The 72,089-nt window shown below is 45.2% G+C and overlaps 2 protein-coding genes across 14 annotated transcripts; one reads left to right on the top strand and one right to left on the bottom strand.

The window, feature by feature from the left end:
• The first annotated feature begins 8,001 nt into the window (after window positions 1-8,001).
• LOC142587264 (uncharacterized) lies at window positions 8,002-24,780 on the top strand. The gene is made up of 4 exons (XM_075698141.1): window positions 8,002-8,328; window positions 12,981-13,187; window positions 21,376-21,664; window positions 24,383-24,780. Exons 2-4 carry the CDS (start codon window positions 13,002-13,004, stop codon window positions 24,547-24,549), a joined length of 642 nt encoding a protein of 213 aa, XP_075554256.1. The 5' UTR covers window positions 8,002-8,328; window positions 12,981-13,001; the 3' UTR covers window positions 24,550-24,780.
• Window positions 24,781-36,133: 11,353 nt separating this feature from the next.
• LOC142587262 (uncharacterized) lies at window positions 36,134-65,453 on the bottom strand. Of its 13 annotated transcripts, XM_075698127.1 has the most exons (11): window positions 65,263-65,453; window positions 61,885-61,947; window positions 55,164-55,226; window positions 49,320-49,382; window positions 49,174-49,200; window positions 49,006-49,068; window positions 48,860-48,886; window positions 48,688-48,750; window positions 48,227-48,253; window positions 48,057-48,119; window positions 36,134-36,397 (listed from the first exon to the last, which is right to left on the bottom strand). In XM_075698127.1, exons 1-11 carry the CDS (start codon window positions 65,417-65,419, stop codon window positions 36,198-36,200), a joined length of 816 nt encoding a protein of 271 aa, XP_075554242.1. In that variant the 5' UTR covers window positions 65,420-65,453; the 3' UTR covers window positions 36,134-36,197. The 13 variants fall into 13 exon arrangements, with proteins under 13 accessions (XP_075554242.1, XP_075554244.1, XP_075554245.1 ...); XM_075698129.1 differs by lacking the exon at window positions 48,227-48,253; XM_075698130.1 differs by lacking the exon at window positions 48,860-48,886.
• Window positions 65,454-72,089: the final 6,636 nt, after the last annotated feature.

Below are 72,089 nucleotides of genomic sequence, written 5' to 3'. Positions count from 1 at the left end.
CTACTTCCCGAAAAAAAAATTTAACTTCCAATAAATTGTTACTGAAAGAAAAAAAAACTTTGTTGCGGCACACTAAATGATGTACACTAATATGGAATTGCCATCTTTAATATTTTTTTTAACTTGCTAAAGATGCATTTCTTAAACATTTCAGTGCCTTCGACTGACCTAGCAGCAATTTCCTCTCAACTCGAATACAGCAAACTATAAAAAATGTAACTGTGTTCTTGTGTGGTTAACGATGTGTAGAAATACATAGATGACGTTGTGCGTTTAAAAAATATTGATCTATAATGCTATACAGCCCACCCATCTCGTGCTCTTGCTGCTATATTGCGCAAACTTGTTTCACCTAAAAGATATTAATCCAGAAATTAGTAAATTGCGTTCCTGCACGAATAATAATGTACAGTAATAAATAGTTGGCTGTGGTTCAACAAGAAATGTGAACTGCAGACAACACTTCAAGGATACTTTTAAACAGGAGAGGAATTGCTTTCTTTAGCAGCGTGTCTGTCACGTTGTTCGTGCTCGCAACACTCACTACGTGTGGACAAGAATAAGCTGGTGGGGTGGTGGGGCTTCATACTCTGCGCTAACCCTGGCATCATACAAGATGTGGACGGGCTCGGCAAGGTGCGCTGCAGTGACCATAGAATGGTAAGAACTTGAATTAGCCTAGACTTGAGGAGGCAACGGAAGAAACTGTTACACAAGAAGCCAATCAATGAGTTAGCGGTAAGAGAGAAACTAGAGGAATTCCTGTTCAAGCTACAGAGCAGGTATTCGACTTTAACTCAGGAAGAGGACCTTAGCGTTGAAGCAATGAACGACAATCTTGTGAGCATCATTAAGTAGTGTGCAATAGAAGTCGGTGGTAACTTCGTTAGACAGGATACCAGTAATCTATCGCAGGACACGAAAGATCTGATCAAGAAACGCCAATGTATGAAAGCCTCTAACCCTACAGCTAGAATATAACTGGCAGAACTTTCGAAGTTAATCAACAAGCGTAAGACAGCTGACAAAAGGAACTATAATATGGATAGAATTGAACAGGCTCTCAGGAACGGAGGAAGCCTAAAAGCAGTGAAGAAGAAACAAGGAATAGGCAAGAATCAGATCTATGCGTTAAGAGACAAAGCCGGCAATATCGTTACTAATATGGATGAGATAGTTCAAGTGGCTGAGGAGTTCTATAGAGATTTATACAGTACCAGTGGCACCCACGACGATAGTGGAAGAGAGAATAGCCTAGAGGAATTCGAAATCCCACAGGTAACGCCAGAAGAAGTAAAGAAAGCCTTAGGAGCTATGCAAAGGGGGAAGGCAGCTGGGGAGGATCAGGTAACAGCAGATTTGTTGAAGGATGGTGGTCAGATTGTTCTAGAGAAACTGGCCACCCTGTATACGCAATGCCTCATAACCTCGAGCGTACCGGAATCTTGGAAGAACGCTAACATAATCCTAATCCATAAGAAAGGGGACGCCAAAGACTTGAAAAATTATAGACCGATCAGCTTACTGTCCGTTGCCTACAAAGTATTTACTAAGGTAATCGCAAATAGAATCAGGAACACCTTAGACTTCTCTCAACCAAAGGACCAGGCAGGATTCCGTAAAGGCTACTCAACAATAGACCATATTCACACTATCAATCAAGTGATAGAGAAATGTGCAGAATATAACCAACCCTTATATATAGCTTTCATTGATTACGAGAAAGCATTTGATTCTGTCGAAATCCCAGGAGTCATGGAGGCATTACGGAATCAGGGTGTAGACGAGCCGTATATAAAAATACTGAAAGATATTTATAGTGACTCCACAGCCACCGTAGTCATCCATAAAGAAAGCAACAGAATTCCAATAAAGAAAGGCATCAGGCAGGGAGATACGATCTCTCCAATGCTATTGACAGCGCGTTTACATGAGGTATTCAGAGGCCTGGATTGGGAAGAATTGGGGATAAAAGTTAATGGAGAATACCTTAGTAACTTGCGATTCGCTGATGATATTGCCTTGCTTAGTAACTCAGGGGACCAATTGCAATGCATGCTCACTGACCTGGAGAGGCAAAGCAGAAGAGTGGGTCTAAAAATTAATCTGCAGAAAACTAAAGTAATGTTTAACAGCCTCGGAAGGGAACAGCAATTTACAATAGGTAGCGAGGCACTGGAAGTGGTAAGGGAATACATCTACTTAGGGCAGGTAGTGACCGCGGATCCGGATTATGAGAGTGAAATAATCAGAAGAATAAGAATGGGCTGTGGTGCATTTGGCAGACATTCTCAGATCATGAACAGCAGGATGCCATTATCCCTCAAGAGAAAGGTGTATAACAGCTGTGTCTTACCAGTACTCACGTACGTCGCAGAAACCTGGAGGCTTACGAAAAGGGTTCTACTTAAATTGAGGCCGACGCAACGGGCTATGGAAAGAAGAATGATGGGTGTAACGTTAAGGGATAAGAAAAGAGCAGATTGGGTGAGGGAACAAACGCGAGTAAATGACATCATAGTTGAAATCAAGAAAAAGAAATGGGCATGGGCAGGACATTTAATGAGGAGGGCAGATAACCGATGGTCATTAAGGGTGACGGGCTGGATTCCAAGGGAAGGGAATCGTAACAGGGGGCGGCAGAAAGTTAGGTGGGCGGATGAGATTTAGAAGTTTCCAGGGACAACATGGCCACAATTAGTACATGACAGGGGTTGTTGGACAAGTATGGGAGAGGCCTTTGCCCTGCAGTGGGCGTAACCAGGCTGATGATGATGATGAATATCACTTTTGCGTATTCGTTTTTACCTAGGACAATAACTGAATGGAACCAAGTTACTAATAAAGCCGTTTCAGAACCAACCATAAACGTTTTTGCTGCACACCTCCAGCAGTGATTTGCCTCGCATGTCGTGGTAAGCTAATTATATGCTCTTGCGCTTGGTTCCAGTGAAGCATTGTGTTGCGTTGCCAAAATATGTGCTTCCTTCCCTGTATTTCATTTACTGTTACAATTGTTTGCCAATATGCAAAAGCAAACAAATGTAACTACACTCTGTTAAAACGCCAAGTCGGTATTGCAGTATCAACAAACAAACAAACAAACAAACAAACAAACAAACAAACAAACAAACAAACAAGCAAGCAAGCAAGGAAACAAACAAACAAATAAGTAAGCAAACAAACAAACAAATAAATAAATAAAACGTCAGAAACCACAATAAGTATTTACGCAGCCTTATAGCGTGATTTCAGACACAGAACCTCCGGATGCTCTAATCATGCCGGGACTTTTGACTGCTGCAGCATTTTGGATCACCTATGCAATTATCGGTCAACCTCTGCCCATGAGCAATCAATTTCGGGACTAGCAAGAACAGCAAGCGCGGCTTCCCAGCTGAACCAAACCTGCAATGAAATCGAATGCGTTGATCATTTCCGATAACGTGCGGTTGGTCTGCAAGCCAGAGGAAAGCATATTGGTATATGCTGCTCAATTATTAAGTATTCCTCCCCATTCTGAGAATAGATTCTCTCCTTCGGAGCCTCCGAATTTGGGTTCAGCCACAGGAACGTGTAATTGGTCAATTTCCGAGTATCGGCAAAAGACACGCAAAGCACAATGTTTTTTAGCCGAAATAATCATAGGTTCCTTCTAAAATTTATCGATAGTATTCAGAATCACTTGGCCTTCGCATTTGACGTACTTCCTGAACCTTACGTGTTTTTGAATAATAACCGTCCTTTTGATAAATAATTTCTTTATTATTATTTCCATATTTCACTTGTCTTTTATGTTGTTATCAACCCCCCACTCCGCCCTTTTGTTTTTTTAACGCTAGCCTTCTGACACTCCCCATAGTGGGTGTGAGCCATATACTTAACGGCTAAGAACGACATCGCGAGGCTGAGGGTGCCTGTGACCACCCGCGCACACTCCGGGGTCGAGGCCTGTTGTGGCCGTTTCCCGGAGTCCCACGACAGACGCGGCGAGAGGTCATGGCTGAGCGCGACCGCGAGGAGCAGCAAGCCGAGCCCGATACAGACGACGAGTGGGTGCTGTTACGGAACCATGGCGACGGGGTGGGCGAGGTGCTGCCAGGAGAACAACACGAAGGAAAGACAACCGAAGAACAAAGTGCGAGTCACGAGGTCGACCTTCAGGCAGCAACTGACGCACGCACGAACGCCCAGTTGACCGAGGCGGGCCAGGACTGTAGCAAGTGTTGTGGGCAGAAGCGGTGCTGTTTGGAGTACGTGCCGGAAACCGAAGGCCCCCTCAACAAGAACGACCTGTGCTCTGTCCTTTGCTACTGGGTGAGCCGCAAACACGCTGCTTCGTGGTTATAGCAGAGTGACCTCCAAGTTTAGAACGTTGCGCTAGCCCCTCTGCAGAACTAAAACGTTTATCTCTTGCTTCCTTTCCTGTGGTGACAAACCAAGTAACCATTATATGCCAGATTAGCTGAATGAATTTGCGACTAATCCTAGCGAAATTTCCGATAGAAAACTAATAACACAACTAATAGCCTGTTAGCCTGATAACTTCTCGTAGGTAGAACCAGGAGTCCATTTGTCTGTTGGTGCCCAATAGCCTCAGTCCAGTAAAAACGTTGCGATATTTAGTTGGACACGTTGGCCCTTATTATGGCCCGTTTATCAAGATTGGTACCAGTTTGCCTCAATAGGTCCGCAATATGTTTGACGCTAAGTTTGTGAAACTTATAGGCAAACACACATTGGCAATCCACTTCAATTATTCATATATCCTTTCACTACGTGCAACCATGAAACCGCATCAAAACCAATTGGCACTTGGCTTCGATTCCAATACGAACTCAACCACAATATGTACATGACCTTACTCTGCCACTTATTCAAAAATCTTTATCAGCTGTAACAGCCCTCATTGACGATGCGCCTAATATATCTTTCTGTTAGCCTATCAGCAAAGGCCATCACAGTGTATAAGCAATAATATAACTTACATATATATTAATGCGCGCCCAGTGCAAATTTCTATTGAATTGACAGCGAACTAATAAAGAATTGCATTAGAATACAATAAACTCCTATCTGATTAATAAATATATTTTAAAGAAATACAAAAGTTCATTCGAGCAATACAATGCGTACTCAAGGTATCGTTACGGAACTGGCTGTGATGTTATTCTAAAAAGATATGGGATCACATGGAAGTCAAGACTTTATTTAGTCAACGACGGTTTAACAAACAGAGCGTCAGCAAGGAACGAACGTTCGCAAGAGAAATTGCCTTTATGAGGTCAAGAGTGCGAAGGCGAATCAGCTTGCGGAGCTGAGTTGATAAAAATGAGCTAAACTTCTCCGCAGTTTTGGTGCCGCAGGAAGTTTCGAAAATATTGCACTTTCTGAGTCTCGAAACCGCATAGAGAGTGATAGAGTGAGCTACAGGGGGCGTCATAATTCGAGACTACGAAATAATTACGACCACGCGAGATTCATTAACACGCCCCCAAATCTAGGTACACGGGTGTTTTTACATTCCGACCACATTGGAATGGGGCCACATTGGCTAGGAATCGAACCCTGGACCTCGTTCTCAGCAACAGAGTCATAGTCCTTGATCCACGACAGCGGGTGAATTACAAGAATACTGCTACGAGTATGTACGCGACGTAACACTGACGTTATCACATCTGCTATTTAACTGAAAAGGAATGAAAAGTTATGCTTTCATCTTTTTTTGTGTGCTACCTTGGCTTATTTCGCTGGCGAATGCAGATAGAAAGAAAAGCAAAAAATAAAAGTCACTCTGGGGTTTTACGTGCTTAAACCACAATCTATGATTTTGAGCCACGCCGTATTGGGGGACTGGGGAATAATTTTGACCACCTGGGGTTCTTCAGCGTGCATCCAATACAGTACGCGACTGTTTTTGGTTTACCGTCCCCGTGGGAGTGCAGGAACCACGGCCAGGATTGAAACCGCAAGTCGAACTCAGCAGCACCGAGATGTAAAGTTTCGAAGAGTTCCAATACCTGTAGGGTTTTCTTTTGTGAATATTTAGCGTTATTTTAAGCGGATGCCAAACATAATTATGCACCTAGCTAAGAAACTAAGCAAAGGATGAAAACAAGGACAAAAGAACCACTGGACAAGAGCTTGTTCAGTCGGTTCTCTTTATTTTTCTTTTAATTTCATGCGCAGTGTTCTAGATACCAACTTGTTCGAATTCGCTCAACAGTCTGTTTCACTAATAAACGTGAAGTTAACTTTGGTTGACAGGTTACACTTTCAAAACTTCAAATGAGGCTGTCGTTCATGAAGTGAAGCTCCGCTAAGGCCACAAATGACTCAAACGAAAGACAAGTCGCCGTGCCTTCTTGAAATCTTAGTGATGTCTACTCATTGCTTTTGAATTTAATTTCATTTCTAGTTTGCATTGCAAAGATCCTACAGCGGAATACAAAAGAACTTTTTGGAAGCGTAGGTAGTAGTGTGTCAAATAGGAAATTGCAATTAAGAAGAAAGTAAGTAACAGGGGATACAATGACAACAAGGACACACACATAAGAACCGACGTCGCACAACAACATACTCTGTGGAATGACAAGTAGAACAGCCAGATGCCAGCTGCAAAAGAGATCAGTGTGCTAATAGGCAGAAATTTTACTGACAACATGCAGTAAATTTATTCTGCTAGAAGTAAGTTGACGTACTGTTTCGTTAAACAATTTAGCTTCTCTAATAGAGGGCTAGAGTGATTCAAAATCTGGCTCCCCCCCTCCCCCCGTTGTTTCTTAACTATCCCTCCCCCTACACATTAGGAACAGGAAGAAATGTAAAGCAGTCGTTTGCACTGCTTCCAGTGCTACGTGAAGAATAAGGAATTATGTTTGCTGGACAAAAATGTTTAAATATGACGATTCTAGTAGTTAAATTCGCGCTTTTAGATAATGCATCAGACACAAGATCGTATTTGTATGTTTTAATGAAGCACTAGCGCGATCGCGTTCCTATGTGCTTTAAACAAATGCCCGAGTAGGACTCGCTGTGGGTCTAGCTGGGACGTGGGTCTTCACCTTGGTGGAACACGAAGCGCAAAGGGTAGCCAACCGTCGCCCGTGTTTTCGTCTAGTGGTATATTTCATCTTGTTTCATTCAATTTTTACCGCAGCAAAAACGAATGCTTACCCGTAACGCAAAATAAAAACAAACGAATAAAAGAAAGTGAAAAAAAAGAAGAGTGCACTGTGTTTTACACTAATCAACGACTTCATCTCGCTACTTTTGCTGCAAAATACCGAAAAAAAAGAAAGCTTACTCTTGACTTGCAACGCTAACGAGGAAAGATTTTCTTCAAACGAAGATTCGAATGAATATTCTATTAGTGTAGGCTAACATCTATAGTCAAGTGTTCGACGAAAATTCGTCTGGCGAGGAAACAATTGGTGCCAAAAAAAAAAAAAAACGTGCACTCACCAAGAATAAAATAAAAAGTAAAGAAAAGAAAGCTTTCGCGCGCGGCTATTTATGGGTGAGGTGGCACAGCGTTCGGGTGTATATCTCGGGAACATTATACTCCGCGTCCTGTTAATCTTGCGTCTAGCTGACTGGATGTAAAATGATTCTAAAAGCAAACGGGCAGATAAGTGTTTCTCTTTTGCGACGATGGCTGCCGAGTCCCAGTCAATGATGTGTCCGGTCACATCACCGGTCACATCACCGGACACATCATTGACTGGGACTCGGCAGTCTTCGTCGCAAAAGAGAAACACTTATCTGCCCGTTTGCTTTTAGAATCATTTTACATCCAATCGACTATAGACACACGATAAACAGGACGAGGGGTATAATGTTCCCGAGATATACACCCGAACGCTGCGCCACCTCACCCATACATAAATAGCCGCGCGCCCATGCTTCATTGTGATCAAGGGACCCGTACGGGGCCCGAAACGTCTGTTATTTGTTTTTCTTTTATTCTTGGCGAGCGCACGTTTTTTGGCACCAGGCTAACACCTAGCGCTCCTTTCCAGCGTGCTCCTGGAGACGTTTCATCAGTGGCCCCTGTTTTGCACGCGTCTGCTGCAGCTGTTGTGGCCCCTTGTCAGTCCGGTGCTGCCGGCAACGGCGTTCGGCTTCGACCTCGCCGTTGCGGTGCTCAGCAGGGCGACGCTGTACTCCGCCGTGGCGCAGCTGGTGTGCTGGCTGGTGGGCAAGCTTCGCGCCATCCGGAGCCGCTACCTGTACGCGTCGCTCGCGTTCCCTCTCGTGCTCCTGCTGAACGCGCTCCTGTTCACCGCGTGCGTCGTGAACGCCCTGCTGCTCCTGCGTGGAATCGCGGTGAGGGCGTGGTGCTCGATTTTGGTTTGCGGTGTAGCTGCTATAAAGACGTAAGTATCTACAGCGTCGGCATCCCGTTCGGTTTGTTTTACGGCAAATCGCATCCCGGGCATTGTCTTGCCGGTTTAATTCTTCCCGGCTACCCATCTAACCGTTCCCGTCGGCTTATCCTGAAGGTACTTTAGTATAAAAATGCGGGCAGATCCCGGAGAGAGAGCAGTGTAAAATGTGGGCGTAGCCTCGTCCATGGTGGTCTCTAAAAGTATATATATATATATATAGGGGTTTTCTTCAAAGTTCAGCACGCAAGACCCGTCTTTCCTGCGTATATATATATATATATATATATATATATATATATATATATATATATATATATATATATATATATATATATATATATATCATAAGAAGCCAACAAACACTGACACGAAGGACAACATAGGGGAAATTACTTGCGCTTAATAAATGAAATTAAGAAACGAAAACTTAATTGAAATTAAAGTGGATGAAAAAACAACTTGCCGCAGGTGGGAACCGAACCCACAACCTTCGCATTTCGCGTGTGATGCTCTACCAATTGCGCTACCGCGGCGCGGTTTCCCCATCCACTTTCTTGGGTATTTATGTGTCCTAGTAGAACCCTGGGAGTGTTAGTCAGCGCCACCATTCACAGACCTTGGCGGCGGACGTGGGACGTCCTTCTTGCCGCAGGCGTCACGAGTACGTGATCTTTTCGGGTGAAGGCAACTGGTCAATAAACCCACATACGCTACCTGAAGGCATCAATGTTGCCGGAATCGAGACCCTCGTTATGTAATAAACGAGAAGATTGGTAGAGCATCGCACGCGAAATGCGAAGGTTGTGGGTTCGGTTCCCACCTGCGGCAAGTTGTTTTTTCATCCACTTTAATTTCAATTAAATTTGCGTTTCTTAATTTCATTTATTAACGCAAGTAATTTCCCCTATGTTGTCCTTCGTGTCAGTGTTTGTTGGCTTCTTATGATATGACTAATAAAAATCGGGCCCCTTGGTTAACCCCCTTTCTTCTCGTTTATATATATATATATATATATATATATATATATATATATATATATATATATATATATATATTAAAACACTGCTATTCGCATACTTGTACAGTCCTGGCACAGGGGCTTTGCCCGTAATTTTCTGAATAATTTTTTTACGTATTGGGATTTTCTACTTGCAGATATCAAATTCGATTACTTCGAACAGTTCAATTCGGCGGGTAATACGGGTTACTCCACCCTGGGAACCCACTTTCTGGGCGGGAAAAGCCCAAGAATTAATATTGACACTACGATCTTTTGAAATGCCTGATCGTAGTGCCTAAATTGCCAAAAGTGCCAAAGAGCTTTGCCACTTCATCCCTTTACTTTCTTTTGCACACCTATGAGGCTCGGAACCTCGCCAGATGTGGTTGTTGATACCTTAGTCAACGCACTTCTTTTTGTCCCCTTGAAACAATTATGTTCACATTGCCTTGAACCTTTTACAAAGTTAAGTCCTAATCCTTTACGTAAAATATTAATCGGAGGTATGGATTTACATGCTTGGGGAGTCGCATGTAAGTTATTTAATCATGTTCTTGCCGTCAACTTTCGTGAAAGTTGACGGTGACTCAATCAGGACCTTAGTGTCCTCGTGGTCCCCGAATAGAACCCCTGAAGTGCGTTTCGAATGGCGTGTGTCCGAATCCACACCCCAACGACAGTTTCCTCTGAATAACAGAAACATATCTCGAAGGCCACACTTTTGCCGACTGCATGCACCGGAAGTGATTGCGGAGTCGCAAACACGTAATGCCCACCACGTTTCCGACATCACGTGCACCTCGAGATGACATGAAAATCCAGGATACAGCAACGACATGCCAGGTATATCACACGCTGTCACATCTTCATTCCCGTTTTCAGAGAAAGGAAAGTAGTCATTGCCATAACAACACTGAGGAGGCAGTTACTCTGTTCACGTACATGGAACGCTGTTTCAAGCATCCAACGCTGATATCAAATAATGAGGTTTTCACTCTCGTAACACACCAGAAGCTAATAGGAAGCAAACATAATATCGCGTGTATCCGCGAACTGCGTTCAGGTATCATGAAGAGAGAGTGCAAAAGAAGTGCCATTTTTCAGATCCCGCGCACTGCACGAAAGACATCCTCTTCCCCAGTCGTAATCAGCTACCAGCCTTCCTAAGTGTCGTCGAGTACCTCGACTCGTCGGGGCTCTCGGCGAGACTCTAGGAAATTTCTTCAGAAGCGAATAGCCTAACGGCTATTCACCACCTCGGGCCTCCTGATCCGCCTCAACTTCGCTTCTGCTGGGGCACCTCTTATGGTCTATGACCAGTCCACTCCTCCGGTCGAACCCACTGGGCCTTCCCGGCCGGGCTGCTCTGCTGCTGCCCTGGCGACTCTCTGCCTTTCTCCCTCCTTCTATCTCCTTCACTCCCATAGTCGTCGCCCTGCTGGTGCTGAGCCGTGCTCTCGCAAGGGTTGCAGAAAATGTGCCAACCTTTCCTCCTCTCACCACAAGAACCACTTCTCTCTCTCTCTCTCTCTCTCTTGGTGCACGTGAAGGTTTCGCGAGCCAGCGAGGCAACATAGGACTAGAAACGCACTGCTGTTGTCAGTGAAGAATGCGTCCACCAGCCACCATGACGGGCCTTGCAGGGAAAGCGGGAGTTGTATTCAGCATTAAAAGGTGTTGACTTGCAGTGCACGACGTGCTCGACCTCGTGAAAACACGCCGCGACGAGAGACGCGCAGTGAATTTGGGCGCCGAATGCATCCCCCAACATTAAGCTTCGCCGTCAGGTTGGAGATGCGCGTGCCCTCTTTTCAGAATAATAAATTGTTACCGTGCGGCGCGCCTAACACACTGGCTTGCCCAAACTTTATACCACGGCTTGCCCAAGAGAAATTCGTAAATGTGTTTTATTCAGATCTTTTTGGCGTGCCTCCATCGCATAAGGGTGATATATATATATATATATATATATATATATATATATATATATATATATATATATATATATATATATATATATATATACACACTCTTAGGCAAAGTTACACCCTTTCGCTTGCCCCTTCTGCCACACAACGATAATCATTATCTGCCTTGATGCGTTTCCTTTCTTTAACGCTGCGAGCCCGGAACTTTCCAGTGATGAACGGCGCGCGCGTTATCAGAAGGGGAACTCCAAAGGGTGTAAACTGTTCTACGCTGATAACGCGCGTGCCGTTCGTTACTGGAAAGTACCGGGCTCGCAGCGTTAAAGAAAGGAAACGCATCAAGGCAGATAATGATTATCGTTGTGTGGCAGAAGGGGCAAGCCAAAGGGTGTAACTTTGCCTAAGAGTGTAGGGTGTCCCAGCTAGCTTGGACGAAGATATTAAAAATGCCAGAGAGCTCTACAGAAATCGTACCGACTGCATAGTAGCCGTTGTCGTACGTACTTACAGCCAGTTATTTTCATCGCGAAGTATTACTTACTTTTGATTAGTGAACTTTTTAATTATTGCTCGAATCGCGAACATATCTATTACAAAGTATTAGGCACCTTAAATAACCTCCGAAAAGTGGTCCTGGTCGTTTTTTCCAAGAAAAAACAAAAGCCCGCGAAATACGAAATAGATGCGCACTCGCACGCCGCTACTCGAGCGCCTACAAGCAACCATTGAAACATATACGGCTGCATTCTCTTATCGCCGCATCGTACAAGGCTCCGCAACGCTTATCAATGCGTCTGCGGCGTGTTCTGGTGACGCCGCGACCATCATATAGCGTGAAGCCCTGTATCCATGGCTATTCGCTTGGGAGCGCTTGAGTAGCCGCGCGCGAGCGCGTATCTATTTCATATTTTGGATGTTTCGCACGCTTTTGTTTTTCTCGGAAAAACCAACGAGGCAAAGCTGAGCACTAAGCAAATGCTTGATTCGGAGGTTATTTGAGATGCCCGACAACTTTGCAATTAATATGTTTGCGAGTCAAGCAATAATTAAAAAGTTCATAATTCAAAGTAATTAATTAGGCAGTACTTCGTGACGAAAAAATACTGGCCGTAAGTACATACGAGGCTACTATGCAGTCGGTACGACTTCTCTAGAGCTCATGGGTAGCTTTAATATCTTCGTCAAAGTTAGCTGGGACACGTGATAGTGCTGCGAAAAATTTTTCCTGGTCCTGGACTCGAACCTGGGACCACCACCTTTCCGGGGCATCTGCTAGCCGCCTGGTTAGCTCAGATGGTAGAGCGGCTGCCCCGGAAAGGCGGTGGTCCCGGGTTCGAGTCCGGGAACAGGACAAGTTTTCTTCAACTGCGAGGCTTTTCTTTCGAGGAACCCGTACGTGTTGCCTTTGTAGCGATTGCTACAAATAAATGGATGTCTGATCTTCCCTTTATATATATATATACATATATATGTATATGTATATATATATATATCTTGAAGGCACAATGAAGCGCTGTCGAAATGTTGTATGTAGGCACCTGTCAAGATCACAAACGGTCAGACAGAAACAGACAAACCCCTGCGTAGGCGTTAGAGCCAAAAAAAAAAAAAAGAAGCGATCGCGCTTTAACATATTCTGGCTTCAACGCCTTCTGTCCGTAGGAGGTGATCGCGGGCTTCCTCATGGCGAACTTGCTGGCCACCTACGGAAGCTACAGCAAGCACCTCGCCTGCGCGCCGCAAGGCCCAACCACGGTTGCCCAGCCGCTCTTGGATTCGTGCCCGACGTCGCCGAACGACACAGCGCTGTGCTGGCGGGCCCGCCTGTATGCGTGGCTCGCCGAGTCTGAACGTGGCCGCTCAGTCGAGGTACGAAGCGACGCGACCGGTTCGTCATCCCGTACCATGCACTCTAAGAAACGTTTGCACCCTTTGGAGTGTATCTCTGCCCCGCTACAATAATCGTCGTCTGCCTTGATGCGTTTCCTTTCTTGAAAATGCTGCGCCCGCTACTTTCCTGTCGGAAATGCTATGTCATGCTGATAACGCGCATGCCGTTCGGTACTGGAAAGTACCGGGCTCGCAGCGTTAAAGAAAGGAAACGCGTCAAGGCAGACGACGATTATTGTTGTGTGGCAGATATACACCCCAAAGGGTGCAAACTTTCTTTAGAGTGTGGTCTTCAGCTTCATGCACACTCTTCACTCTTATAAAAATGTACACCCTTTGGGGCGTATCTTGTCCCACAACGATAATCGTCATCTGTCTGGCCCGCGTTTCCTTTCTTTAACGCTGCGAGCCTGGTACTTCCCAGTCACGAACGGCATGCGCGTTATTAGTGTGACGCAGCTTCTCGACAGGAAAGTAGCGAGCGCCGAGCTTTCAAGAAAGGAAACGCAAGCAAGGCAGATGACGATTATTGTTGTGGGACAAATATACACCCCAAAGGGTGCAGCCGTTTTAAGAGCGTTAAACAAATGTACACCCATTGGGGTATATATCTGCCACACAACTATGATCGTCGTCTGCCTTGCTTGCGTTTCCTTTCTTGAAAACTTCGCACCCGCTACTTTCCTGTTGGGAATGCTATGTCATGCTGATAACGCGCATGCCGTTCGTTACTGGGAAGTACCGGGCTCGCCGCGGTAAAGAAACGAAATGCGGACAAGGCAGATGACGATTATCGTTGTGTGGCAAAAGGGTGTAAATTTGCGTAAGGGTGTGGCACCAAGACTGACAAGCATTGGATAAACATGGATAAGAAGGCAGGATGCGTTCGCTGCACACGCTGCTTTCAGGGATCGCGCCCATCGCAACGCGCTGCATCTTGGGTTCTCACGTGTTTATGGAGAAGCGTATTCCTTAAATATGGACGCTAATCCCATTCGTTTAATTTTCTTTTTACTAGTAACAACCTCGGAATGGTTTGCAGGGCTGAAAGCTGCGGGCTGCAGCTTGACAGAGGTGCGGAAATCAGACACAAAGCCGGGCACCATGGCACACATGGTGCCGAATTTTGATGTACATGGCCAACCTGAATAAAACGTGGCATTAAATCAACGACAGTTACCTACACCATAAATAAGTTTACGGCGGGAAAAGTATTATTTCTAAATCTGGTTTTCGTTCACAGGGTAGAAAAAGTTCGATTATTCTGGACGCACAAATTATCCTTTAGAAGAGTGAACTGCTGGGCTAGTCGGTTATCCGACATAATAAACGAGATTTGCGCCAGAACCACACGCCCGTGTTGTCCCCTTTGTTGTGCGTGTGGTTCTGGCGCAAAACCCTTTCGTTATGTCGAACAAATTATGGCTTAGAAACTCTAAAATGTACTCTCCGTACTCAATATGTTTGGGCTACGTCGCAACTCGGTACCTTTCACATTTCGCTGAAGAAACACCACGAAAAACAACACAAACTGCATGCGTGGTCCTACATGGGCAGTGTTCTCGGGCGATCACTCTCAGGGATTTCGAAGATTTCGCGAGATTCGCGACAGGGCACTTCGAAGTATACGGTCGACGGTGCACTTGGTATTGGAAGTGTGAACATAGCGAACTTGGCACAGCGCCAAAACCGGTGTCGGCATAAACGGGGACGCGTCTGGTGCTGAGTCACGCGAAACCCCACTAAGGTAAAAAAAAAAAATATTAACGAAAGCGATCGTGAACCCACAGCTGGGGGCATAGGCGGATGGCTGGTCCAATTGTCGCGCAATTGGATTTGCCACGGTGCCAGTCGTAGTCTCCGGAAAGTGATGATTTAGATTTTTTATGCAATAAATTCCAAGCACGGAGTTACGAAAAATGCATTCTTTTTTACAAAGCAATAGAAAAATTAAAATGTTCCTTATCAAATGAAAACAGCCATGGAAGTATTATTCAGGTTATCAATTCTGCGCGCCTGCATGCAGCATGATACATCAGCCTGCATACATTTGGCTTTCGCAGGACTTCCATGAATACCCAGAGCCGCTGGTGCGCAGCATCTATATTGCATGCCAGTGCGTGCGCGGCGAAGGTTGGCGAAGCGGAGGAAGCGTAGCAGAAGACACCGCACCGGTTGCCCCGCCTAAAGCTTTGATTGCGCCTGCGCCGCAACATTTCGCGAGGCGCCGGCGGTGGCGCTCCGCGCGGTACTGCCACGGGCTCCAGTGTTCTTGCTAACAGTGGCCGTGCCTGTACATGTAGATCAATGTGAACATATATACAGGGTGTTCAAAGTTAGACTTTCCGAGTTTAAAAAAAGAAAGATGCGAAGAGGAGTACACAGAAGCCATATTTCTACCTAGGTTATACGGCCAGGTGGTCGCAAACTGTGTGGATAATTGTCGTAATTTCAGTATTGAATTAAATTCGATAATTAACATTTTATTTATTGCAGTTAGCATGTGTGTTTATATTGAAAACTCAGAGGCGGTGCCATTTGGTGACTATACCATTTTGTACAATTTTAGTAAAGCGCCTGTGTCCCGAGATATACACGTCAGAAATTTCAGCCCGAGCCGTCTAATTACGCACGCGAGACGGCGGCACCCGCTATGGGGCCCCTCCCTTAGTGTGACGCAGCTGTTGGCTATGACGCTCCGTCTGACAAGATTGAAGGGTGATAGGCGACGGTGATTACTTTTTGTTCTTGGCCACCGTTTTCGTGCGTGGCCAGCGAAACCGAAAGATGACTTTGCGTGGCGGCTTGGTCGAGCTCTGTTTCTGAAGTGAGTTGCAGAGTTGGCGAAAAAGTGCGGTGGCGACCGTACACGTACTGTCGAAGCAATCAAGAGCTGGATTACGATATTGGCTTTGGTTCTATTTATTTTTTTTTGCATTTAGGAGGCTCAAAGTCATGCAAGCGCTAAGCATGAAACAAAGATAACCGCTGCCGGGCAGCACCTTAGTTGCCAGTGGTGTTCCAGGGGCGCCGTACCTGTCCGAAGTGTGTGATCTTAGGGCCCTGCATTGCCTACGCCTGAAAAACTGCTGTGAAATAGAAGGACGACTGGGAACTGGCGTGAGTATAGTGCACTTCATTGGTGTGTGCCTGACGATTTTTTTTAATTCTTCGCGGTTTTGCGAAAGTGCCGAACAGATCAGGCATCGCCTTGCAAGCGCATCGAGTGAACCCCTGAGCTCCCATTATGTGCCTTTGCCTTTGCCACTGATTTGCTCTACTAAGCTGGGCCGTTGGAAGGAGCAAGTCCTGCGTTGGGATGAAAATTGATGTAGTGCTATCAATGGTGGAGATGAACAGCACTGCCTCATTAGCAATGAGTCTGTACGCGTCTCGCCATCCGGATCGCCGAGTTCCGAACAAAGCAGCATTTGTTAGTATTTTCAGACGTTTTTTGCGCAACAGGCTCAGGACAGCCTAAGAAGAGCATCATTCATGAGGACTTTGGAATTGACGTCCTTGCTTGCGTGCATGCAATACCACATGTAAGCATCTGCGAGATTTCTAAACAATGTGGGAAAAGCGTGGGAACAGTACACAACGTTCTAAAAAAGCACGAATTTCATCCATACCATGTGAGTCTTCATCAGGACCTAAGTGAGTCGGACGGTGAAAAACGGACATACTTTTGTAATTGGGCCCTAACAAAAATTGACTAATGAAATTGACTTAGTAACTCAGGGGACCAACTGCAATGCATGCTCACTGACCTGGAGAGGCAAAGCCGAAGAGTGGGTCTAAAAATTAATCTGCCGAAAACTAAAGTAATGTTTAACAGTCGCGGAAGAGAACAGCAGTTTACGATAGGTAGTGAGGCACTGGAAGTGGTAAGAGAATACATCTACTTAGGACAGGTAGTGACTGCGGATCCGTATCATGAGACTGAAATAATCAGAAGAATAAGAATGGGCTGGGATGCGTTTGGCAGGCATTCTCAGATCATGAACAGCAGGTTGCCATTATCCCTCAAGAGAAAAATTTACAACAACTGTGTCTTACCAGTACTCACGTACGGGGCAGAAACCTGGAGGCTTTCGAAAAGGGTTCTACTTAAACTGAGGACGACGCAACGAGCTATGGAAACAAGAATGACATGTTTAACGTTAAGGGATAAGAAAAGAGCAGATTGGGTGAGGGAACAAACACTAGTTAATGATATCTTAGTTGAAATCAAGAAAAAGAAATGGGCATGGGCAGGACACGTAATGAGGTGGGAAGATAACCGATGGTCATTAAGAGTTACAGAATGGATTCCAAGGCAAGGGAAGCGTAGCAGAGGGAGGCAGAAAGTTAGATGGGCGGGTGAGATTAAGAAGTTTGCAGGGACAACATGGCCACAATTAGTACATGACCGGGGTAGTTGGAGAAGTATGGGAGAGGCCTTTGTCCTGCAGTGGGCGTAACCAGGCTGCGGCTGCTGCTGCTGATGATGATGATGAAAAATTGACCAAGATAAGGATTTCGCACAAAGAGTGATTTGGACTGATGAGGCTCGATTTTGCAGGAACGGCACAGTGAACATTCACAATACTCACTACTGGTCGCAAGGATATCCTCACTGGCTGCGGCAGCACAACCAACAAATTCGCTGGGGTCTAAATGTATGGTGTAGCATACTTGGGGACAGAATCATTGGCCCTCACTTCTCCGAAGGGAACCTCGATGGACAGAATTATGCGCACGAAATTCTTGCTGGTGTCGTCGATAAATTTGCCTCGAGTCTCCCTGTCCACGAACTGCGGCAAGGTTGGTTCCAGCATGACGGGGCCCCCACCACATTTCTCCTACACTGCAAAGAACTGGTTAAACTGTAACTTTCCACGGCAGTAGATTAGACGCGAAGGAGAGATGTTTTGGCCGCCGAGATCCCTTGATATCTCTCCACTGGATTTCTTTTTGTGGGGCTACGTGAAAGATCGCGTTCACGCACTTGAGCCCGCCGATGTCAACGACATGAATATGAGGAGCGTTACCGCCTGTAGAAGTATCGACCCGGAAGTGCTGCGCAGAGTTGTCGACTCGACGTGAGAGCGGTTCATGTGGTGTGTTGCGGCGGAAGGCAAGCATTTCGAACATACTTAAACCGTTGGTTTTTTGGTGATTGCCATAATTCTAAGTTGAATAAGATTTCATATCACTTGAAACTAATATTTTGTAAGCAATGGTATACTTGAAGCAAATTTCTAAAATGTTTGTCCGTTTTGTTTGTATGTAGGCCATGGACTTACACTGCACTTCTTTCTTTGTTCTTTTATTCCCACTTTTTCCGAAGTAACGCCGGGATCGGAGCTGTGTGTAACTAAATAAATATGAATTTGAATATGTTGACACAATTTCATGCTCTGTTATGAGGGCTGGTTCTAATTTTAAGAAGGTGACAGAGAATACGGGCCATTAGTCCGCGTTTCCTAAGCGCTGACAATGCAGGGTCGTAAATTCTCTCTACGCATGTGCAAGGCGCCCTGGAAACATTAGTGGTTAATAATGCGCTGTATGGCAGCTGACGATGTTGCATTATTTGTGAGCTGGCATTAATTTCAATCATTCTGCAAGCAAAGCTGCCATTGTTATAAAAAAAGCAGAGCAGCATCGCTGCCCATCTGAGTGCATCAGAAATCTTAAGCGGCACGGCGTCTTGTCACCCACTCTACTAGCAATTGCTCAAAGAAACAGGGCTTGTCTGATGTCGCCCGCACAGTCATTCTTCGGTTTCGCTGGCCAAAAACTGAAACGCTGGCCGAGAATAAAAAGTAATCACCGTCGCTTATAGCCCCACATTTTTGTCCGACGGAGCGCCATACGCGATAGCTACGTCACACTAGGGAGGCGTCTCGTATGCGTAATTAGACGGCTTGGGCTGAAATTTCAGACCTGAATATCTCGGGACACAGGCGCGTTACTAAAATTGTACAATATGGAATAGTCACCAAATGGCACCCCCTCTGAGTTTTCAATATAAACATACATGCTAACTACAGTAACGAAAATGTTAATTATCAAATTTAATGAAATACTGACATTACGACGACAATTATCCTCACAGTTTGCGATCGTCTGGCCGCATAGCCTAGGTAGACAAATGGCTTCTGTGTACTCCTCTTCCTCTCTTTAAAAACCCGGAAAGTCTAACTTTGAACTGTTGCGTACTCCAGGGTAGCGTATCGTACTGCTGCCTAGTTGTAGCGGCGCCTGCCTATAGACGCTCGACCGACGTTACTTATTGAATAGCGTGGCGTTGTCGGCGGGCTGCAGGCATCCGGTAGACCATGTCGACCAAGCAAGGGCGAGACGATTTCTAGTGCGAAACTTGCACAATTTATTCGAAGGTAGATGAAAGAAAATAAGAAGAGCATGAAGTGATCAAAAGTACATTTCCGAGCCCCTTAAGTAGGCTCTCTACAATTGTGGGAGGGATCTTGCTTCCGACTACGTCACGTGACCGGCACAGAAAGTGGGCCCCTTCTCCTCGGGTCATATCGAGCTTTTGGTTCCACCGAGCCTGCTGCGAGGAGGAGGTCGTCCCGCCTCCTGGAATTGTAGACGCCTGTCCGTCTCCTCTGCGCGTTGCGGGTTCGTGGAAGTTCTCCTCTAGGTCCAATTCGAGGAAAGGGTCTCTCTAAACTTACACGCGCACGCGCACGCGCACGCGCACGCGCACGCGCACCCGCACGCGCACGCGCACGCGCACCCGCACGCGCACCCGCACGCGCACGCGCACACGCACACACGCACACACAAGGCCTGTACACTGCGGGGCTTCCGGCAGACACTCGAAATGGTCATGGCGAATTAGGAAGTGACGCTTCATTTCGACGAAGCCTGGTGGAAGAAGGTCGGCTGAGAGAAAGTTATTTCTGCACGAGGCGCGGGACGCCAACAATGGCAGCGTGAGAGATGGTCGGTTGAAATTCCTTTCTGCACGTGGTGCCAGACGCCAACCCTAAGAATACATAGATAGATGCATGCCGCCACGGAACGTCAAAGCAGTGCCGCCGTTTCGTCGTCACTAGTGGGCAGGTTCAGTTTGCAGTAGCGAGACTTTTCTCTGCGCATGTAGCACTGTTTATCGGTAACATGTATTTGGTGCTCTTTTGATAAAGCGTACCTATATTTATAATTACTGTACCTGCTAACACTACTATTGTAATGAATATGTGATTACGAACTGCGAACGCTTTCCTTTTTTAATGTTTCGAGAGGGCGGACTTTAGTCAGGTGTCAATAACACCGTTAGGTTTCCTCTCCATCTATTTTTTTTATTGCGACATCAATTATATGGAAACTTTAAGCGCATTTCTGCCATCGGCGTCGTCGTTGCCATGATGTTCCCTGTAAAGTCCAAACAGGATAACATCGTCGCCGCGGGCAGTACGTTCTACGTGCGAGTGAAAGCTTGCGAGGCTCAGCCGAAGATCGCGGCTCAATCTCGAGCGCGTGGAGGAGGAAAGCGGAGCGGAAGCGCGCCGTATTCTTTTGCGCACGAGGAACGGGGGTAGTGAAGCGAGGGAGATGGGTGGGAGATGTTTTTCTCCGGCGGCTGCTGCTTACGGCATGGCAGCGCAGGCGCCGTATCGTGAAAGCGATCTTATGAGCCCCACGCCGGTACGCAATTTGTCCACAGCGCGCGATCTGCGATGTGGACCAAGTGCATGCGCCGAGTGTCGGTAGCGTCGTATGCACTGTGCTTTCGACGTTTAGTTCGCGTCGAAGCGAGTGACAACGCGAAGGTCAATTCGCTCGCTGCTGCTAGCGCGTTCCCTCACTCCAGCGTTTCGACAGCGAGTTTGCGCGGTCATTGAGCGCGATGTGCTCATGTTTACCTGTTCGGCACGTGACACCGTGCTTGCTAATTTAGCCAGTAAGCGAATGTTTACAACTTTATACGGCCAATGTAACTACTATCCTTATTTCGTATAGCTGTGTAGTAATTTGCTATCGCAAGCGATGCTTCGCCTTTCGGGCGAAACTGTAAGTTTTTTGTAAGTAAACAAACTGAACTTGGAGTTCAGATTCAAGGGCTGAGACTTTTGGTCTCCGTACTTCTCGAACATTGTAGCTGATTGTTTTGTCATCCTATCCATCAATGCTTGCCTTCGCGTTCTCGCAGGCTATGTATGAGTACAGCGAAGGCAGTTTCTACACCTTCATGGCCGGGCTCATTTTTGCCGCGGGCATATTTTCGTTGGTGCTGATAATGGCAGCACTCGATGCCCTAAAAAAGGAGCAGCACATGTACTCCTTCATCATCATCGCGGCGTGGATCTGCTCGGCATACAAGGTGGGGCCGGAGGATGCAGCTGCTGGACGGGTCCACGCCTTCTGTACAGCGGCCCTCCAATGGCTGGCGGGTATATTGGTCTCGCCTCGGAACCGAGCGCCCAAACCGAATGCAAAGTGTAGGTTGCCTCTTATCAATAAGTTTTGCCTTGTCTTTATACGTAACACCAGGGTCCTTCAATACTTTTGGTGAGGAAACTTCCTTCGAGCTTTTATATATAGACATTAGGTGCCACCAGCGCGTTTGGTGGTCTAGGGACCTTGTCTGGCTACGGGCTCATTCACCAGTGCGAGCAACCCCCGAACGTCTGCCCCTCGGCCCCGTGCTGTTTTTCCCAGCGCAGCGTCCGCGTCCCGAGGCGTAGTGCAGCGCGGCTCTCCGATTGGGTCGTGGGGCGTGACGTAGGGGAGAGGCTTGGGCTGCGCTAGCGTGGTAGCGACGTGCGGGGAGTCGAGCGGCGGGAAGGACGACTGCCAGTCAGGAAACGCAAGCTACAAGGTACGTGAGCGACCATCTGTTTGTGTCCTGAACTCCCCGGCCTTGGGACATTCACGTGCTTTGGCAGCTTGCGTCAGTGTGGCTCGCTGAGTGGCTCTGTGTTCTGCCCTTGCGGTAGTCGCAGGCGCTCGGTGCGTCACATTCCGTGTACCCGAATCGTTGCTGACTCGAGTCGGTGGCGGGAGGAGCTGGGTAGTGTCTGCAAATACATCTCGGCCCGCATGTGCGAACCGTTGGTCGACGCGACGCGGCACCTGCCTCCTTCCGCCATCTGGGGGCAGCGAACGCCGAGTGTGCGCCGCGCGGAGTTCACTACCGGTCGCCTAGGAAATGCCCCCATATCGTCACGCGGGAGTTGCCGGACCAGAAGTATTGAAGGACCCTGGTCTTTACGGAAAAGCGGGTTTCAGTATACTAACTGGGTTGCCAGTGACATGGACGGCAGTAACAACAGCGGTAGCGACATCTTGTCACACTTCGTCTAAGTTCACTTCCGTAGAAACGTTTTAGGCATGAAAGGCTTTTTGCTCCCGTTGTCGCGACCTTCAAGTGACCTTGAGCCAAAAGCCAGAGCCGTTATCCGGGAACTCAAACGAGAACATCCTGACAAGTTGTGACAACAAAACCAGATCCTCCGGGAGAACAGTCAAGAACTTAAGAAAATGCGTTCTCTTTGTTGCAGGTCACAAAACAAATTGCTTCCGAGTTCTTCCTAATGTTGGTTCACAATGTCACTCAAGCTGTAACCTCTAGTACGCTGAAGTTTTCTGTCATATCCAATAGCGACGTTCAAAAGGCAGATACAGGGCGCCATACACTTCATCGTCATCATTTGGCGCTGATACAGGGTTGCCTGTGTTCTTGTGAACGCCAGCGGTTCGTGAGTTCGGCGGCACGGGTTTTGCGTCGTCTCGAGAGAGGCGGTGTGGTCGGGTGGGCTATGGTGGGATGTGCCGCTGCGATCCTGAACTACACCAATTTTAAGATTGTGGCTAGTATCATCTATAATCAATCTACTTTGCCGGTTCCCATTTCATGTTTACATCTACTCTCGATTACGGGAGAGCCAGCAATTATTTTGTGTTATATAGGTATTCATCCTGTAAAAAGGGGGGTATTGTGCCACTCTATTACATAGGTGTGTTAAAACAAGAATAAAAAAAGGCGGCTGCATGACAAATATTATTTCGCTACCGACACTTTACAACAGCGCCTAAGTAGAATACTGTTGGCCACTGGAGTAATATCTCTGTGTCTTCTCCAGCTAAAGTATGCGCCACTACGGGGCTGCTCACGTCTGCGTCTCCAGTAAACCCCAATTTCATGTTATTGACTATATGGACAAGATATTTCAGAAAGATGACCATAGTTTACGGAAGACCAAAAGACGGGCGACACAGACCTTCTGCATTAGCCCTGGTGGCGCCACCTTGAGACGCTGACGTCACCTAGAGCACACCACGTGTATTCGCGTCTACAGTTTCCGACTTATCTACGTATCTTCTGATACTGTGGAATGAGTGTTGGATAAACATAGTAAACAAACATGCGGGTCGACGTTTCCATAGGTGAACTTATCTCTGTCAAACGCGGCCCTTGGCACGCCAACATGTCAGGGATGACAAGGGCGTCTTTGACAAACACAGGTTCACCTTTCGAAACGTCGGTCAGCCTGTCTGAGGCAGTTTACCCCTTTTCATATAAAACTTAACAATGTGTCTTCATCTGTTCGTACACATCTTGACATTGAACCAACTTCTACGCAAATTTTGAACGCCTAAAACCGGGACGTTTATAGTGTGATTAATATTTTTCTGTTGGTGTGTTGGTGTCCCTAGCATACACTCACTGTTATACTTAACCCGAAGAATGAAGATACATTTATGGTTGTGGGGCACACAAGGAGACGGAGAGGAAGAAAACAAGAGAAAAATATGACACTGATGTTTGTCATTTGTCTTTGTTCTTCTTCGCCTCTTGCGCTGCCAACAAACATGAATCTAAACCAATTTACCCAATTTTCTGCTCTTCTGAAAGAACAGACACTTCTAGTGGCTTAACTTTATAAAAACGAGGCCCATATGGAGCAAGCACAGAATGCTTTGGAAGGAACACACTTTGAGTCAACACATTCAAGTCACCGCACCGGAAACCCGCAGCGCGCTCCACACGAAAGGCAGAAAGGTGTTCGAGGTGGGCTTGGGTTAAGTATGACGGAGGCGCTACTCGAGCATATGCAGTGGGGCACTTCTCTAAGTGCAATGCCATTATTCAGCGTGAAGTTGACGGCGTTGCCGCGTATGAAATGCTAAGAAAATGTCATTTGTCTTTACATTAGGCGCAGCTTCCTCGCGTTCCACGGATTCGAACACTGAAACTTCTAGGACGCCGAATGCTGCGGAAGTACAGTGTAAGGAACGGCCACCGCGACGCCAAAGACACCGTCGACGACGGGCCGTCAAGGCTTTGAGGGAGGACCCAGGGCACCGAAGTGCAGAAGACTGATTACGCGGGTCATCATGCAGCCGAAGCAATGCGGATCCGCCGCGTCCTGGCTGTACCACGCGAACAGCGGCAAGATTGCACATCGGATCGTACATCGGCAGTGCTTTTTTCTTTATCGGCCGCGCATCAAATATTTGCTCTGTGGCTATTTGGACTGCGAGCCCTACTTCATACAAGAGAGACGCGGTTATATTGTAAGCGTTATACAAAGCCAAAACGCTCCAAATTACATGAACCAAACTGCTACTCGAATTGATATGCTGTATACATGGACGAAAGCAAGAATTAGGAGAGAACATTGTACAGCATGACCGAAGCCTAACGTATCGGTCCGACAATTGATCGTAACGCCAGAGCGCGCGGTAGGTTTTAGTGCTTCCGCTCTGCAGGCAGAGCTACGGCAGGGCAGCCAAACCAGTAGCCATAAATTAAAAGCTACCGGGAAGCAAACATCCCGGCCAGTACGCTGACTCTCAGGTCATGCGTTGGGCATGAAGAGGTGGTGTCCCAATCCACGCCTCAGTGGGGGCAGTCTTTGGGCAGACATGTACATATGTTAAAGGCTATGCTTTTGCCAGTTGCATGTGGTGGAAGCTATTGTGGTAGCCGGAAACACGTCATAGACGTCGGGTTTTGGACACCATCTAAAAGCTACTACGAGCCAAATAACCGTGGCCAATACGTTGATTCTCAGAGGTCACGTGAGGCGCGTGTCGGGCCGATACTGCAAGCGATAAAGTAAAGGGGATGACTCCACCGATAAAGAGTGCGCTTGTCAAGGCTGGCTGCGTGACTCAATGGTCTCTCCGTGTTTATTTCTTTCATCCATGCTGCTATACACTCAGAAAGTTGGTGCTACTTACGGAGATGTGAGCGGGCTTGCATTGCGTATGTAGCTCGGTTCGTTTTATAAGAGACACCTAGCTGATCGGAGTTGTGCGTGAGTGTAAATCTAGAACGGTTTGTCATGGCAGTGGTGGTCGCTGCCATACACAAGCAGATAAGTTAAGACGAAATGGCGCGGCATCGCAGAATTGCGGTCCTCCCCATACGCGTATCTCACATTCAACCAACTCTGCCACTCGTAAATACAGAGTACCCACACAGATCGTAACGGGAGCAAAAGAAAGAATTTGGATTTTATAAAATTGTTTTACGTAGTGAAAGCGATCCAGAAGTAGAGATATTTTTGTTACTCATGGAGCAAGGGGCAGATAACACCGGCGAGTGACTCTAGGTCATGGCATTACACTACGGTCTCAATCAGCAGGTCGAACGGCGTCTTGTGCCAAAAGTTTCTTCTGCCCACCGCATCGCTTACTTTTGTGCCTGTGTCGCCGCATGCCTTGGTTTTATTGCGATAGCAATTATATGAACAACCAACCCGCGTTTGCGCCGCCGTGCTGTCACGGTATCAACTGCGCATGTGCGGCCCAGTATGAAAGTTAGGAAATGTACTTTAATTTGATGCTAAAGTTGGCCCCGAAGTGCCGCACCGGGCGTCAGAAACATTATCGTGGCGTACTTGACACTGAGTAAAGTTCGTTGACGTCGTGTAGCAATAAGAGCAGGCATGGGGACGCTGCTCCAAAAGTAAGTAAATAAATAAATAAATAAATAAATAAATAAAATCCTGGGTGTGTTTTTTCTGGCTGCACTCCCCCGTGGCGCCGCAGTGGTCGCCGCAATGCAGCGAGCCAGTATACTGTGACGTCACGACGCATTAACCTACGGGGTACATAATCGGAAGCTGATTTGCGTAAGCAAGTATTTTAGCAAATTAGTTTAAGGGGCACAAAACAGAAAAAATAGGTTGAGGCTTACTAGAAAAGTTTTCTTTTATAATACGAAGAGAAAGCTCTTACGGCTGAAGGGGGGTTCACATAAAAATTGTAACGGCGCAAACACATGCAACCACAAAGTACCAAGGACGAGACACAAGCGCTGTGGTACTTTGGTACATTTGGTACCGTCCTTGGTACTTTGTGGTTGCATGTGTTTGCGCTGCTACAGTTTTTATGTCAAGTATGCACCAACTCGCCCAGAAAGAAGTTTTAATGGAGTGGGGTTGGCAAGCCACAAAAGACTCAATAACAAAACACAGGAGGCAACGACACCTGAAAAGTTCTCGCAACACCTTACCACGATGTCGGGAATTTCGATGGAGTCTGCTTGCACTTGGTCAAATTTTTATTGGCAAATATGTATTGCATTGCATTCTAAAAGCTGCAAAGACTGAACTTTCGAAATTTGAAAAACATTTACTGAGCCCCAGCCGGCTACATACGAAGAAATACATTGAAATTCGTGACATCACACTGATGTACAGGTGCCGGTGCGTGTGCTCGAAATTCGTGATGTTCTGCTTTGACCCTCATTCTCTCTTCTAATAAATGCCCTATTACAGTAAAAGTAACGCAAACAAAATCTTGCATGAATACTTAACAGGTAACTTTGATTGGATTTGATAAACTTTGTTAAGGGTCCTGCAGGGTCAGCGAGCAGAACGAAACACAAATGACTCGACTGCGGCGAATGCAAATGCCTCTGCTTAAGCCGTGAGGATGGAAGACCTCCTAACTTCGCCTTGAAGTTGGTACAAGGCTGCTTCTGTGTAAGGCAGCATTACCTCCCAATAACCGGCGGAGGAAATGCGTCCTCATACGTGATTGCTACTGACGAGGAACTTAGCTCACCTTGAAGCTTTTCGTTGTTCAAATAGACAAAATATAGCTAGACACTCTTCTAGCGTGGCGTATATCTTTTTCGCTTTCACTGTAACACACAATTGCCGTGAAAAACAGGGAAAAAGCTCGCGAGAAGGAAAATCATGCTTATACGCATTTTTCACCTTTAAGTTGTTTACTGCACAAGGAAGCTGACTGCAGGACATTGATGTTTAGCTGAAAAAGATGACACCACGACACTGGCGACGATGGGCCAATGGCACACTGAGAGCGACATGACGACGTGGCCCCGCTGCCTAATATATTACGTTATGTGCAGCTACAACGTGAGAAACAAATAAGCCTCTAAATTACAAAAATATTCGAGTCGAGTACAATAACTCACAAAGAAATTTGTTATTTGCAAAATTCAGTTTAATTCAATTAATTTATTGAACATGAATGACATGATGTAAGGAGCACTGAGAAAAGGCCGCCAATAACGTTGCTTCACAGGTGTCTCCGCTCTCTGACGGCGCATTCAGTTTATGAATTCGCTGAAATATACATACAAGAAAATACAATGGGATGTCGCATAGTCGTAGATGATTCCGGGGTACTTGTTCTGATCGAACTTGTTCAACGTTTCTCGGTTGGGGCTGCACTTTATTTAGAGTAGAGTCAGGTCCCATAAAAACGTGTATGCACGATAACAATTTAAAGCAATTGACTAGGCTGTACAGAATATGCCCATTGACTATTATTGGCTAATATTTTTAAAGGCTAGCAACCTTATTTAACGTAATGGATATGAAAGGAGAGGACAGTGCAGCAAATTCCATACGTCTTTTGGGGAAGCACGGTACGCGTCACCGAAGGTGAGGAAGATGAATATCTTTATTCTTATACTTAGTCTAAATCGCTGATATACTTTATTTGGCGATATTCTGTGGTCACATTTGTTACGATTGAACTCAACTACACCGCCTGTTGTGTGCACTGTTTATTTCTTTCGTTCTGCTTCCATTTATCATCAGTACAAAGAAACTATAATCCAACGGCACCGCTCCATCCCTCACTGCTGCTGCTGCTGCTGAAAAAAAAGAATATTGCTGCGCTTTAGTTACCTTTATTTCAGATTATGCATTGTCATTGCACGCCGCGTTTATGCATGTGGTAACACATGAATTTTGTTCACAGTGGGAAGTAGGCATGTTTAGCCGTATGCTGAGGCTTAGTGTTCAGTCCGGCAGGTGGCTGTTACGGACCTTGACACTAACTGGGCACAAAAGACAGTAAAAAAAAATACCTGGCTGTTGCCACCTGACTACCATCTCTGAATCGGTGGCCCATACCATAGATCACTCCTAGACTATATTTGACATAAGAAGCCATACATGTACATAAAGGACGCTTCACCCGCGTTCAGTGACGTAGCCAGAAATTTCGTTCCGGTTTGGGGAGGGGAGGTGGGGGGCTCACGTTCCAGCTCGACCTGCTCCTTATGGAATTTGTCGAGAAACGAAATACATCATTGATAACTGCATTGCCATTGCCAAAGATGCTGCAAACGAATTCCTGAACTCTAGGCACTGTCAAGACATGTAAAATATGTATTTATTCATGAAAAAATATATTCGTATGTCCCTAAAAATTGTGCCAGAAATAATTGATATCAATGCTCTCACCTTTTCTGTCTATATAAAAGAAAATATCACAAGAGCTTTGGAACTATATCTGTTTAAAACCAGCAAAGGAGTGCATGCCGCTGATATGAAAAAAAAAGAAAACGTGGAGGCCATGAAATTCACAAGTTGAGGATAAATACTGTAATGAAACTTTGTAATTCAAGAACCTTCTTTACATTTTTGTGCATATGCAAAGGCCAGGGAAAAGTCTCAATGACGCTGCCCTTCATTCCAATGTATTGCGCAGGAGCAGCTGTCCCCAATTGCGTATCGAGAGTAATTGCACCAAAATTATAGTCGCAACAGAGAGCACATATAGAAAGCAGGTGTTCTGCAAAATAAACATTAGAAATGTGAATATACAATGGAATGTACAAATGCGAAGATGCAGCTTGATAAAGGGCAGAAAAGTGTAACTGGAAACAAAGTTCACTGCATGTAACACAAAAGCTCGCAACAAGATATTTAAATATACGTATAAGTTTCCAATAAATTTACGTATCTAAACAAAATTCACTATATATAATGCATCAAACAAGGCAAATAAAAATGTTGCGCAATCTCAGAAACACAGACCACAGAATCCTAAGCCCCCCCCCCTCCCTCCACTCCTCCCGATGCATCGTGCGCGACGGAAGGCGGCGCGCTTCCTCCTCGCTTTTCTCCCTTGGGCACACAAGGCTGAGCCACCATCGTCGGCTCAGAGATCCCCCCCTCCCCCCTACGCATTCACTTGCACATAGTTCAGTCGGCGCGCGCTGACGATCGCCCTTGAGGTCTGATGAATAAGCACGAAAAGATCCACCGACCAAGGTAACTGAAAATTTAATGACATTTCGGATCCCCATACGAGATTCCTTGTTCACAATAAAATCCATAACAGAGATACAATATATTTAAGTAAGTTTAATTACGTGACGCAGGCCGCGAGCGTACACCATCGGAAGCGTCGTAATGCCTATTCAGCGTGTGCGCTGAATAGGTATGTATGTTTAAGGATTCTAGATGCAGGCGTGGCGCAAGCTTCTTTTTGTTAGCCAGGACACGTGCACTTGCCCAGTCAATATCACGGCCTGCAGATTCCAATTGTTCAGCAAGCGCACTCGAGGCTACATACCGTTTCTTGACGTCATACTTTTGCTGTTTCACACGTTTATCGGAGTCACCTGTCCCGCCGATAGCGAGGACTTACGGAGTCGCCGTCTGTCGGAAGCGCCTCGTTTGCGTACTATGAGGGATATAGTTCTAAACTGATATAGTTGTAAAGTTCTTGTGATATCGGCGCGCTCATCATAGGTTTGTCTGTAGGCACTGGATAACAACAACACGGAGGAGCCCTCCTGGACATTTCTGTAAGTACTGTCGAAAGGAAGGAAGTTTTTCTACTGGCAAAATAATAATCTTGGGCAAACAGAAAGCACAGGATGGTTTACAGACTCTTCACCGAATACGTACAGTGAACACTCACTGCGCGCGGTCGCCGGGATGGAGTCAGCCGAACCAGCTTCTTGCGTGAAAGGTCGACAGTCGCGGAGAGTGAACTAGTGAAATACGTTCTTATAGTGGACTGTTTGCATAACCAAAGGCGCATAACATAATGAAGCTTCAATACAGCGATCGCACGGGTTCGCAGTGACCGACTGCGCGTCTGCATGCATGTCCGCGCATGATTTTTCCCTTTCGCAGCGAGCGAGTTTTCGCACCATGCCGCGAGCTTTAGGCCGTAGTCAAAAGCGTGGCAGTTTGGGCGAGTTGGTATGTCATGACTGTTTTAGGCTTCTAGCGCTCACTCTGTTTTCCGTTCCCTTTGATTACTACTACCTCCTTCCTTTTTTGCTCTTTCTGAGCTGCGCTACAAGCCTAAAATTTAGGCCGTAGCATATGCGTATTTGACAGTATTCAAGCAACCGTTGTAGTGTGGACGCTATCGGAGCTGTTCAAAAATAATTTCGTTATAACTAGGAACTTCGACGCCTATGACGACGACTTCTGATGTGCCATCGCGACGATTCAATCTTTTTTTTTGTTCTTGTATTCTAATGTCTTGGATGTTTCAATATCATTATTTCACAAGTTGCGTCGCACTGCATGTCTGTCGGTAGTTTCAGGAGCGATAACGCGCTGCTTCTTTTTCTTAATCCAGTACATTTCATTGTTTGGTGCTACACAAGCATGATCATATACGCCATGCCTTCTTTAATGTGATTTTTACCGTTCCATTTCCATTCCAGTGAACTTGGCAGTATCTAGCATCAACAAGTTCATAGACCAAAGTGTCATGACATTGGCCAGGCAGCGGGCGCGGGCGAGCGTCTCAGTGCGCGCTCTATGCTACTCGCCGAACATCGCAGCCCCAACGCCGTATCAGAAATCTTTCTCGCGGAAGTGCTTGCTGCGCACCCGAGTTGTAGCCGATGGCTTCTTGCCGGTTCTGAGTTTCACGATCCAAGCTTCACGCAGCTTCTTGTCCTGCGGGTACGTGTGAAGGCTGACACCGGGCTCCTTTGTGTACGTCCGGCACTGCGGCACCGAGCAGTAGTCTACCATGTTGGACGCCTTCAAAGGCAGCCATTATCTATTATAGGGCTTCCAAATGTTGCCAAGCACACAAACGAAGCAGGAAAACCTCCCCTTGTATTTAGAGCCGCAGCGCAGGTGGTTTCTTAGTCTGCGGGTTCGCACATGCGCAATTATGACATCGTACCTGCGCGCAATACGAGTGATGGTCTCACTTGTGCCAGGGACATATGGAATGGCAGCTCACTTCTTCAGAGACGGCGTGGAATACTGTCCTTCTGGGAGTGACACTTTTTCCTTACCGAGGACAAAAAGCACGGAGGGTAGCCAAAGGTTGTTACATCTTCACAGATGCTCCCAATATCACACGTGCAGTCCTCCTGTCTTGTGCAAACAGTTTTGCTCGCTGGAACAGCGTAGCAGGAAGAGACCTTTTGTGTGGAAGCGGATGTACCAAGTTAAAATGCCCGTACCGGCCTGTATGTGTGGGCTTCCTGTAGACGCTGAAAGAAAGGCCGGAGTCACTGGGCTTGACAATAACATCAAGAAGCGGTAACAACCGTATGCTTCTTGCTTGACAGTAAACTGAATCGCCTGTTCCACGCAGTTAAGACGAGCAGTGGAGGCAGAGAGAGCGTCCTTGAGAATTATGTAGAAGCAATCATCTACATGTCCCAGGAAAACCTTTGGAGAAGGGGTAAAAGATGCAAACGCCCAACGTTCTATGTTCTCCATGACCAGATTCGCAGCAGAAACTGACATTCATGCACCCATAGCCGTACCATGCGTTAGTAGGAAAAAATTCTATTGGAAGACGAAGTATGTATTCGACAAACAGAACCTATGGAGACGAGACAGGTCAGAAACGTCAATCGGAGACCTATCGGGCAGCGACCCGTCAGATTCGAGGGCAGTGGTCTAAACCTTTACAGCCAGTTCTACTGGAACGGTTGTGAATAGTGACTTAACATCAAGTGAGATCATGACGTCATCATAAGCCGGACAACGTGCCGTATCTTTTCAATAAAGCCGCCAGAATTGCATGCGTCAGTTGCCGCTTTTTCCAACCAGTGGCGAAATGATCCCGTGTAAGGAACCGGAAAGCTTGTACAGAGGTGAGCGAGTGTAGTCGATAATGGACCGCATAGGAACACCTTGCTTGTGTATCTTTGGTAGGCCACAAAGTGCGAGAGCTGATCCGTTGTGACAAAGTAGTCGGTAATAGAGTGATTTATGCTGGGGCGGCACCAAATGGGAGACGTCAGCTACAAGCTTTTGCAAGTCCCTTTGCAGTTTCCCTGTGGGACCACGGGTCAGACGAGTATAGGTATTGGCGTCACTAACCAATGCCAGCATCGTTTTGGTGAAGTCACCACTACCAAGCAAAACAGTTGTGTTTCCTTTGTCATCCGGAAGAATGACGGTGTCTGGATTGCTTCGAAGCTGGTCGATAGCCTCATGTTCCTCTAGCGACAGCACGGAGTTTAAAGAAGGGTTTTGAAGCCTAGAAAGCAAGTAAGTGACATGCGTGCGAGCTTCGTCACGTCTAGTGGCGTCAACTTGGCTTACAGCCTTTTTAACAGCACAAATCAACTACTTCGTATCTTGTGTGGACCCTGTGCTTAAGTTTAGACCAAGGCTCAGGACCGAGAGTTCCACTTTGTCAGGCTTATAGGAAGAAAGATTATGTATAGCCTCTCTTGGTAAACTTCGGGACGTACCGTTTGAGGATGGTCGCAGCCTTTCCAGTTTGCCATGGTGCATGACGTCGTTATTTCGTGCTCTCATGCTTGCTTGAAAGTTAGCGTGTAGCTGTATTGAAGGAAATTCGGCTGGGCACAGGAACTCTAGTCGGCGACGGACATAGAAGGTATCATTTGCCAGCATACGGACCTTAGCCTTGCACTCCGATATTCTTGCTTGTAGTAGTAGTCGTTCAGCCCTTGGAATCGCGCAGACTTTTCGCGCTTATTCAACATGTATTTTTCCGGCCAGACGGGCTGCCGTCAAACTTTCGATTTCAGTTCTTGGAGTTTACACGGAACATGAGGGCGAAAAGAAATGGGCATGGGCAGGACACGTAATGAGGAGGGAAGATAACCGATGCTCATTAAGAGTTACGGAATGGATTCCAAGGGAAGGGAAGCGTAGCAGAGGGCGGCAGAAAGTTAGGTAGGCGGATGAAATTAAGAATTAAGTTAGCAGGGACAACATGGCCACAATTAGTACATGACCGGGGTAATTGGAGAAGTATGGGAGAGGCCTTTGCCCTGCAGTGGGCGTAACCAGGATGATGATGATGACGACGACGATGATGATGAGGGGACGGCGACGGCAGGAATGCACCTGAAGTATCCATACAATTGATATTGCAATGATATAATAAGAGTATCAGAGTCCCGTGGCTCATCACATTCCACAAAAGAAGAAGTAACAAAATCTAACTTTCAGCATGCGACGATTCGCTGCGCCGCAACAATGTCATTTTTTTCTTTTGTGGGGCGGTGACACCGAAGGGAGAAAAAAAAAACGCCAAGCGAAGCATGTTGGCCACAAACGAATATTTGCTTTGGGCACCTAATGTGGCTACCGAAGGAATATCGAAGAAAACGTGAGACGCTTGGTCACCAGAGAACCATACGCAGACTGCTCGGTATCCTACACCTGCGAGACAAAATACTTTCCGGAGAGGTAGCAATAACATCAAAGTAAAGGTAACGCCCTCAAACGGAGGCATTGCAATCCATCGAGTCCCCGCAGTGATGGCGGCGAGCGACCATCGTTTTCTTTCTCTCGTATGCTAGCCAGAAAACGTCCAAAACTCTGCCAGGCGAAAATCCACTCGGCCAGAGAAAAACCTACGCGCACCGAAGCGCGCCATGCGATGGTCGGGGCAACACGAGAAAAACGCATACGCTACCATACGCATACGTTACCCACGGGCTGGCTATGGCAGCCCGCGGGTAACGAGAACAAGAAAATTGAAGAGGCTGAATGTGTCCTCTCGAATAAAAGTCAAAGCGTCAAAGTAGAAAAAATAAATAAGAAAGTAGTTACCTTTGCTGGATTTACTATCTTGACATCGATGCTTTGGCACAGGTGAAAAATATGTTGATACCCTTTTCTGTGACAGGATGGTGCAAATGTACCGCCACAACGCTTCGTCTCATTGGACTTCGCTGCGTGCTGTGCCAACTTGTATGACAGTGTGTTGATTTGGCTTGTTTCGTTGTATGGTCCGGTTCACGACTTTATGAAAGTCAATGCACCTTTGGTATCAAATGTTTGTAAGAACATTAAGCCCACAAAGTTCCGGAATTGAAAATCTAAAGCACGACTTTGGAAATATCAATGCACCTTCCGCATCAAAAGTTCATGAGAACTTTATACCCGTAAAGTTTCGGAATTGAAATCGATGCGTTTCGTACATTCCGCGGCGTCCGCGAGATGCCGCGACGAGCCCAGTCACCATCAAAACGCCCTTGAAATTTTGGGCTCGGATGGAGCTCCTTGTTTTATGTGACTCCAGGTGCATGGGCGTTGCCACGAAATCCAGCCCGAGTTCGTAATGTTCACGGCGAAATATGTTCTCGGGCATAAAAAAGACATTCTAGACAAAATCGAGAATGATTTCAGGCGGGGTTGATTTCGTCGGCGGTGCATGACAGCACGACAAAAAATTCAGGGAGGTACTGAAGCCCCATAAGCCTCCCTCCGCCCCCCCTTGCTACGCGCCTGCCCGTGCTATGTCACAAGACGAACTTTCGAAAAAATATTCAGTGACTATTTAGCGGCAAATGCGAGACTAATTCGTGAGCATTACGTCGTACCTACTTGAGGTCCAGGATCCATGATTTCAAGCGCGTTGGCAGGCACACATACACATGCACATAATACATACATACATACATACATACATACATACATACATACATACATACATACATACATACATACATACATACATACATACATACATACATACATACATACATACATACATACATACATACTGACGCGTGTACTTATCTTTATCGGGCTACCATGTTTCGCCGCCTAACAAATGTTATCGCACAGCACAGGACACGCCTGCATGTAAAAGAAGTTTCTGGAATGTTATCGATGGTTCCGTCCACTGTCTTTCACCGCAACTTGTGTAATCTGATTGCATGTATCCGCGACGCGAATAGTGTAGAACTTTGCGGAAGACACGCGGTCCGAGTGGTTAATCTGGAACGTTCGACGACTGATCTATAAAAGCCGACGCGCTTGACCCGCCGATCAGATTTTCGACGATTGCCGACCGTGTTCGCTGCTATCGTTGTGCTGTAAGCGTAGCCTGTTCTTGTGGGCACAGGTTCGCCCAATAAAAGTTAGTTTTGTCTTTCACAGTATTGCTACTGTGTTCTTAACGTCACCACCACGTGACAATACATACATACACGATTTTCTAAGTTATCCCATCCACCCTATTTGTACCACGTGACCGGCTTCTCACACTTGACACACGTACAGTTTCATTTTTACAATTTTCCACTGCTATACCAGCGCATTAAAATAACACGGACATAATACATAGCGCTGTAATGCGCGTTTCTTCCCTGTCTGAATTCAGTTAGCTCTATGGTTTACCAAAATATAGACTACGAAGTCACCCAAACCACTGTGATAGGGGCAAATCAAGAAAATAAATCTACAGAGAGGACAGCCGGGTATTTACTTCTTTTTATTGTTCAGCGACCTTGAGGCGCAAGCTCAAGGGCAGCTAAAGCGTTTATTAGTCGCAATCACTTCTAGAGACGCATATACTGTCATTAGTTCTTCGGCACAAAGTGTCTCTGCAAGCACATCGAAGTACCAAGGTCAAGGAGCAGTTAGGAGGTCTTCCATCTTCGCGGTTCTTGTAGCCGCAGCTGCACTCGCCGCAGTTTGGTGATTCAGTTGTCAAAATTTCGTCCTTCCCACACGCCAACTTCACTGATTTGAATGAAGGGACAAGACAAACAAGGAACTTAGGTTAGAAAAAAAAGATTTCTTTTTCTTTGATATGTTTTATGACTTATTCTCGTTTTTCTTCGTTTTTAGGGAGAAGGTGTGGATGTTCATGGATTGCCACATGGCGTAATATACTCGCTAAGGCACACTCCTCACAGAAACGGCAGAAGTGCCTTTCGGAGCTGATTTCCATGTGGTTGATGTATCCAGACATCATTTGCACGTTGGTCTGCCCTGAAGCGCTTAAATGCAAAGTCGCGCCACGAAATGAGGGAATGCTGCCCGTAGCTATCCAGTCGCCGAATTATTTGAAGACTTCAGCTACTGAAGCGTGCCGTATGAACTCCAATAATTCTATATAGTTCCCGTACTATTCTTGTGAAAAATTACACAGAAATGACATGAAATCCATATAATTTCCTCAGTAATTATACTGGAAGGGTACAGAAAAGTTATGCAATTAGATTGGCATGCGCCGTCGTTTCCCTAGGTGTGCTTGTTGGCACAGAGTAAAAATGAATCGCCGCGCACGCTTCGCCTGAAAGGTGGCACCTTAGCGTCGTGCCGATAAAGTGACACTTTGCTTTACACAATTTGATTTGATGTGTGCGAACGATGCCTTCATATAATCTATAAATGTGAGAAAGAGAGAGAGATAAACAAGATGCGAAGAGAAGGGAGGTTTCCCGGGTCAAAGTATAGAGGTAAATGACTCAATGTTAATAACAGTTCATAGGGACCAGTTACACTGTCGTCGGCAAATATAGACTTCTGATCATATTGATAAATATAGGGCTGTTCAAATGAGTGGAAAAAAAATGGGCCTCGTAACAGCAGCCAGTTTAGACCCGCTGGTCCCACACTACAGCGTCCGCACCTTCGGACGCCACAAAGAAAGCTTCACTGGCCGATTTACGCTCGAACCACACCGCTTCGCCATGCCGCACGCGTGCGTTCTTGCAGAAAATGGCATATGTGGCATAAAGGCGCTCAAATTTAGGTTTAGAAAGCATGTGCGGACGCAGTGTAAACCGACATTTGTGCACCTTTGTCAGACATGGGTCATTTTTCGCACGGCCGCACTCGGGCGGCATGGTGAGTGGTGCGGCGTGCGGCTCGAGCGTAAATCGGTCTTAAACGCGCTCTCCCAACACCATCTAGCTTAGTTCCGCTGGCCCCTAGTACAGCTTCCGCAACTTCATACGCTAGAAGAAAAAGCGTCGCTAAAGGCGCGCTTGCAAGCATGTTGTTTGATTCTTCGTGCCTGTGACACGCGTTGTTAACTTCCTCCTAACACTACTCTGCATGTATACAGTTAAATTCATGCAGGAAATATTCACTTGTTTCAAATACTAATTGTAATAATATCGTGAAACTGTGCGATTGGTTTTGGTGGTCAATGTGGCTGGTGTGTTAGCATAATCTTCTGCAGGAATAGGTGCCTATCTTATGCTACGACTACCACAGTTTCCAGAACAATGCAGAAACAGACTAGTAGATTCAATTAGGCTGTTGGAGTTGCAGCCAAAATAATGGCCCCGTGGAAATTTGGTGGCCCTTTAGAGCTATGTCCAATGTTAGCGCTAGCTAACCAGCGTGGCCGGATGCGCGCAATAGAACTGGAGACAATCACAATTTATTCCTTCGGTCATCCCCTGAGATGAAACGGCCTTATATAACATTATTGCTTTTGCACGATACAGAAGCACCTGTACTTCACAAGTCATAGCAACTATGTATCTCTCTTTATCATACCTAATTCTCGGTTACTGTTTTTGATACCGATCTGCAATATACATGCATACCTTCAGTAAAAGTTCTTTTACAGCGAAGCTGTTAAGGGCTACTTCCAACACTATCGTGCCTGCGTGTAGAAAAAAAAAAAAACTATAATAAGCATTGCCCCATTGGCTCCAGCTTCGTTGTGTTCGTTAACAGCTGGCTCGTTGGCGCCCCTCGGCAATACCGCGTGAACGCGCTCGTGGCACTGCTCCAGCGTTCGTCGTCGGCATTAATTAATTAATTAATTAGGAAACACGAAGACGTAACCAATATTTGAGAAAGACTTCAATGAACCGCAGGTATTTACCCAGTGATGGGTGACAGTTTTTAGCAAGTCCTCTTTACATGTATTTCTGAGCTTTCTTGGAACATTACTATAATAAGAAGAGCAAAAATTCCCGCAGAACACATCTCACGAAGACTGTCGACGCCAGTTCGATTAGCGTTGAAGCCATGTAGCGACTCACCGTATTGTAACCGGCGAAACGTGCATGCAGCCGGGATCCTGACTCGTGCTTACGTTAATTATTATTATTATTATTATTATTATTATTATTATTATTATTATTATTATTATTATTATTATTATTATTATTATTATTATTATTATTTCTTAGCACCCCCTTTGACACGGTATAGTGAGAAATATTTACCTAGGCTCCTTGAGTTACTCAGGTACGCGATATAGGCTTTTCTGTCTAGCCCTTCGCCTACATCCCCCTAATGTTTGGTTTCTTCCTGAAAAGTTCTATATCTACCTTGTGCCGTTACCCACGCCTGTAACGAATCCGGTGCGATCAATCTCTTCCTTGTTTTTTTCCATCAATACTCTGCACGTCTCTGCTGGTCGGTTAATGCTTCTATACACTTTAAATCCCAGCCCTTCTGGCAGGTGTGAGTTACCTACTGGGTGAATCCCTTTGCATTCCATTAGGATGTGCTGAGTGGTCTCCAGATTTTTGCTGCAGCATATACACGCCTCATCTTGTTGCGAATATCAGCTAGTCTATGTTTTTGTCCTTTTTGTCCTTTTTGACAACCAGCTCGAGCCTCAAATAGCGGGGCATTGTCCTTAGGGTTATTGTACAGAATTTCTTTCCTAATCCCTTTCTTGTCATTTTTGCAAATATCCATGATCTTTGTTGTTTGGAGTCTTTGAATCCAATTTACGGTCCGTTTCCCCCACCTTCTTTCTGATGACTTCTGGTTGTCTATTTACACTTTCAATTGCCCTGCACTTGGATGCTGGCCACACTTTTGATGTACTAATAATTGTGCTCTTTACCCGGTGCTGCCCGGTCCATTTATTTTGATCAGTGTTTCTTAATCTTTCTTGAAAATTAATTTCGGCCTGTGCTTCTGTGAGTTCGAAAGAGGCCAAACCCATGACATCCTGCACTGCTTCATTTGGTGTTTTGCTGTGGGCCCCAAAAAGCCCTGCCGATCTTTCGTTAAGTTCCAACAACGACAAGATATCCGATTTCGAGCACAGAATGGCGTTTGCGAAAGTTAGCGCTGGTACCATTACTCCTTTCCAGATTCCACGAACCACCTTGTACATATTGTGGCCTCAAAGTGCTCAATGTTTCATCGTTCCTGCATTCCACTTCCCCTTTATATTCATATTATCATAGTGGATGCATGTTCGACAATGGGTATAACTGGCTGTTGAACTGACACCAGGTAATTACTCGTATCTTCATTAAAAAATCACAATACCCGATTTCTCTGAGCTAAACTTACGGCCTAGATTTGTTGCTGCGTTGCCATAGATATTCACAAGTATCTGTACATTTCTTATATTGTCCGCTAGTAGCACTATGTCATCCGCACACATCAGTCCAGGGATATTCTGTTGCACCATTTGTCCATTACGCATGTAGGATAAACCAAATTCTAATTCACTGTTTTCCAATGGTCTTTCTATCTCGTTTACGTAAAGCGTGAACAACAATGGAGACAGATGGCATCTTTGCGTCAGTCCTTGGTGAATTTCCCCAACTTCTTTACAATTTCGGCCTTCCCGTACAATTTTACTTAGTTGTCCTTATAAATATCCCTCATCAGCTCCGTGTAATCGTCATTTATGCCCTCGTGCTTGAAAACATCCTCCAGGAATTTCCTGTTTACGTTGTCCTAAGCGCCCTTAATTTATAGAAATGATATCTATAACAGTCCATTCTAAGCTATTTAAATCTTTGTACAGTGTGCATATGCAAAAATATTATCTAAGTGTTTGCCTGATCTGAATCCATTCTGTAGCTCCCCCGATATATGATTTTTCGCCACTCACTTTGGCAGTTCGAATTTCATGGCTGGTATTACCATTCGATATACTTCTCATGCTAGCATGACTGGCCTGTACAAGCTCGTCTTATCCTTATCACCTCTGACTTTGTAGATGAGTTCCATCTTGCTTTCACGCCTTCCAACCAGAATTTTCTTCGATTTAATCACTTGCTCTACGGCACTAGTCAGCAATGCCTTGCGCTTTGGACCCAGGTGTTTTATTAGCTTTATTTGAATTTTATCTGGTCCTGCTGCCGTGTTATTAGGAACATTGTCTACAACATTTTCCCGTGAAAGCTCTCTGTACTAAATTTCTATCTCTCAGGCTTCTTTCTTACTGGATTGGTTTGAACCTGGACCACGCTTTTTTTCTTGCCGAAGTTATCACTATAATGATGTTCGTGATGTACCGAGACCCGTTGTCTTCTTCGAAGATGTTACCCTCTTCATCCCTTATAGCCGTTTGCGAATTTTTCTTTGGAGCTCCAAGAGCGTTTACATGATTCCAAAATCTTTTTGGTGCAACTTTGTCAATTTTGCGAATATTATATGTACCCAATGTTCAAGTATACATTTATTTACCCTCGTGGTTGCTCAGTGGCTATAGTGTTGGGCTGCCGAGCACGAGTTCGCGGGATCGAATCCCGGCCACGGCGGCCGCATTTCGATGGGGGCGAAATGCGAAAACGCCCGTGTACTTAGATTTAGGTGCACCTTAAAGAACCCCATGTGGTCGAAATTTCCGGAGTCCTCCACTACGGCGTTCCTCATAATCAGAAGGTGGTTTTGGCACGTAAAACTCCATAATTGATTTTTTTACATTTATTTCTTCTTGCACGAGCTCACTCGCCACGCTTTCCTTTTTTCGGTATTTGTTCCATCTAAAGAGTACGTCTTCTTCGTTTAATCCAAATTTTTTTACTTTTCCATAATCCCTAGACGCTTGCTTGAACTTTTACATGGCTTGCATTACTTCCTTGTTTCATCACTTACAAGGATTGCATTTTCCACTTCAATAATTCTTTTTGCTGTGTCTGTCTTATCTGCTGCTACATAATGTCTACCAGTTCGTTATATTTCCGGAGTTTTGTAGTAAGCACCTACATTTTCTTGTCTATGTTTTTTGCGATCTATGGAATTTACTTCTCATTAAATTTTAAGCATTCTGCTGCTGTTTTTGCGTGTCTTGCGTTAGAATCTTTCCCACAGTTTAAGGTTTGAGGTTTGTGATCACTACCCAGGCTATCTCTTCAGCGTTCATCTATCATCATTTGGTCTAGTCGTTCGTAGGCTGTTTCCAAGACTAAGGCGTAGTCGATACCTGACTGTCTGCTTCCGCATCTGTGCGTGAGACTTATTCTCGGTCTAAACTAATAGGTTGTATTGATCGCGCAGATCTAGCACTAGAGAACCATCGTAATCAGCATATTCTTCTAAATCCTCCATGCCCGCATTAAGATCTCTCACTATGTCACGTGGTCCGATTACCTGAACTCATTAACATTGTTACGCGAAAGAAGTGGTCGTTGTGCTGCAAACTATTTACAGAATATGGTTACAAAAGCGAGGCAAGGCTCATAAAACTAGCTGGCAGGCTCGATAGGGGCGGCGAATTTTATTTCTCATTCGTCGGTTAACCGGTGTTCATCTATTAAGAGCTGAATGTATGTAGGAAAGCGCTTCTAATGCAATCAACCGATTCTTTATTTTTATCTAAGCTATCAAAACATGTCCATAGGTTAGCTATTTCCTGTCATGTCCTTTTCCTTCCCATCTACCGCTAATTCATAAATGCTCCCTATATGTGGGCCTATATTTTATCCTTTGCCACTTCATGCCTCGCCTAAGTAGCATGCTAACACCTCCGCATTTCATTGACCCAGCCATTCTGTTGCCACCTTTCCGAACGTTATTATCGATAACAGGCGGCTAGTTTAAATCTTGCAGATCCAGTTCGGTCAGGTTGTACAGGCGAACAGCTTCATCATTCATCTGTGTTTGTATTTCCAGCCATTTATCCTGCTCGCGACTACCTTGCAAGCTTATGTAACAAATTGTACGGACTGTATAGTTATACATTACGTGTTTTTCCTTAACCCCGTGTGCTTTATTTCCAATTTTTGCCTGTGTGCCGGTACGTTCAATACTTAACATACTTTTCCGATTGCCTGGGTCGCGCCTAAAGAAAGCTGCTGCACGGGTCGCGAATCGACATCAACCGGCGTTGCTCCACTCTAGCTAAAATGCATCCCGTCACACATAAAAGTGACTTCGCGGCCTGGTCGGTGCTCTCGCCGGTTGATGTCAACGACGGTAAAATTCGTTGTCGTAGCTAGTGTCCAAATTTCCCTGTTCACTGCAAGCACTGCCCTTTCAATTTCACTCTTCTGCCTTTCAACGTCTGCCACCATGCGCACTTTGATTTGCACTATTTTAGAGCGCAGCTCTTTGGCGTCCGTTCCTCGGTTTCGCGTCGTCGTCGGCGTTGTCGTCGGCCTCGTAACCAGCTCCGCCCCCCTTTCATCCCCCCAGCGCTAGCAGCGACCGACTGATACCGCTGGATGCCGCTGACGCCGCTAGAGAGTCAAGATAACGTGACTGCATAGAACACCGTCGCCGCCATGCAGAAAGAGGTGGAAAGGGTCCCCCCCCCCCTGTTCTTGTGTGGCGGATAGGGTGCTCTTCAGTTGCCGACGCGCCGGTTATTTCACGTAGGCCCCGGCACGTCGACGAATACGTGACCACCTTCCCACGGCTAGACCTGGTTCTTAGCGCTGCGGAAGCGAGGGTATCATATTGTTTGTGTCGGCATCGGCGGCGTTGTCCCTGAAACCAACTCCGCAGCTGGGGTTGACTCACTATCGGCGTCAGCGGCATCAGTCAGCCGCTGCTATCTCTTCCCTCCTCCCTTTATCGTGTTGTCCGCTTGCTGCGCGCGCTTCTGCCCCCATCGTTTGCCGCTGGGTGTACACGCCGCCCCCCTCCCCCCTCTTCCTGCGAGTCTCCGGTTGTCAAAGCGCCGGCTCGAACTTAATTCCTTTCTTCGCTCCTCCTCCAATGCAACCCCTGTGCGGTGGCAATCAGAGAGCCAGATCGGTGGCGGCGGATCTGTATATGTGCACCGCCCGAGCCGAAATTGCCGCTGCCGTTCGCCCTGTGCGGTGGCAATCAGAGAGCCAGATCGGTGGCGGCGGATCTGTATATGTGCACCGCCCGAGCCGAAATTGCCGCTGCCGTTCGCCACTGCGAAATTATCTGCCAGTTCTTTCTGAGCCATGAGCGAGACGACCGATGGAAGTCCTCCGTCTGCTGCTGCTGCTGCTGCTGCTGCTAAACGAGCTGCCAGAGCAGAGGCCCAGCGCCGTCGCCGTCAGAATCCAGAGGTGCGTGCCGCCGAAGCAGAAGCTTACCTAGTGGAGTCTTTGTTAAAGGAATACGTGTGAAAAATAAAAAAAAATTCTGTGATAGCGCATACATGTGTTGCTCGATTTCTTTGCCTCAATCTATCGAAAAGGTGAAACAGCTTATTTGCTGCGCTCAAATTTCGCATTAGGAAGTAACGTAATCGTCGGTAATTTTTTGAAATATTCCTGAGATCAGTAACCTTTTTGTCTATTTGCTTCGTGCTCTTTGCCCCCGTCCCTGCAGTCTGTTAATTACTCCTGCCATCGTCAGCAGTAGGAGGCGCTCCTTCGTTTTGTACCACATGTGCTGCCTGACCTTCTCTCACTTCCTTGGGCAGTTTCCCCACAAGCTTGGTAATCTGGACTCGCTCGCCTGCACCCACTCTATTCCTTATCTCCACATCTGCTTCAAGCACGTTAGAATCCCCGATAAAGACAACTTGACGCTGTTCCTCCTCCTCCTACTGCGCGCGCTGCACCATCTAGCGGTGCCACTGAGAAGTGCGCCCGTGAACGGGTTTGGCTCTGTCGAGCACCTGATAAATTTTAAAGGTTCTTCTCGGGAATCTAAGACCCATATTTTTAACTTCCTGCGTGGGCAAACTAATGGAGCATGCCTTCCTCGCGAGGTTCACCAACTACATAGAAGACAATAACTTACTCCCAAACACGATGATAGGATTTCGAAGAAACCTGTCTACAGAAGACGCCATGCTGCAAATGAATCACCAAGTAATAGACGAAACTGGGAGATCGACTCGATCCATCTTCGGGCTAGATCATTCCACAGTGTGGCACACCAAACCATACTGCACCAAATCAGCAACCTTGGCTTGGCCGAGCGGACGTACAACTACATACGAAACTTCTTAACGGATAAAGAGGCAAAAATCACGGTAGGAGATTTGACGTCCGAGAAAGTGCCTATTGGCGGTGCAGGCACACCGCAGGGATAGGTTATACCGCCTATGCTCTTTAAGCTGGCTCTGATTGGTCTTCCTAGCAAATTACAAAGAATCGAAGGATTTAACCACACAATCTATGGGGACGACATCACGCTATAGATAAACGATGGCAGTGATAGATCGATTGAACAGAGACTACAAGAAGCTGTTGAAACAGTCGAGAAATACCTAGAAGACACCGGTCTAACATTCTCGGTCGAAAAATCTGAGCTGTTGCTGCCCAGACCAACGCTAAAGGGGAGACCTATCAAGAGCTACAACACAGAGACCTACAAAGACATACAACTCATGACGCAAGATGGACAACCCATACCCAAAGTCTAGAAGATAAGGGTGTTGAGATTGATCACAGAAACCAAGGACACCAACGGAGAAACTATTCGCAAAATCTAAGCCAAAGTTTCTCAGACGATGCCTGAGAAACTTTGACGATGCGATTGATCAAGAGAATTACCAACAGGCACGAGGGAATGAAAGAAGCAAGCGCCATGAGAATCATCCAGGCGTTCGTTATGTCAGATCACTTATGTGGCGGCATACCACAGATGGGGCGCCGCAGAAAAGAAACTAGACGGCCTGATTAGGAAGATAGATAAACAAGCGATTGGAATCATGCTAAGCAGGAGCACGGCGAAACTCCTAGGGCTGGGACTGCACAGCTCGCTAGAGTAGCAAATAGAAGCGCAACGTATAGCGCAATACGAACGCCTCTCCAAGACGACGGCGGGCAGACACATCCTAGATAAATTAGGGATCCGCTACCACACACAACAAGGAGACAAACGGGACATACCTAAGGAAATAAGGGCCGAACTGACGGTACCCCCTTACTCAAGAATATGCATTTTATGCACCACGTGGGCAGGAGAAGGAAAAACACCAAAGAACATTCCGAAGAACTACGGAAGGAGCAAGGACGCGGTCTTTGTAGACGCTGCACGTTACAAACACAAACGAAGCTTTGTCGCAGCACTACTTAACCACAACAGACAATGCTGCACAAGCTTGACGAAAGTGCCTTCCCTGTTGTGTTTTGTTGAGGCGCTCCCTCTGCGCTATGAGGGTGGCACTTGCTAACTCCTCAAAGGTGTTGTATACCCCTAGCGCTAGTAATTTCTTTGTGCTTGTGCTTGATGGTAGCTGTAAGGCCGTTTTGTACGCCGTTCTCATAAAAGTGTCCATGCGCTCGGCCTCGCTTTTGCGCTTCCCTTGATACGGGAGTGCGTACGGGACACGGCTGATGACGAGGGCTTGTACCAGTCTTAAGGTTTCGTCCTCTGTGAAACCATCTTTGCTGCGCGCTACTTTGGCGATGAGTGATGCGATGCTTCTGATAACGTGATTTAATTTCTCTGACGCTACCTTTATGCCGTTGTTCTCCTGGACGAGCATACCTAGTAAGCGTGTTGTCAGGACGCGCTTTATAGGTGGCCCGGCAATCTCGCGATGTATTGGCGGGGTTCGATGTATCTTAGTTTGCTTGGGCCGGACTTGAAGGTACGCCGACTTGTGTGGGGCACATCTCATTCCTGCTGTGGTTAGGTATGACTCGACGTATCCGATAGCTGTGAGTAAGGTGTTTTCTCTGTCGCCGTATGAACCCTTGGTTGCCCATAGGGTGATATCGTCGGCATAGAAGGCACATCCGAGTTTTGGGATGTTTTCCTGTTGTAATACAAGTTTTCTAAGCCCGATGTTGAAGATATAGAAACTAGATCGCAAGCTGTCCAGTGGCTACAGCTACAAACCAAATCCTACAAGAGCCCGATACTAATGCGCACTATTTATCCAGACATATACACAACAGATATATACAAAGTGTGTGGCACCAGAGCTACGCTACAACACATGCTATGGGAATGCCAGGAACTAATACAGGTCAATGTGAGAGAAGCCTCCACCGACAGCCTCCGCGCGCGATGGCAAGCCGCGCTGCTCAGCTCGAACATGGATGACCAACTCTGGGCAGACCAGCGGGCCAAGGAAGCCGCCGAGAGGCAAGAGCTCTTGGTGGTAACCCCGGCGGGTGCCCCAGCCCACTAACTCGCCGGACGCGAATCGTTCTGATTCGAAATAAAGTTTTTTCACTCACTCACACACTCTTCTTTGTCACTGAAGACTAGCACATACGCAGTGGCGCACACCCGGTTAGTCAAGTTATCTTCAAAAAAATTCATTGAAGCGTGGTACACACCTAGTTTCCCATATACAGTTATTCACGATAGCATTGAAGAGGTTGATTGAACAGTGGCACAGATCAAGTGACACATACCCAGTGCTCCAAGTTGGCATAGCGCTGCCCTTTAGACCACAGGCTACCTACCAAGCGACCCAAGTTGGTGGGAAAATGGTGGAGACGCAGATAAATAGACACACAGCCCTCGAAAAGGTTGTTAAGTACTAAATAATTTCTAATTGCATCAAAAGTTCGCTTGCATAGGGAAGCAGCAGCTGCACTCACTCGCAGGCCCTGACACACCAAACGGGGTTCTGCCATCGCCCGTGCCTTTATTGCTGCTAAGCCCCAGAAAAAAAAACCCCGAGAGATCCCATCTCACGATGACTGTCGACGGCAATGAGCTTAGCTTTGAATCAACATAGCGCTACCCTCTAGACCACGGGCTACCTGCCAAGTAACCGAAGTTGGTAGGAAAACACTGGAGATGGAGATAAATAGACAGAGAGACAATGAGTCCCCGGAAAGTTTGTGAAGTACTCATCATCATCATCATCATCAGCCTGGTTACGCCCACTGCAGGGCAAAGGCCTCTCCCATATTTCTCCAACAGCTCCGGTCATGTACTAATTGTGGCCATGCCATCCCTGCAAACTTCTTAATCTCATCCGCCCACCTAACTTTCTGCCGCCCCCTGCTACGCTTCCCTTCCCTTGGAATCCAGTCCGTAACCCTTAATGACTATCGGTTATCTTCCCTCCTCATTACATGTCCTGCCCATGCCCATTTCTTTTTCTTGATTTCAACTAAGATGTCATTAACTCGCGTTTGTTCCCTCACCCAATCTGCTCTTTTCTTATCCCTTAACGTTACACCTATCATCCTTCTTTCCATAGCTTGTTGCGTCGTCCTCAATTTGAGTAGAACCCTTTTCGTAAGCCTCCATGTTTCTGCCCCGTAGGTACTCAATAATTTCTAATTGCATTAAAAGTTCGCTTGCATAGGGAAGCAGCAGCTGCACTCACTCGCAGGCCCGGACGCACCAGACGGGGTTCTGCCAACGCCCATGCCTTGACTGCTGCCAGGCCCTAGAAAAAAAAAAAACCGGGAGAACCCATCTGACGATGACTATCGACGGTATTCAGCTTAGTCTTGAATCAACGTTGCGCTGCTTTTTGGATCACGGGCTACCTACCAATTGACCCAAGTTGGTGGGAAAACGCTGGAGACGCAGATAGACACACAGAGAGACAATCAGCCATAGAAAAGGTTGATAAGTACTCAATAAGTGCTAATTGCATTAAAAGTTCGCTTGCATAGGGAGGCAGCAGCTGCACTCACTCGCAGGCCCGGACGCACCAAACGGGGTTCTGCCATCGCCCGTGACTTTATTGCTGCTAAGCCCCAGAAAAAAAACCCCCGAGAGATCCCATCTCACGATGACTGTCGACGGCAATGAGCTTAGCTTTGAATCAACATAGCGCTACCCTCTTGACCACGGGCTACCTGCCAAGTGACCGAAGTTGGTGGGAAAATACTGGAGATGGAGATAAATAGACAGAGAGACGATGAGTCCCCGGAAAGTTTGTGAAGTACTCAATAATTTCTAATTGCATTAAAAGTTCGCTTGCATAGGGAAGCAGCAGCTGCACTCACTCGCAGGCCCGGACGCACCAGACGGGGTTCTGCCAACGCCCGTGCCTTGACTGCTGCCAGGCCCTAGAAAAAAAAAAAAAACCGGGAGAACCCATCTGACGATGACTATTGACGGTATTGAGCTTAGTCTTGAATCAACGTTGCACTACTCTTTAGATCACGGGCTACCTACCAATTGACCCAAGTTGGTGGGAAAACGCTGGAGACGCAGATAGACACACAGGGAGACAATCAGCCATCGAAAAGGTTGTTAAGTACTCAATAAGTGCTAATTGCATTAAAAGTTCGCTTGCATAGGGAGGCAGCAGCTGCACTCACTCGCAGGCCCGGACGCACCAGACGGGGTTCTGCCAACGCCCGTGCCTTGACTGCTGCCAGGCCCTAGAAAAAAAAAACCGGGAGAACCCATCTGACGATGACTATCGACGGTATTCAGCTTAGTCTTGAATCAACGTTGCGCTGCTTTTTAGATCACGGGCTACCTACCAATTGACCCAAGTTGGTGGGAAAACGCTGGAGACGCAGATAGACACACAGAGAGACAATCGGCCATCGAAAAGGTTGATAAGTACTCAATAAGTGCTAATTGCATTAAAAGTTCGCTTGCATAGGGAGGCAGCAGCTGCACTCACTCGCAGGCCCGGACGCACCAGACGGGGTTCTGCCGTCGCCCGTGCCTTGACTGCTGCCAGGCCCTAGAAAAAAAAAACCCGAGAGAACCGATTTCACGATGGCTATCGACGGAATTGAGCTTAGTCTTGAATCAACGTAGCGCTACTCTTTAGGTCACAGGCTACCTACCAATTGACCCAAGTTGGTGGGAAAATGCTAGAGAGAGACTGTCTGACGGATTGACTTAGTTAGTTAGTTAGCTTACTTTACTTACTTTTGCAACAGAACTGCTCGTTGGCCTAGTTGGTACTTGCTAAAAGACATGTTTTTTGTCGCAAGTTAAAACACACACAAGAAAGGAAGACACATAGAAGGCATGCTGCTCGTGTTGTCTTCTATGTGTTTTCCTTTTTTTGTGTGTTTTAACTTGCCGCAAAAAAATTCTCTTACTTTACTTAGCTTACTTACCTTTCTTTACTTACTTACATTTATGACACAAATAAAGTGCAGAGCGCTTTCTGCACAGATACACGGATATGGAAGGCACAGCACTTAGCGGTTTTCTCAGGCGATATTTTTCGCAGATGCATATGGAGATGCATTTATTTTCTCGAGATTTCACATGATTAGCGCCGCTAGCGTCGACAGCGTTTCTGAAATTGCGTCAACTGTGCTGTGACTGCGTGCCTAGCCACCGACATCTTGCCACGACACGCGAGCACTTTAGACTAGATTGCTCACATCGGCGCTTGCAGACGCCGGCGTGCCCTGCACTAGTCCTAGTGTTTGCGAAAGGGATCGCACGAGAATACCGCCTGTGTTTGGCCACTTCTGAGGTCCGTGCACTCTGATAAATAACAGTAAAACATTAGTAACTACAGCAGTTTCCAAACATTCACAGGGGCTAAAAAGATTGCGACCTATTTTTGCGTTTTGCCCACACTTTGCGTGGGCTGACTTCTCAATTGCCTAGTGGAGAAAAGCCCGTTATCCACTACCGCATCACCAACTAGCGCATTATCCATTAGGCGAGGCCACTGCTCATTACCACTGTACACACTAACACGATACGCGCAAAGCCACTACCCAGTAGTCTTGCCTCAATGCGACGCTAAGGCCCCATACAGGACTACACAATGCATTAGGAACGGTACAGCAGCACAAAAGACATCGACGAAAGGAAGACACACGCACAGGTTCTGCACACAAACAGGGAGAGAGAGAGAGAGAGAGAGCTCTTTACTATAAAAACGTAATTTTGCCGGCGCGTATATAACCGCTGGCATGCTACTCTGTATAGGGATGGGGAATGGGACTGAAAGATTCCAGAAGAGGGTGGGAGAAAAAGAGGATAAAAATAAATAGGAAATGGCCGAGTGGACCTGATACTAATATTTACAGGTGACATGGCGGGTAAATTTAGACTTTTGTATATGAAGTGTGCAATCTTTAAAGTTTTCTAATTAGACCAATTTCTGACAGGTATTCACACAAACAGGCACTGCTGTGTAGGTCTTAAGTCGCCCCTTCGCCCATGTCTTTCTTTCACACTGCTGCACCATTCTAAAATGTCGAACAAGCTAGCCGGTACATCCATCCTGGTGGCAATGCTATATGTCGTTTTTTTTGTCATGTGGCGTGGCGCACTAAGAGGCAAGAAGTGAAAAAGGATTCGGCTTCGGAGAAACGTGGGAGTCCACGATGAATGTGGATGGAGACTTGAAAGAAGGGTCGAGTGAGAGAATAACGCTAGCGTTGAGCTTCGAACCATGATACAGACGCATGCGTGTTTGCAAACAACAAGGAAAACAAGGACGTTGGGGTGCCCTGATCAGCGACGATCGTGCTGAACATGGAAGCCATAAGCTCCAGGAACACCAGAAATTTGACGAAATTGATAATTGTCAGGCTCTTCATGGAACAACACTAAGAACAAGAACAGACTCTAAAAATTGGAGGACGCTTAAGCTTCGCCTTCAAGAGTGGAACGCGACAGCGTCCCCGTCGACCCGCCAAGGGGTGTAAGACAATGGGCTACGGCGCAGCGACTACGCGCCCCGCGGTGAGCGTCGAGCAACGCAGCGTTCGGCGCGACAACGAAATGTGCGCCTGAGCAAGCGATGCACGCCTGAGCCTTAGAAACAGCTCGTTTCTAAGGCAACACCGCGTTCACTAGAAGCGCTTTTGTACCGCTTTGAAGCATCGAACTCGTGGCTCAGTGGTAACGTCTCCGTCTCACACTCCGGAGACCCTGGTTCGATTCCCACCCAGCCCATCTTCCAAGTTGTTTTTTAATCATAAAGTGCCTGCTGGGATTTATCGCTCACGGCCAACGCCGCTGACACCGACACCGACGCCGACGACACCGGCTTTTCTGCGACACGAGCTCCTTAACGCTGTCGCGTTAAAAATGTGTCGGATGCTTACGCTTCGCTCTTAAGAGAGAACACGATAGCATTCAAGGATCCCTGACTGCCGCTCACACTTCCCGGCCACTGCAGCTCATGTACCCGCAATGTTTACCGGCAAACGCTGTAGGAGAACGCCATGTACAAACGCGAGCGTTCTGGTAGAAACGCGGCCTCTTGCGTGGGCCAATCCCGGAGCTATTGGACAGCCGCCCCAAACCTCAAAAATAGCTAGAAAAGGGGTTTGAGTTTCCGCGTAAGAGAATTATGTTTTCTCGTATATTAAAATTACTATACGATCATATCATGCGAGTAGGCTGTGTGTAAGTCTTTACGAATTTTGTGACGTATTTTACACGGAAAAATTCAATTAGTTCAGTAACGCTTGTGCCCCACGCGGAGGGCCTGCGTGGTTCGGGATGATTGTTCTCTCACGGACAACGCCGCCGACGCCGGCAGCGGATTTCCTACGACACGGGGTCCTTAATGCTATCGTGTTAAAATATGACACGACTTGATCGGTGCATTGCGTCCAGTTATGACGCGGCGCTCGTGCAATCATGCGAAAGGGGGCTAACATGGGCTATAATGACCACTCACGTTTTTGACAATGTGTGGAGTGAAGTGAAGGTCCCGATAGCGGTGGAGAGAGAGAGAGAGAGAGAGAGAAAACTTTATTTGGTTCTTTCAAGGATTTAGCGTCTCGAGGTCTCCGTCGTCTTCTTGGGCGCCGGCGACTTGGAGCCTCTTGCGGCAAGGGTGGGCCCCTATTCCAGGGTTCCACTGAGCCTAGCTACCGCACTAGCGTGCTGCACTAAGGCCCTTTGGGCCGTGAGCTCGCAGCTGGTAAGCCGGCTCTCCCATTGCTCCGCACTCGGGTTATTGTGTTGGTGGAATGATTGACTGTGTTTACATTCCCATGCGACATGATAGAGTGTGGGTGTGGCCCCGCACCATGGGCAGGTGTCTCTGTATTGTGTTGGGTACATCTTGTTTAGGATGTATAAATTTGGGAAGGAGTTTGTGTGCAATCTGCGCCAACTCGTTGCTTCCTCCTGCGTTAGAGCTTTGTGCGGTGGGGGATATTTGGCTCTCGTCCCTCTGTGTAAGTTTAAGATTTCTGTGTATCCTCCTTCACAAGCGTGTGGGTGATACTACGGGGCGTGCGACTGCTCTGCTCGGAACGTGGTCTCTCGAGCTAGGCTGTTTGCCCTTTCGTTGCCCTCTATGGCTGCGTGGGCCGGAATCCAGATTAACTTGTGCGTAACGTTCCTCTCGGCGAAGTTGGCTCCGCCAAGAATTCTGAGGGCAGCTTTGCTAATCCTGCCCCTCGTGTAATTTCTGCACGCTTCCTTCGAGTGGTGGAAGTAATGCGCGGTGAAAAAGACAGACACGTTCGTTGCCTATAATGAATGTCATGCGCGCTTTTGTCGCACTGAAACGTATGCCGAACCAGGAAAGATTAGTGCCATTGTGTTACAATTGCGTCGCTGTGTTGATGAGGAATGCATCGTATTTGCGCTAGTAGTGTTACATTTGTAGAAATATTGTAAAATTTGCGTGATAGTTCATGTGACTAGACTCGGTGCTTTGCTCTCAGCCTTTCTATTTTTGTCAAATACTGTGTCTTGTTTTACATTATCGATAGATCCCGTATTTTATACCGTCTGTGCTCTTGTGTGTATATTAGCTTCACTAATTACTTCACTGATTATCTTGTCAAATAATTTATTCTTAATTACACTGATTCCTGTTAGAAGTGTCAAATATTTACGACGCGTTTCTCTGATGTTACACTCCCAAGTGTCAATGTTTGAAAAGTTAGTTTAGTCTCAAAAGAAGGCATGTCTCATTCATCAAATCAGCAGCAAGTTTGTCTCGTAATAAATATAGATCACTGATAGATCCGACTACAATGCATAGTGATTTTAACAATGCACTGACACTCACCGAAGAACAAATTATTCAATTTCCCCCTGAGAAGCAGCTTCGGTTTAACAACTTAAGCAAACATATCTTTGCTGATATGTGCACTATATGCTGCAGTGTATCCGTTCAGACACCGCCAGTACTATTTTCAGTTTACAATAACATTGTATTTTGGATAAAAAAGTAAAGTTTGCTGGTAGCAAACTTGTAACATTATATGGTCACCGTGGCTTGTCAGACATACAATGACGAAAGAATATAAGACGTTATATCCGCATCGAATGACTTCCATAATCAAGATCCGCCCTTCTGCCATAAAACGGATTTATGAGAGACGTCAGTCATTGGGAATGTGGCACTGGTACCGGCGAATCAACAAATACTCTGCGACAAATCCCTTCCAGAACATGGCTCGTTCATCGTGATATGGCATTGGTCCATATTGTAGGTTGAACGTCACTGTGAATTTCACTTCAAAAACAAGCAATCCGGATAGGCGACATGTATAGTATGTCATCAGTATATAATCACCAGTGCGCTCATGCTGCTCAATGAAATTTTATCTGTTTTTACAAGCACAGTATGTCAAACATCCGCCAAATTTGTTTAAATAGTCATTGTGTAATTACCGGATTCTTGTCCTCAACTCTTCATTGCCGTTCAAGAGAGTGCACACTATACATTATAAAGCAGCAGAAGTACGTGTGATCATAAGCGGTTTGCGCGGTTTCTAATCTTTACCTATTGTTTGCACAGAACCCACAATCACCTACCTCACTTCAAACTGCGGTAACTTCGTACCCTATAGAAAACTTCGATGCCCTCACTGATGGTGTTGGTTTGTGCATTGATAACACGTCTAACGTTAAGGTTGTAATACAGTTTATTGTATACGACAACGATCTCAAACTACATTTGCAATGAGAAACGCCGTAGTTTTGACCACCTGGTGATTTCCAAATGTCTGACACAAGAGTGTGACAAGCGATAGCTGCTATAATTTTTTAAGCAGTATTTGTATCTGTCGCTGCTAGCGTCATGTTTACTTGCCACAAACTCGCCGAAAAGGGAAACGTTATTTCTTCCCATAAGTGATTCGATCTCACTCTTGAGGGCGTCAGCCACGCCACGTTCAGCACGTTTTTTTATCCATACGGGCTTTTAAATGGTTATTGTCTAGGGAATGATTATTACGTATTGTTGTAAAAGCTAGATCTACAAACTTACCACATCGTCATATATATCTGTCGAGCGTTGCCCAGCGATTCAACGAGCCAATCATCCAAATGAGTAGATGGACAAATTGGCTCCATATAAGCCACTTCAGCACTAGACACTCAAGACAAAATGAAACGAGCGTCGCTTTAGACGGATAAAGGAAGGCTTCTGACTATATGAGCAGTGCATCAAAATACCATATGAAATATATTGACCCGGTCCTAGATTAATGATCTGAGAATGTTTCACGTAGAGAGATAGGCATGTGCGTATCTATCGCTTCTATATGAAGGTGGTTGTTACACTTACCGGAACTGCTCAGTCCACTCAAACGTCTTTCGGTGGTGTCCGTGTTGTGACCTAGGCAGGAAGCTAATGAAAAGAAAAACACTGATGCTGCTCAGGTACTCACCACCAAAACATTGCAGGTTTAAGGTATCAGCACCATGAGTCGGTAATTTTTAACAAAAGACTGTGCAGACGTTCCTAACAGCAACTGCTGTGATGCGAATCACCCACCTGCGTTGTCGTGTGTGCATTACCTATTCACTACTTGCATCTCAAGAACATCTTTGGAGACTGCTGGGCTTTGGAACCTCATTTGTTGTCGACTTTCATGCGTGAGTTCTTCTGACAATGCGATGAAATTGCGCGTTCATGCAAGTGTACAGCAAGCTTTTCCTTCATATATCTTACTTAGCCGTACTTTCTCCCGCCTTTTATTCATGCTGTTAATTTGCCTATGCTTTCTATTTTCCTTCGTCTTGCTTTGTCTCATCTAGACAGCTGCAACTAATAGTACCGGAATGTTTCCAGCCACAAATCGCATAAGTTGTTCAGTTTGACTTGAAATTAAGAATATAAAGCTTTGTGGATAATACAAGTTGATGTGGGGTCATTGAAAGCGAACGCAGGCAAATGAAGTATTACCTGCCGGCCTAACATTCACAAGGTTCGACTCAGAAGCAGGTTAAAGCATTGCGCCAAGTCAGTGCAGTGCGCTTCTTACAGCAGTCTTGGAGGGTCATGCTTCCTGTTTTTAGCATTAAAACGGTAAACTATTCACTTCTCAGCTAGTTAGGTACTGAGTGGTTGAGGGTAACTGAATGTTCATTTGCCCAATACTTCCCAAGCAAAGTTATCAACATTAATGACGCTTGTATGCCCAGAAATCTGAATCATTTCTGTTCTGGCACTTCGGTGCATCGATTTATTTATTCCTTCGTTCGCCAAGGCGATGTTCAGAGAGTGGAGGTACAGTCGGTGACGTAGACCAACTATCCGGCTTCCGCTAGGATTACGGGAGCATGCTTCTTCCAGCCGTAGCAAGGAAGTGCTAAACAGCACTTTACTACGAACACCTGACTTCCGAAACTGTACTGGCTCGAACGGCATATTTGTGGCAGGACTCTCTTACTAGATGGAGCAAGTACCGGAAGTGTAGGACTTGCAGCAGCAGCCGTGGCAACAAGGACACACCACTAAGCAGTACTTTTTGGTTACGCAGATCGGAGCACAGTAAACGGGAAGCGTTGATTTCTACCGCCGTTGTGCTGACAAGCATACGGCTATCTTGGCACGTGGACTTCACGCCCACCATCCCCGCCAGTTGATATCACCGTGGCCACTTGGTGACATCTCGCAACGCTACCACTGAACTGGACCGCTCCGTGGCGCCACCAGCACTACAAAAAAGGGATCCGTCTGGTCCTGCGCTTCACTTGGCAGCAGCAGCCGTGGCAACAAGGACACACCACTAAGCAGTACTTTTTGGTTACGCAGGTTAGTCTTCGCTTTTATACGGCATTTACCATTCTGTTAACTTTTGTCACGCCTGCTGCTGCCAAGGTTACTCCCGCGGTTTTTTAGCAATGCCCAGTAATGCAGAACTTGCTCGCAATGTTGACGCCCTTCGGAAAGAAATCGCAGAAGTGCGTGAAAGTTTGCGCATGATGAACCAGCTGTACGAAGAATCGAGGGGAAGATGTGACGCTATGAATGCAGAGAACAAAACACTCGCAAAAGAAAACGAAAAGCTGGCTAGAAGGGTAGCGGACCTCGAGCAGTATTCTCGTACAAACAATGTCGAGATCAGGGGTGTGCCGTCCACACAGGGCGAGAATTGTGTCGAGGTTCTCCAAAAAATCGGCGACAAGCTTGGCTGCCCTGTGGCACCATCTGACATAGACATTGTTCACCGCGTCCCTGCGAAGAAGGATAAACATATAATTGCACGCTTCTGTTCCCGCACTAGGAAGGCTGATTTCGTAAATAAGGCCCGGAAAGCACGACTAAACACTACTACTCTCGGCTTCCCTCCGTCTGCAGAGGCCAAGGTCTTTATTAACGACCACTTAACACAAGACAACAAACATCTGCTTGCTCAAGCCCTCGAACTGAAAAAGCAGCACAACTGGAAATTTCTATGGACGGACAAGTGCCGCATCAAAGCATGAAAGACAGAAGGAGGCAGCGTGTACGTTATTTCTAGCACACGCGACCTTTCGCTAATCGCCTCGTAGCTGTCGAAGCTTTCCGTTTCTATATCTAATAAAATAAATATTCCAAACAATGTATTTTTCTTGAGAAGAACTAAAACGTTCACTAAATAACAGCAGGCTCACCCATAAATCCCTGATACACTTCAACATACGTAGCCTCTCAAAGAACTATGATAACATGATAGATTTCTTTTCTAATCTAAGTGACCCTTTCACTATCATTTGCCTCTCAGAAGTGTGGTTGACAAACGCTGATAGCAAGCTATTGTATATCCGGAGGAGGAGGAGGAGTAGATTTTAATGAAGAGAAAGGAGGAGAGGTCGGCAGCATAGCAGCGACAGACATCAGAAAACGCGAAGTTAATGACAAAATAAACAAATACAAAAAGTTGCTTACATTATATGAAGTTCAAAACACAAGCAAATGAAACCGATACAGCGTATGAATAAATAAATATGTTGTAATTGACACGTTATGGAAATATAGGAATGACATGTCAAAGAGCACGAGGTTAATGTAACAGATAATTAGAAACAAATATATGCTCACAATACGCAAAGTACAAATGTTATATAGACTATGCGACAAAAAATTTCAAATGCCTAAGAAAGGAGAAAAAAAGAAGACAAAGGAAGATATAGAATAACAAATAAATAAAAGGTGTCGATACAATAGGTAAATACACAAACGCGGTATGGTGGTTCAGCAATTCTTGTCCAAGATAACCATCCATATCACCGTCGCTATGATCTATCTTTCTCTTGCCCTAACGTTGAATCTGTATTTTTGGAATTCGATAAATCTTTTATTTCAGCTAACAGTAGAAACACAATAATTGGATCAGTATATCGTTCTCCATCGTCTTGCTCTGCAAACTTTTGTTCTCAACTAGATGCTATCTTGAACATCATTGCAAACGAAAACAAAAGTGTTGTCATCCTCGGTGACATAAACATAGATATTACTAACTCCAAAGATAGTTATTGTTCGAATTATACTAACTGATATGCGGGATATTGCCTAGATTCATTAATAACCGTACCCACAAGATGTCCTCCGTCCGGATCTCGCTCTTTAATAGATCATGTATTATCAAAATTAAACCTAGAGCAATGTGCTGGCGTAGTCACTGTTCCTATAACAGACCACTATCTCATATTCGTTCTATTAAAGTCTATTCAGACACCGTACCAAAGAAACATAAAAACGGCGAACTTTCACACCACTAAGTTCATTAGTCAAATTGCTGAAATCGACTGGAACCCGATTCTTTCTATAACAGACCCAATCCTGGCATTCGAACAATTTAACAACAAAGTTAAAAGCGTATACTCGGAGTGTACTAGCCTAACACAAAATGCTCACTGGTTCTCCGCCCCTAGAAACCCATGGATAACAGGATCCATCTTAAAAAGTATTAAAAAACGTGATAACCTCCATAAAAAATTAAAGCGCGAACCTTTTAATGTAACTTTAAAGTCGCGGTACATAACTTATTCTAACACACTTACAAGACTCTTGAAAGAAGCCAAGCGTTCCTACTTTGAGAAAACGATTGTTAAACACAAGAATAACACCCGCAGAACCTGGGATACCATTAGGTCCTTTCTTCATCTGTCTTCACCAAACCACACATTGAACCAACTTAATACAGGAACAAGGGTAGTAACGGAAGCCACTGATATCGCAAATGAATTCAATACTTTCTTCTGTCCTACACATGATCATTCACTAGACAGTATACCACAGCCAGTACTCAGACAAACACCTTATTCATTTTACTTGTTCCCTACATCACCCAAAGAAGTATCCGATTAAATCGCTAGTTTACGAACTACAGGTCCCGGCCTTGATAATTTACAACCTTCTAAAATCAAATTAGTATCATCTCATATCGCCGATGTACTCGCGCACATTGTTAACTGCATGTTCATAACAGGCGTTTTCCTCGACGAATTAAAACACGGTAAAATAACTCCTATATTAAAGAAAGTAACAAATAATTAATTTCAAACTACCGTCCTATCTGCATGCTATCTTCTTTTAGCAAAGCCATTGAGAAACCACTTGTAACCCGCTTAACAAACTACTTTCACAAATTTAATCTTCTCTCGCCGGAAGAACACGGGTTTCGTAAAGGTTATTCGACTGAAACAGCTATAACATCATTCACTGACAAAATAAAACATGCCCTTGACAACTCCCATATTGTTGGTTCAGTTTTCGTTGACTTCAGTAAAGCATTTGACACCATCTGTCGTAACATCCTTTCTTACAAGTTAGAAGCTCTGGGCATTCGTGGGCCCAGCTCTTACGCTCATCCGCAGTTATATAACTAACAGAACCCAAGTTGTAAATTTCGGAGGTTCACTTTCACGTACTAAATCAGTCACTAAAGGTGTCCCACAAGGCACACTTTTAGGCCCTTTACTTTTCCTAATGTACATTAATGATCTTCCTCACTGTTTAACCAGTACTTCATCTATACTATATGCTGACGGCACGACTATATTTACTAATAGCAAATGCATAAATACTGTAATAAAACGACTAAATTCTGACCTAAGCAACTTATCGGCGTGGTGCACAAGTAACAAACTTCACATCAACCCTTCGAAAACTCAGTTTATGCTTTTTCATGCACATAAACGCGTCATCGCGCCCGCGCCACCGCTCGTCTTACAAACTCATGTTCTCTCACCTGCACATGAAGTTGTCTTCCTTGGCGTCAAACTTGACCCCCAACTTAAGTTTAACTTGCATGCTGACATGGTCTAAAAAAATTGCCTTTGGAATAAGAGTACTAATCCTAACGCGCTCGTATTTTCCACAAAACGTTAGAACTTCACTTTATTACGCATTTATTCATTGTCACCTGCAATACTGCATCTCAGTTTGGCGAAACACATATTGCTCGCACATAATACATCTACAACATTTACAAAATCAAGCCTTGAGGATCATCAATTTCTCTAGTTACATGTCACATGCAGTACCAATTTTCAGTTCCTTAAAAGTACTACCATTACGTTACATGCTCCAGCTCAAATTGATTTTACTAATATACCACACACTAAATCATGAAATAATTTTAGATGCATTTAATAACTCTGCTCTTACCAACATTAACAATACGAGATTTTCCTCTAACAACAATTTTTTACTCCCTCGAATAAACACTAATTATGGAATGTTTACTTCCTTTTTACGGCCATTAAATACTGGAACAAACTACCACCCCCTATTAAAGCCTGCCGCACAACATTAACATTCAGAAGAGATACGAAGAAATATTTACTAACGACACTACTGGCTACTGATTCATTACTATAAGTATATATTGTCTACAAATCTATTTACCAGTTTTCAATGATTCTGTATTTACCTATTGTATCGACGCCTTTTATTTATTTGTTATTCTATATCTTCCTTTGTCTTCTTTTTCTCCTTTCTTAGGCATTTTAAATTTTTTGTCGCACAGTATATATAACATTTGTACTTTGCGTATTGTAAGCATATATTTGTTTCTAATTATCTATTACATTAACCTCGTGCTCTTTGATATGTCATTCCTATATTTCCATAACGTGTCAATTACTACATATTTATTTATTCATACGCTGTATCGGTTTCATTTGCTTGTGTTTTGAACTTCATATAATGTAAGGAACTTTTGTATTTGTTTATTTTTCATTGACTTCGTGTTTTCTGATGTCTGTCGCTGCTATGCTGCCATAATGTATTAACTCATTTAATGTTAAATAACTAATAGGAGGTCCCCCTGACAGTTCTTGCAACTCCGGGACCCCCTTGTGTAATAATGACGAATGTTGAAAAAAATACTTTTTGCCAGCGTGAGTTGGCTGCGATAGGTACGTAGACACTGCCGTTTATGGATATCCAAAACTCATCATAGTATTCATAAACTGTACACTAAACCCCACGGTAAGACAAATAAAGTAATCTAGTGTTTAGCTACAGCGTGGCCATTTCTCGCATATCCACTTGAAGGTGCGATTTCTATGTACGAAATAACATTGCTTAATTGCGTTAGCGAAGGATTTCGTTAACGTGGCGTATGTCAAGCAAGAAGTTCCCTAGAGGGGAAAACAGATTTAACAACCAGATGATGCATCGTGTTACTGCAATTACCCAGGTGTGACGTGAAGAATTTTCCCTCTGTTTAATTGATACTTCATTTGGATTACAATTTAAGGTCGAGTTTCCCGTCATGTATTTAAATATTAACGCCAATCTTCAAGTGCCTTTCCCGGAACGCGATCACTTATGTAAATGCTAACGTTAAATATTAAAGATCTCTTTGTATGCCTACTATGATGTGGTCTCCGTATTTAGGTGTTCCATTTTGCGTTGGTATTTTTCTTATTGGTATTCCCACATTTGACTGTCGATATTTTCTGTTTCGTTTGGAAAGAATGGTGCTGGCTGCGACATAGTTAGGCACATCGCTTCTTTGTATATGGTGTATCTTTTGTGTGTCAAAATACAACTTTGTGCAGATACTCACCAGGACGCGGTAGCGAACCTGGGGAAAGTGCACTTCTGTAGACTTGTCTAAGGATGGTGGATTCTGCAAAAAAAAAAAATAAAAGAATATCACGAGGGAAAAGCGCTGGAAAAGGTGCGTTAGAGAGAAACGAGGCACTTTTATTTCCCCCAAAAAAAAGAAACTGTTCCCCAGAGGCAATTGCTGGCGTGTGCTTTTTCTGTCCATACGTGTCAGGTATGTGTGCATTACTTTAACTAATGTTTCAATAGTCCACCTCACACAAAAACACGAAGTGAGCAGTCGGGATATTGCCCAAAACAAAGAATGCGTGATGGTCGGAGTTTCCACCTGCTCGAGTCACCCGGTTCATAGCCAATCTTTCACCGGAGATAGGTGCTACGGTGTCCGAGATCATAGTAATCATCATTTCCACTTCATTGGTGCAGGTTGCCAGAGAAAGGGTTCGAAGCGGTCAGTGTTCGAGCAATTTTTTGTTTACCTTTTGCGCCAGTAGTGGTAATGAACGAGGATAACACATGCAAAATTTTCTCACATAACTTTTCTTCATGACGCTTTAGCAGCGACGACTACCCACCGACCACTAATTGGAGCCACCAGCGTTCGGGCATCCGCCGTTGGCAGAGAGAGAGAGAGAGAGAGAGAGAGAGAAAGAAAGAGAGAGAATAAAAAATTATTCATGGATTCCTTAAGCGTCGTGTTCAGGGTGGTCTCCCCTTTCCAGGAAACCATAAGCTTTCGCCACGTCCACGGTCCTCGCTACGAAATCAATATGGTTTTCGAAAGCACAAATCAACTGAGCAGGCTCTAGTAAATATCAAAGACGAAATCATCGAAAATATGGAGAATAGAGAATATACGTTTAGTCTGTTTCTAGACCTCAGGAAAGCCTTTGACTCTATATAATTCAATTTATTACTAAAATTATCCAGGTATGGAGTCCGAGGCATTGCTCTTGATCTTCTCCGATCAAGGTCTGATCTGCCTGATCGTTTTCAACTTGTAAAAAATAACGGAGCATTTTCAACGGAAATAAAAATAATACAAGGCATCCCTCAGGGCTCCATACTTGGGCCACTATTATTTATCATCTTTATAAATGATATTGTCTCTATCCCTGGTACCTCTGATGTCATCATGCATGCAGATGACACAAATATAGTTTTTTCCTCCCATAACCTTGCAACAGTTGAGCGCGATGCCAATGCATATCTTTTTCATCTATCCAGATGGCTGAAACGCAAAAAGCTGACATTAAATGCCTCCAAAACTACATTCATGATATTTCGTCCTACAAACAAATGATTGTACAGAAACGTACTGCTAAAATTTGAAGAAAGCCTAATTAAACATGTTGGAAAACAAAAATTTCTCGAGGTATAGTTTCAAGACAAACTATGTTGGACTACACATATAAATTATCTCAGATTCAGCGGGTACAGCTGGATGTTTGTAGAGGATAAGCGACCTTATACCACTCTGGCTAAAACGAACTCTTTATTATTCTCTTTTTTATTCCAAACTTACATATGGTTTACTTGTCTCGGGTATCACTACAAAAACAATTTACGACAAGGTTGTTATACTTCAAAAAAAGATTTTACGGTCTTTTGAAAATTATTCTGGTAAAGTGCAAGATTTAAGAATAGTTCCCTTATTTATAAAACATGGTATACGGTGGGCGGACCAGTTATATTATTTCAAGCTATTGCAATTAATACACAAAAGCAAACTCTACACAAAAGGTGAAATAATTCCTAGCTATTGTCGAAGATTCCAAAAACGACACGCTCCCAAAATACGAACTGAATACGGACGACAGAAAATGGAATATCAGGTAGCTGATATATTAAGTAAGGTCGAAGAAAAATTGAATTTCAGTACCACTATAGATATTTTCAAAAATAACATAAACAATTTAATAATCATTTCCAAATTAAAATACTCTCAGCAATAATGTTTGCTGTGGTTCATTATCGACTTACTATATGATTTCTTGGTGTGTGTAAATATACATACGCGTGCAATATGTATGTATGTATACAAACATCTTCGTATGTTGTATGAATATGGTTGCATAAAAAAACGCTCGTGTGAAATGTATGTTTAATGTATATATGTATTCATGCATTATGTAAGTAACATAGACATGCATAGACATTGATACTGTTCTTATAAAAGTGTGAAATCGTTATATTCTGTGTGTAATTTCCGTGTTTTTTGTTGATTTGTTCTGTGACGAAAGCGTGACTGTCATCTTTGCCTAAAACCGCTTGCCAAACTGTAAAGGGTCAGAGGCCTTTGTCAGGAAATTTAAGCCTATAGCCTCTGCTCTCTAGCAGGCTCTGCATTAGGTCTTTTGAAAAATAAAGCTTTCAACAAGCTGTTGCTGGCTAGCGACGGCGGAGCTCCGGTGGCCGACAAAGCACTCTTACGTAATAGTGTTGTCTCATTGGCTGGAATTCGGGCAGCCGCCACACATGACAGCGATGGGCGTACGGTAGCGAAATGACCGTCCTGCCGACGTTCAGTAAGGGAATGCACCTATGTGAAAGAAAGCTGTAAATTCGAGGGCGTGAATGAACCCGGGGACGTAGCGAAAGCAAACATGATATTGACGAACTGTGTTGACCAATGATAAACTTCTGTTGCGCATTCTAGAGTGGTTCTTCAGAAACTGTTTCAAAGAACCAGCATAATGAGCACCCCATCAAGAAAGGCGGTGGGCCAGTAGTGCCATGCTCACAAACGAAGAACATTGTGAATTCGGCTCTCGTGCGATGGTTATTCGTTTGCAGCGGCACGGCAAACGCTGTCCCGAAAGGATGATTGCTCATAACCATGGGTTACTGATCATTTCAGCAGCATCGAATGAAGGCTGCTTGCGTTTCCGACAAGGCTATAATGTCGCCACTGCGTAAACGTGATCTGCCCAGAGGTTACTCAGGATGGGGACTGCGGAAGGCCATTTGTTTCTAGCAAGTGTGGGCCCTACTCACAGAACTTCAACAGCAGGACAACTTCCTGACTGGCCAGCGTTCAGGTGCTCTACTCATGATAGCGATTGATATTGCATTGCGATATCGAGATGGCCACTGCGTAGATGACCTATTGCGTGTGTCAATAGGTCGCGCCTACGTAAAAGAAGATTTGTGAATTTCGGGCATTAGATACCTGTGAAGATCAACACTTTTGTGCCCCTTGAATCGCACTGCTCAGCGTCAAAGAACTCATCAGACGAAGCTTAACTTGGAATTCCGCAGCAACCCGCTTTCAGCTCTGACTTACCGAAAGAACAGTCTCTTTCCAGTAAAAATTATGGCTTTAGGATGCGAGAAATCATTCAAACTTTGTAGGTAAATTATGTAGCACACTCACCTACTCTTTCGTGCCCAACAGCCACAAAAACTAGTAGGACTACGGCAATGAGAACACGCGTCATCTTTACTTTTTGCCTTGACAAAGATAGCAGATTGCTAGATGTGTCGCAGCACATAACCCTACTTATATCTATCGCAAGCTGCGGCAGCCGCATACTGTGAGAACTAGATTAATAGAAAGAACGTATTGCCGCCGTACTGAATAAAACCAGTATTATTCTTTATTTATAGAGCGCCTTGAATATTTTACTGTTCAACCAAGAGAACGTGTGCGCCGGCAATTGAGAAGGTTTGGAGCAACGAGACAATTGTGCTCCTGGTTCTGCAGATTCAATGCCTTTCTGTACTTCGTCTATGCCGCTGATTTTAGCCTTCTATACCATGAATCCAATCTAACTAGCCCAATTTGCAGGCTCAATACCCTGAAAATGAAATGATAGAGGCACATAAAGAAAGAGGTGCCAATAACGGGAAGCTCTTTTTCACTTTAAAAAAGGGGGGTACCAGCGAAACACAAAGGACGCGCACACAAGTAAAAGGCGTTAGACACGGACGGACGCTGGGCTTTCAACTGTGCGTTATTGGAATTCACATTTACTTTTCGAGGTCCATGCCGTACTTTTCGAGATCTTATCAATGCGCATGTCTTGGGAGGAGTTGAAGATGCGCCTGCGTGGGAGTTTATGTGCGGCAATGTGAATTCCAATAAAGTTGTATGTCCAGCGCCTGTCCGCGTCTAGCGCCTTTTCTGTGTGTGCGCGTCCTTTGTGTTTCGCTAGTACTCCCCCTTTTTTCAAGTTCATCATGGGCCAACTGGCGCAAGAGCGTGCGCTAATTCACCATATTTATTTTTCACGCTTTTTGCATCCGATGAAATACAAATTTTTTGCTCCTTCCTAACCGGACACAATGCGCCACGCGCCGTCTCCGCTGTGCCTTACAGAGTAGATTCAAGCACGAGTGGAAGAGTGGAATAAAAGGCGTCAATATGAAGGCGCTAATTGCGTAATTTCTTTAAAGAGACACTTAAGAGAAACACTACACCGGTTTATTCTGGTAAATCATTCTTTCAAAACATCATTTCCGTTTTATTTTGTGACAATAGGTTGATTATTGAAAGAGAAAACGAAAATAAGAGTTCGGTCTCTGCTAAGTTCGGTCTCTGGCACTTTTTAGAAAACAGTGCACTCAATCTTTCGCAATAAAAGAATTAACTACGCCTTAGTAGACGTCGTAACAATTTGTGACGTCGCGCCAAGCTAGTGCGGGCACTTCAAGGCGGTGTCACCAGCCATATTTCGGTCTTGCGTCTTTTGTTGTTTCACAAGCCTCTTCACCTCGTAGTTGGTATCCTAGAATGGTAACATATTAATACAGATTAAGTTAATTTTTTCTTTCATGTCGTTTTAAACGGGACTGTCTCTCAGCGAAGGCGATTTGGGTTAAGCAGACACGCCAGCAGTGAAATATTTTTTTTTGTGATTGAACTAATGAGCCCTGTATGGCGGAGCACATCGAATATTTCATTCAGAAATACGAGCATGCTTTATTTTACCGGCATCCTTATGCTCGGTAAGATAGTGATGTCAGGATTTGATTTCACGTCAGTTTGCTTGTTTGATTAAAGACAACGTGTGCAAGCGAAAAATAAATGAACTAAGGGTTTATCTTAACTCTTTTCTTGTTATTTATCTTAGAAAACGGCGGAACGGTTTCAGGAACGAATATTTAACGCCGCATCTTGCGCAAACTTGCGACTTCAAAACGGCATCTAATCACCAAATTCTGGTAACGATCAGGATTTCCTATCCCACAGGATCCCGCATCAACCCCGCAGTGCTAACTTTTTCGTAAGGAAAATGCAATTCGCCAGCGTTTTGGGCATTCGTGGCGATAGCGCATGTTTTACGGCTGTAAAACAAAATTTTATTGCTCGCGAGCGGGGGCTAAAAAATGTGCTTTGTCCTTTGTGCTGCATGTATAAGCCAGCATATGTAGCTCTGACAAACGCTGACGCGTGCATTCTAAGGTCTTCAGAAGGCTCGTTGAGCGAGGTCCGCCGTTTGTATCGCCAAGCTTACGTTGCTGCTATCCAGGAATAATTTAACTCAGACGGTGAACAAAGATTAAACATTCGTGAAGCACTGCGACTTAGCGACATAAAACGCTTTGTTGCGTGTGTTTGCGTAGAAGGAGCTAGCGAACAAAGGGTCTATCGAGAACGCCAATCCGTTATGCCGCGGCTGAAGATGAAAGAATGCCAAGGGAAATTTTTTTGACTATTGTTTTTTATTTTGCAACAGAAAGGTGCGTAAATGTTAGTGATCGCGCTGAAACAAGGACGCTATTAGCGGCGAGAATTTGGAGTGGCGCCTTCTCGCGAGTGACGTCACGACCAGGACAACGCTCGCTCCGGCTCGCTCGGCTGCCGCGCGCGCTTGTTTTCTTGGTGCGTGCTTGGGGTATTGGCGGCTTGAGCCGTACTTACAGAGGGTATTTCGGATTATATTTGTTGCCATGCGTGGACCTCAGTTTCTTCTTTGAAACGACGTGACTCATGAAAACTGACTCATGAAAGCTATGTAGCGCTGAAAGGGTCTACTGGTCTTGCAATGCATATATGCACACTGTCTGTTCATAAATTTTGCTTAAAAATAGCGTCTGGAAGTTCAACACGCGAACTTATTTATGATGCTCCTCTAAATACTTCACATTCCCTTATTACTTAAGTATGAAAGACACAACATTTTACGTGGAAGAAACACCTTGACATTTGTTGTCAACATTATAAATCCGTGTTCGAAGGACACTGCCCAGCGAAGCTTTCATCATAATTCTTATCACTCTGGTGAGTTGTTTTAATCAAATGTGGCAACTGTATTAGGGCCTAAATGCAAGGGATAGACGCGCATTTTGTGTGAAAAGGTTTGGTACAACTTTCCACGCTCTCTGAAATAGGCACCCATAAGTGCATTTGATGTTAACACGACAGCGCATCGTGTATAGTAAATATATACTTCACGGATACCGTAACAGCAATCACATGAAAGAAAATTTAGTGTTTAAGATCGAGAAGCAATCAAATGTAAGCGATGAAATGTGTCATAGTGACCCTCAGTAGCTTTTATCGACGATATCGCACGCCCCCCCCGCAACGGAAGCAACCGAGTCTCGTTATGGCCAGGCGCGCTTTGTTCGCGAAACCCAGCAGTTCACTGCAACTTCGAATTCAAACCATATAGTAGCTCTTTACATCTCCAATTACAATGCCTATAGCATACTCGAGGCACTACAGCGCAGCTTAGGCTGCGTCGAAATGGAAAATGCAAACACATTCTGCCACAACTTGTCTCGATCCTGCGTCGTTTAATTACATAGACTGAAAACTATTTGCTGCGTCAGTGCATAAAAGAAAACCTCGCGTTCCCGCCTCTTAAAGAAGACACCACAAGTCTCACATGAACACTTATTTGACCTCTACTGGGGAACAATATCTTAAATATGTGCACACTACTAATGAATGGGCCTTCGGCTTCTTGCTGGCTGCAGCGAACCGGTCCAAAAGGCACATTTCACTCAAATATTTGACCGGAGCAGCTTGTGTCAGTTCTCCAAACAGATTCATCATGTCTGTTTCTCAAGCAAAAAGCAGCACCAATAAATTGGTCAAGTGAGTTGAACGTGTAGCACGGAAAGGGAATAAATATTGGTACATTCGTTTCTGTGTACTGCTAACAGCTGTAAACCTCAATCAGCTTTGCTTCAAGTTACCGCAACTTAAATTTAACCAGTGAAGAACGGCCTAATTTGGAGAACCAGATAAAAACGTAAGTGGTGCTGGTCGAATCTAAACTGCAGTGGTGGTTAAGTCCTCGTGTTATTGCCGAGGCGTTCTGTGAAGAAATATAACAATTCGATATACCGTGAAGTATTCGTCGTGAGCAAACATGTTTTATCTGGTTAAAGTCAACATAAATGTTGTAGAAGTCATATATAGTCAGTGTTTAAATGTGACAGGCATATTGCACCAGGGTGGGTATGGAATCTTAACTAGATTCTTATGTGCTGTGCTTTTGCGTCAATGCTTTTATTACTCAGGTGAGCTACCACTGGAAAGTGTAAATCTGCGCATGAAAAACCCGTAATGGGCTGGTCTGAGCTCCCTCGGGTGGCACTATAGCGTTGCCTTCGAGAAATGTATTGTCGTCTAGGAAATAAGCTCCTTGATTACCTTTTCGCGAATGAAGACATCGTAAAATATATATTTGAGAGGCCCGTCATAAGCATACAAGCATTGGGAACGAGAGCGAACAAACGGAAACACTGCGGAAGGCGTCCGGACACCGCCCGAACTGCAGCAGACGACAGGCGCGAGTCCGTGCCCTGACGTCACGCGAGAGGCGCTCGCAGTGCCCCTCTAGGTCGTTCTCGGGACTAATAGCGTAAAGCTATTCCAAACTTTTCTATTCCATTTCTGCAATCAGCCCTCCGTGATTGGTCGAAAACTTTTTTGGACCAACCCCACTTCGCTTGTCTGTCACGCTACGTGGCGAAAACCGCGATAGCTCCCCATCTGATATGACGTGAACAAACTGATTATGCATAATTTGCCGGAACCAAAGAAAAATAATTATTTCTGATTCGATGCCTTCTCAACATTACCCCTCGGCTATTGGTGAAGAGTTTTCGGGCTGCACCCATGTGTACGCGTTAAAGATGCCTTAATATGCTGAACAAAACTGAATATTCTTCTGAATAGCCGCAGGCTACCCCGTTCCGAAAGGAATAAAATATGGCTGCCGCCAATCACTCAGGCACTGGCTACTCGCAGCTGCCGGAGAGCATTGGTTTATTTGCGTGTAATAATGCTTTCTGCGTGGCCGTGTAACGTTTTCGAGAACTTTCGGCAGGTTTACCACCGCGTTCTTTCAACGTTTATTTGTTGAGGATCCGTTGTAGTGTCATTCTTAAGTTTCTGCTGCACGCCACCGCAATTTTCGACCAGCCATCGCAAGCTAAGGAAGGGAAAACGGACCAATTGCAGACCCCAGCACCACCCTCTTCGTACGGTTATTGATTTTCAGTGCAGTGGCTCGGCCCCATAGAATCCCTCTCCACTTGAGCGTGTTCGTCGCCTCTTGTCAGCCAATTAGATACGACAAGCCGCTCAATGTGGACAATGTTATTCCTTTTTCAAGCAAACAAAAGTGATCTCCCATGATCGAGGAGAGCGTTTCATTGGTGTGTTCAGATAACCCAGTGGGTAACCGCCCGATGTTTGGTTACGCAAATTTGATGTCAGGAGATTGGAATAAAAACATATTGGAATAGTTTTACTTTATAGGGCCCAAAGTCTTGATCCAATTAAAACCTCACCGTTCTGTTGCAATCTAGGAACAAGCGTTTTTTAATGCATTTTACAGTTTTATGTTCAGACCGCAGCTGCAGGAGGGAATTAGACTAAGCACCTCAAACGCGTGTTCAGCTATCTGAGCGTGACCAATGTAGCTCCTGTGCATGGTTCGCGTGCTTGTTTTTCTTTAGGAGATAAACCTGGCATTCAGGAAAAAATTTGACCGAAGTATAAATATTACTTAAAACTAGCTGCAAAAAAAGGATTGGGGAAGTTGTTTTTCTAATTTAGGTATTTGGCGCGCAAGATAGCAACAAAAAGCATTCATTCATTCATTCATTCATTCATTCATTCATTCATTCATTCATTCATTCATTCATTCATTCATTCATTCATTCATTCATATGATTTATAACATACTGCAGGCCTAAGAAAGGGCCCAAGCAAGAGAGTCAAAAAATTTGGGATTGATAGTTACAAAAGCAAATGTACAATAAGATAGAACAAAATATCATTCAACAATATGTAAAAAAGCGCGAAATAAGCAAATAAAAGTTACCAAAAAGAGCAACAATGCATATTCTCAGCAATATTAAAGGAATATATAATTTATTGGTATATTTACATACTATATTGTATAAAAAGAACGCACAAAAAGAACTAAACAAATTTATCATCCTAATGTTTCAATAGCCTCAATACTGAAAAGATGTGCTATAGGCCGCTTGTTTCAGTCTGATATTGTTCGGGGAAAGAAGGAACACTTGAAAAGCTTAGTCCTCGTGAGATAAGGCGTTAAAGATTCAGCATGTCGATGCCTTGTACGGCGTGCTACAAGTGGTTTTAAAGAAAGGGTGTGGGCTAAGAGAGGATTGGTTGTTTTTCAGCAAGAAAGGGAATTTGAGTCTGGGAATGTTCCTTCGTAATTGCAACGTCTGAATGTTGTGCGTAAGCATTAGGGTGGTTGGGGAGTCAGTTGAGCGGTATTTTGAAAAAGAAATATGTATCTTACCGCTTTGCGCTGTATAATTTCCAAGGTATTAGTGTTATTTTGGGTGAAAGGGTCTCACACAATGTATGTATATTTATGTTTAGGACAGATGAGTCTACAATAAGCTGTTAATCGAGTGTTAGGGGGAGCTTGTTTCAGTTTGTCTCAGAAAGCAAAGTTTACGAAAAGCCGACACACAAACGTTGGAAACATGCGCCTTCCAGCATAAGTTGTTAGTTATTATGACACCTAGATATTTGTATTGATTAACTTGTGTGAGAGGCTTTGAAGCGATGCTGTAAGGAAAGGATGAATTGTTAATTTTTCTTGGTAATTTTTATGAAGACTGCTTTCTTAGCATTTAATTCGCTATTCCACTTACGACACCAGGATACTACGTTCTGAAGGTTAGAAGATTTGGTCCTCACTGCAAGTTATTTCATCGAACAACACGCAGTCATCCGCTTACGGTTGGACATGT

The sequence above is a fragment of the Dermacentor variabilis genome, chromosome 7 (genome assembly GCF_050947875.1).
Source record: "Dermacentor variabilis isolate Ectoservices chromosome 7, ASM5094787v1, whole genome shotgun sequence".
Lineage (NCBI taxonomy): Eukaryota > Metazoa > Arthropoda > Arachnida > Ixodida > Ixodidae > Dermacentor > Dermacentor variabilis.
This window is presented reverse-complemented; position numbering and strand designations above follow the sequence as displayed.

What these genes read in the sequence shown, in the direction of transcription:
- LOC142587264 (XM_075698141.1), top strand. Translation starts at nt 13,002, where the DNA reads ATGGCGAACTTGCTGGCCACCTACGGAAGCTACAGCAAGCACCTCGCC. An exon ending in AACGTGGCCGCTCAGTCGAG is followed by an intron (nt 13,188 to 21,375) that starts GTACGAAGCGAC and finishes GCGTTCTCGCAG; the next exon opens with GCTATGTATGAGTACAGCGA. An exon ending in GCCCAAACCGAATGCAAAGT is followed by an intron (nt 21,665 to 24,382) that starts GTAGGTTGCCTC and finishes TCTTTACATTAG; the next exon opens with GCGCAGCTTCCTCGCGTTCC.
- LOC142587262 (XM_075698127.1), bottom strand. Translation starts at nt 65,419, where the DNA reads ATGCGGCTGCCGCAGCTTGCGATAGATATAAGTAGGGTTATGTGCTGC. An exon ending in CCACCAACTTGGGTCAATTG is followed by an intron (nt 49,069 to 49,173) that starts GTAGGTAGCCCG and finishes TTTTTTTTCTAG; the next exon opens with GGCCTGGCAGCAGTCAAGGC. An exon ending in TGGTGCGTCCGGGCCTGCGA is followed by an intron (nt 48,254 to 48,687) that starts GTGAGTGCAGCT and finishes CTGCGTCTCCAG; the next exon opens with CGTTTTCCCACCAACTTGGG.